The 60,948-nt window shown below is 47.9% G+C and overlaps 2 protein-coding genes across 3 annotated transcripts; both read left to right on the forward strand.

Annotated features, from left to right (window-relative positions):
• The first annotated feature begins 10,575 nt into the window (after positions 1-10,575).
• CYP4F22 (cytochrome P450 family 4 subfamily F member 22) lies at positions 10,576-38,713 on the forward strand. The gene is made up of 13 exons (XM_081077056.1): positions 10,576-10,680; positions 20,873-21,094; positions 24,248-24,392; positions 29,178-29,231; positions 29,352-29,479; positions 29,683-29,804; positions 32,504-32,771; positions 33,854-33,920; positions 34,031-34,160; positions 35,676-35,809; positions 36,666-36,730; positions 37,336-37,418; positions 37,722-38,713. Exons 2-13 carry the CDS (start codon positions 20,873-20,875, stop codon positions 37,897-37,899), a joined length of 1,596 nt encoding a protein of 531 aa, XP_080933182.1. The 5' UTR covers positions 10,576-10,680; the 3' UTR covers positions 37,900-38,713.
• Positions 38,714-43,933: 5,220 nt separating this feature from the next.
• On the forward strand, positions 43,934-59,944 carry LOC308509250 (cytochrome P450 4F6-like). 2 transcript variants are annotated; one of them, XM_081077067.1, is made up of 13 exons: positions 43,934-43,987; positions 44,469-44,667; positions 48,624-48,768; positions 50,388-50,441; positions 50,536-50,663; positions 52,067-52,188; positions 52,905-53,175; positions 53,521-53,587; positions 53,778-53,907; positions 56,339-56,472; positions 56,567-56,631; positions 56,798-56,880; positions 57,058-59,944. In XM_081077067.1, the coding sequence occupies exons 2-13, from the start codon at positions 44,470-44,472 to the stop codon at positions 57,233-57,235; spliced, it is 1,575 nt and encodes a 524-aa protein (XP_080933193.1). In that variant the 5' UTR covers positions 43,934-43,987; position 44,469; the 3' UTR covers positions 57,236-59,944. The 2 variants fall into 2 exon arrangements, with proteins under 2 accessions (XP_080933193.1, XP_080933194.1); XM_081077068.1 differs by lacking the exon at positions 56,798-56,880 and having other exon boundaries at positions 43,970-44,667.
• The last annotated feature ends 1,004 nt before the right edge of the window (positions 59,945-60,948 follow it).

The following is a 60,948-nucleotide window of genomic DNA, read 5'->3' on the forward strand; positions in this document are numbered from 1 at the left end:
CTAGCCCCTGGGGTGCTGTACTATCTCTTTGAACCTAGTGCTTATTTTAAAAATATATTTATGAAAATATAGGTAACATACCATATTACGTTAATTTCAGGTATACATCATAGTTATTCAACAGTACCCACCTACCACTATACAGACTTATTACCACATTATTGATGATATCTCCTATGCTAAAGAAGTGATCACTGTGATAAGCCCAGCAATCATCTGACACTACCACGCTGTCACAATATGATTGATCTTTCCCCTCTTTTAAAATTTTCCAATTAGAGTTGACATTCAATATTATTTTATATTACTTTCAAGCATATAGCATAGTGGTTAGACACTTATATAATTTAGGAAGTGATCCCCCTGACTAGGACCCACCTGGCACTAGTTATTACTGTATTATTGACTATATTCCCTATACTTTACATCCCCATGACTATTTTGTAGCTACCAATTTGTATTTCTTAATCCCTTCACTTTTTTCACCCTGCCTCCAACACCCCTCCTATTTATCACCCCAATAGGTCTAGTCCCCATGTGACACCATACATAGTTATTACAATATGATTGACTATATTCCTTATGCTATACCCTACTTCCCACGACTACTGTGTAACAACCAATTTGTACTTCTTAATCCCTTTCCCTTTTCACCCACTCACAACCCTGCTCCTATCTGGCAACCATCAAAATGTTCTCTGTATCTATGAGTTTGTTTCTGTTTCATTTGTTTGTTTATTTTCTTTAGATTTCACTTACGAGTGAAATCATATGACATTCGCTTTTTGCTGTCTGACTTATTGCACTCAGCACAGTACCCTCTAGGTCCATCCATGGTGTTGCAGATGGCAAGATTTCATTCTTTTTTTCTGGCTGTGTAATATTCCATTGTATATATATGTACCACTTCTTTATCTAGTCACCTACTCATGGACACCCAGGTTGCCTTCATGTCTTGGCTTATGTAATAATGCTACAATGAACTTATGGATGGCCTCAAAGTAGCATTTTGGGTTTGTTCGGATAAATACCCAGAAGTAGGATTACTAGGTCCTTCTTTGTTTCTTGTTATAGTCTTCATTTTAAAGTCTATTTTGCCTAATATAAGTACTACTACCCCCAGCTTTTTGTTTGTTTGTTTGTTTCCATTTTCAAGAAATGTCATTTCCCATTTCTTTACTTTCAGTCTGTGTGTGTCTTTTGATCTGAAGTGCATTTCTTGTCGGCAGCATATATAAGGGTCTTGTTTTCTTACCCATTCAGCCCCAGTATCTTTGATTGGAGCATTTAATCCATTTGTATTGAAAGTAATTGTTGATAGGTATGTAGTTATTGCCATTTTATTTATTTTATTTTATTTTATTTTATTTTATTTTATTTTATTTTATTATTTTATTTTATTGTCTTAAAGAAGCCCCTCTAAGAATCCTTGTAATACTGGTTTGGTGGTGATGCACTCCTTTAGTTTTTTCTTGTCTGGGAAGCTGTTTATCTGTCCTTTGAGTCTAATAACAGCTTTGCTGGGTAGAGTAATCTTGGTTGTAGGTCCTTGCTTTGTATCACTTTGAATATTTCCTGCCAATCCCTTCTGGCCTGTGAAGTTTCTGCCGAGAAATCAGCTTACAGACAGTATTATGGGGGCTCCCTTGTAGGTAACTCCTTTTCTCTTGCTGCTTTTAAGATTCTCTTTTTGTCTTTAACCTTTGCCATTTTAATTATTATGTGTCTTGGTTGGCCTCTTGGATTCATCTTGTTTGGGACACTCTGCACTTCCTCAGCTTGTATATCTATTTCCTTCACCAGGTTAGGGAAGTTTTCTGTCATTATTTCTTCAGATAGGTCTTCAATTCCTTGCTCTCTCTCTTCTCCTTCTGATACCTCTATGATGCGAATGTTGTATACTTGACATTATCCCAGAGACCCCTTAAAGTCTCCTCAATTTTTTGGATTCTTTTTTCTTCTTGCTGTTTGATTGGATGTTTTCTGCTACTTCATCTTCTACGTTGCTGGTTTGATCCTCTGCTTCATCTAATTTACTATTGATTCCCTGTAATCTTCATTTCCAATGTTGTATTCTTTATTTCTGACTGGTTCTTTTTTTGTGTTGTCTATCTCCATTTTTATGTCTCCTATTTCTCTGCTGAAGTTCTCCCTGAGATCATTGAGCATCCTTATAACCAGTGTTTGGAACTCTGCGTCTGGTAGGTTGCTTGTTTCCATTTTGTTTAGTTCTTTTTCTGGAATTTTGTTCTGTTCTTTTATTTGAAACACATTTCTTTGTCTCCCCATTTTGGCTGCCTCTGTGTTTGTTTCTATTTATTAGGTAGGGCTGCTATGTCTTCCGGTTTTAGTAAAATGGTGTTATGTAGGTGTGCTATGGGGCTCGGTGGCACAATCTTTCTGGTCACTTGAGAACGCACTCCAGGTGAGGCCCTTGTGTGCTTGTAAGTGCCCTCCTCTTGTTGCTATTTGCCTTTGTTGCTATTTGCACGTCAATGGGAGGGGTTGACCTTCTGGCTCACTAGTTGTGAAGACTGGCTGTGACTCCAGTGGTGGAGTTGTGGAGCAGGGGCTGACCCTACTGAGCAGGCTCTGCCTGAGCTGGGACTCTGGTGCCTGCCCAATCCGCCTCTTGGGTGTGTTATTCTGGGAGGTGGCTGGGTGATGCTCCAGCTCATTTCGAAGCTGGCCACTGGGGGCGCCAACCCCTGGTCTGCCTTGGAGGGGATCTGCTGTAGGTCAAGCTCAGCTGCAGCCCATGTCCCACCTGGGGCCACCTGGCAGGAGCCAAAAAGAAACACTCAGGTGGCTGATGCCCGTGCTGTGCTTTGAAGTGCCACAAGTGTCCAAGCTGTGAACCAAGGCTGGCTATCACTGGTGCCAGGCTTAGGGCTGCTCAGCAAGAGGTACAGGACATGCTCAAGCCAGATTGTGATGGTCTGGGTTCCACGAATCTTTGAGAGGCCCTAGGAAAGTCTGCAGCATGACCTAAGGCAGGCGTTTGTATGAAAAAGTCACTGGAAGCGGTTTAGGTGTGCCCGAAAGTTGGGTGGGATGGGGTCTCGAATCACTAGGGCATGGTGAAAAAATGGGGGAGACTCAGAGACGGTGACTGCCTGCGTCCCTCATTCTTGGAGGAGGGAGGGTTCAACAAAGAGCTCAACAAAGATACAGTGACCTTCAGCAGTTCCTCAGTCCAGGAGAAAGTTTCTCCTCCAGCACCCGTCCCAAACAGACAATTCAGTTCCCCACCACGTGTCCCTGCCACCTTTCCAAGGGTTGCCCCAGCGCTAGAGCTCAGAGTAAGTCCTTGCGTGGTCCCTTGAAGAGGAGAGACTGGGAATGCAGCCGCCCTCTGTCTCACTCGCTCACCATCTCTGCTGGTTTTCACAGCCAGAAATCATGCGGACTTCTCTTCCCAGCACTGGAACCCTGGTCTGTGACCTCTTCCTCCTCTGGGGACAGGGAGGAGGACCTCCATAGCCGAGATATCCCTCCTGATTTTAAAAAAAACTTTATTGGGGAATGTTGGGGAACACTGTGTTTTTCCAGGGCCCATCCAGTTGTCCTTCAATCTAGTTGTGGAGGGCACAGCTCAGCTCCAAGTCCAGTCACCATTTTCCATCTTTAGTTGCAGGGGGCACAGCCCACCATCCTATGTAGGAATCAAACCTGTTGTTCAGAGCTCATGCTCTAACCAACTGAGCCATCCCGCCGCCCTTCCTCCCGACTTTTAATGGTCATATACAGGTGTGGGACCAGCCCGTTCTGCGTCTCTGCCTCTCCTAGCAGTCTCGAGGTGGCTTCTTCTGCATGTCCTTAGTTTTAGGGCTTCAGTTCAGCAAGATTTTATGTGATTCTCAATGACAGTTGTTCTGTAGCTTAGTTGTAATTTTGATGTGGTCATGAGAGAAGGTAAGCACAGCGTTTACTTACTGCACATCTTGACTGGAACTCCTCAAGGAGACTGCCAGGTGAGGCCTTCCCCCACCACCACTTGGGCACGTCTCCTTCCTTGGCCTTCCCCACAACCTTCCCTCTCAGATGGCCTCTGGGGCTTGGGCCTTGAAGATTCTCAGGAGAAGCTGTGCCAGAGAGCAGAGCAAAACTCTGGAGAGGACGGTTGGGCCTGAAACTAGAGCTTTTATTGAACTTTATTCAAATGATCCCATTTGAGTCCTCTGTTTCCTGCCAGAGCACTCTCTTTTTATTTTTTATTGAGGCAAAATCCACATAATATAAAATCAAGCATTTTAAAGTGTGTAATTCACTGGCACTTAGTACATTTATAATGTTGGGCAACCATCACCTCTATCTAGTTTCCATTTTTTTCATCATCCCAAAAGGAGATCTTATACCGCTTTCCCCTGGGTTTGTTTCACTCCATTTCCTCCTCCAGAAGCCCTGGCAACCACTAATCTACTTTCTATCTCTATGGATTTGCCTGTTCTGGACGTTTCATATCAATGGGATCATACACTATGTGGCCTTTTGTGTCTGGCTTCTCTCACTCAGCATCATGTTTTTGAGGTTTATCCACATGGTAGCGTGTGCCAAAGCTTCATTCCTTTTCATGACTGATGAGTATTCCATTATGTGGATGGAGCACATTTGTTCATTTATTCATTCTTTCATTCATTGATTCACCCATTGATGGACACTTGGGCCGTTTCTACCTTCTAGCAATTGTGACCAGTGTTGCTATGAACACACATGTACATGTATCTGAATCCCAGTTTTCAAATCTTTTGGGTATATACTAAGAGTGGAATTTCTGGGTCATATGGTGATTTTATGTTTTGGTTTTTGAGGAGCCACCAAACTGTTTTCCACTGAGACTGGACTATTTTACATCCCCATCAGCAGTGTATGACAAGATCTCTCTTCTTTTTATCTCTTCCCATAAAAGTCTGCCATTAGCTGCTGGAGCCCCAGGAAAAGCCCTTCCCACGCTCTGTCTTTATCCATTTCCCGATGTCTTTCTCGTACCATCTTCCTAATCAAGCCACCACCTCCACTTCTTATCCTCTCCCTTTGACCTCAGTTCACTGAGACCTTGGCCACTGCCAGGCTGAGGACTCTGGTGACCTATTAACCACATAGCCCTGTCCCCTCCTGGAGCCTAGGCTCTTTGACAACTTGGCACAGGTAATGGTACCTATCACCACTTCCTCAACCTCCCAGACATGGCTGTCTCCACCTCCAGTGCTGTGCCTCTGCCTGTCCTCTCTTTAAATGCAGCTTCTGTCTCCCCACCCTCTTCTCTGTCTGCCTCCCTCCCTGCGTGACCTCACTGCCCTACTCCAGGGCATCCACTGTCTGCCCAATGCAGGTGACTCACAGACACACTTCTCAGGATGTGCCCGGATGCCTCCTGGGTGTCTGCCTGAGTGGCCCACAGGCCTTTTCGACTCAAGGTAACCCAGAGTGTCCCAACCTTGACATTGTTCACATCTGGGGCAGGATCATCCTTTGGGGTGGGGTTGTCTTGTGCATTGTACGGTGTTTAGTAGCATTCCTGGCCTCTGCCAACTAGATTTTTCATCTCCCACTCCACAGTGTGACAACCAAAGTATCTGTGGACACTGCCAGATGTCCCCTGGGGGGAAAATCCGCCCTGGTTGAGAACCGCTAGGATAGCACAAATCAAACCACAAACTTGAAGTGCTGAAGTTTGTCCAGTCCCAGCTCTGTGCCAAGCATGGGGCTGAGCACTCTGTAACCATGACTTCATCTTATGGTCATCTCCTCTATTTTATCTGTACAGGATGGGGGTCCACAGTGGTCATGTGACTTCCCTAAGGTCACACGGCCAGGAAGCTCACTCTCAGTAACTCCTCATCCCCAGCCCTTCAACTTGTTTCTCTTTCCTTGTCTCCATCTCTCTGAGGGCAGAGAAGCTGGGCTGACAACCTCTTCTTTCCTCCTCCTGCTCCCTGGAACCCCATATCCAGCTAGTCACCAATGTGTATATCCCCCACATCCTTAAAAAATCCATACCCCTAAAAAAATAAACTCCAACGTGCTCTAAAACAAACCAATACAAAGGGGGCGCCTCTCCTGCTCAAGCACCATCTGTGGCTCCCTATTGCCCACCAGATCAAGCCTTAGCCACTGGGACTGGTCTTCAAGGCCCTTCACATCCACCCCTGTACCTCTCCAGCCTTTTCCCTTCTCACACCCCAAGGCCAGGGAAAGCCACCTGCCCAGCCACACCCTTAGGTTTCTCTGCGCCTAAGCCTCACCCCCTCTCCTGCACCTGTTGAAATCCAACCCCTCCCTGAAGTCCCTGCTCAGATGTCACATCCTTCACGTAGCCTTCCCTGGCCTCCCTTCTGCCTCCTCCAAGCAGCAAAGCTTCAATTACTTGTATTGCTTCTTTTTCACCTGGAAACACCACCCCCTCTCACCCTTGCTGAGGGCCCAGCACCTAGTGAGAGAACATTATTGAAACGACGAGTCCAAGGTTACCACCTGCTGGGGCAAGGGAGGTGTCTTATACTTGTTTTAACATTTTCTCCTTTAAGTGTTGAATCCTCTGCTTCTTGTTTTCTGGAATTTGGGGAAGATTGCTGCCCTAACATTTCCAAAACTCAGACTCAGAGGTCTTGAGCCTCCTGCTCTACCTTAATCCAGACGAGACGGTGTCTGATTCTGAAATTTCAGCCATTCACAATCTTCTGTCACCAGTTTTGCCCCCTCTATGTATTATGTTTCTATTAATTAATAGTTTTCTTTCAGTGGTCTTCCTTTTAAACACTATTTATTTTAAAGCAAAATTTATGTCACTATTATTACCCACAAGACTGTGGATTTAATGTACAGGCCACGTATATTTTTTTGCTTTATTCATCAAACCAAACCTCTCATTTAACATAAATAGAAAATAGAAAATGAATAGAAAATGTTCCTCCATGTGCCATCTAAAATTATTGTGCGTAACAGCTAAGAATTCTTGCACCAGATTTTGGGAAACAGCCAGAGTATTTTCTGTGAGGTTCAGACTTGTGAAAATTCATCCATCCATCCATCCATCCATCCATCCATCCATCCATCCATCCCACATATATTCTTTTCCTCCCAGCTTTACTGAGGTACAATTGAAATAAAAATTATGTACGAGGTCTGACAATTAAGTTCACGAACTTGTCACCGTGCACTTACACTGGCAGCACTGTACAAACAGCTCGGTAAGGTTTCATAGCCGTGGTATATCAGTGTCTCACAGCTGTGTTCGTGTCGACATGTGGCAGGCAGTGTCTTGCTGAGTGGTGTTCATTATCATTGTTGCGTGTTTTTGTGTGCTGTCGTGAGAATGTCTGAGCTTGACTTAGAGCAATGAACAGATGTTAAATTTCTTGCTAAACGTGGTAAGAGTGGAACTGAAATCAGGGACATGTTAATCCAAGTTTATGGTGATAATGCCATGAAGAAAACGGCCGTGTGCAAGTGGATTAAACATTTTTCTGAGGGGGGAGAATGTGTCACTGATGCAGAGAAGTCAGTGCGGCCAGTAATGAGCAGAACTGAAAAAACATTGCAAAAATTCATGGAATTGTGTGTGAAAATTGTCAGCTGACTGTGAGAAGCATAGTAGACCAAGTAAACATCGATAGAGACACCATTAGGAAAATCTTAAGTGAAAATCTTGTCATGAGAAAGGTGTGTGCAAAAATGGTCCCGAAGGAGCTCACTGATGAACAAAAGCAAAGGAGAGTCGAAGTTTGCCAAATCCTTTTGGAGAGGCAAGATAATGTTTTTGGCCATGTTATCACTGGTGATGAAACACGAGTGTATCAATATGACCCTGAAACAAAGTCAAAGTGCACAGTGAAAGTCAGCCAATTCTCCACAACCAAAAAATTTCATCAGTCCAAATCAAGAGTCAAAACGATGTTGCTAACCTTTTTTGATATTAGAGGGATTATTCATTATGAATTTGTACCAACTGGACAAACAGTTAACCAAGTTTACTATTTGGAAGTGCTGAAAAGGCTGCGAGAACAAGTTAGATGAGCTGAACTTTTTCCCAACAATTCATGGCTCTTGCATCACGACAATGCACCAGCTCACAGGGCACTGTCTGTGAGGGAGTTTTTAGCCAATAAACAAATAACTGTATTGGAACACTCTCCCTACACACCTGATCTGGCCCCCAATGACTTCTTTTTTTACCCCAAAATAAAGGAAATATTAAAAGGAAGATATTTTGATGCCATTAAAGTCATCGGGAGTAATACGATGACAGCTCTGATGGCCATTTGAGAAAAAAAGTTCCAAAATTTCTTTGAAGGGTGGACTAGGCACTGGCATTGGTGCATAGCTTCCCAAGGGAAGTACTTCGAAGGTGACTGCAGTGATATTCATCAATAAGGTATGTAGCACTTTTTCTACGACGAGTTCATGAACTTAATTGCCAGACCTTGTATATTTAAAGTGTACAATATGATTCAACATTTATTATCATTATTCAGGTTTTGGTGGGGAAGGTATCTGACACCCAACCTCAAATACCAACCCCCCACCCCACTGCAAGACTCTACGTTAGATCCCTTCACTGGTGGCAGTTTCCTGATGGATATGTTTATTTTCTGCTTTCCTCACTTGAGTCTCGGTTCCATGAGTGCAGGGACTTGGTCTGTCTTTATTCTCTGCCATATTCCCATGCTTGGAGCACAGTGGGTACTCCACTGTGGCATAGATTTATGTTGAGCTGAGCACTGCCAAGCCCCACCCCAGCTGATCCTGGAGACCCTAGTCTCGGGGAGACAGAGCCAGGTTAACAGAAGACCTGCCTGACTGATTGCACTTTCCTGACTGACTGGATGGGTTGAGAAGCCACTGCTTTCTCTGACCTGGGGCACGCAGAGCATGGAGTTAGCAATCAGGATTTGCCAATGAGGGAGAAGCCTGGAAGCTCCATGGTGCTTATGAATAGAACTCAGCACTTACTATGTTGTAAAATACAGAAGTGCTCCCCACATCTTGAGGCAGGGTTTCTCAACTTCAGCACTGTTGACATCTGGGGCAGGATGACAACCTGTTGTGAGAGGCTGTCCTGTGCATTGTAGGGTTTTTAGCAGCATCCCTGGCTTCTACCCACGAGATGCCATAGCACCCCCACCCCCAAGTCTGACCTGACAAGTCTCCAGACATTGCCCAATGTCTCCTGGGGGGCAGAATTGCCTTGGGTGAGAACCACTGTCTTAAAGCATTACAACAACCTTCCGAGGTTCACAGTGAGTATATGACAGAGGCCCACTGCTTCCAGAGTCCATGCTCTAACCACTGTGCACATTGCTTTGCATTTGACCTTGGCCCCCAGGCTCTGTTCTCTGAGAGAGTTCAGCATCACTCTGGACCAGCTCTACCCTTCAGCCCCATCCACCACGCTAACCAGTCAGACCTCCCACCTGGTTGCCTGCAAAGCCAGGACTGGCTCACCTGCCAGGCACTAAATCTGTCACTGCATCCAGAATTTACTTTTGGTTTTGGAATAGCCATCCTGAGGGAATATATCTCTGCTGCCTTGCCTTTCTTCAGCTTTTTTATGGTTTACTGTGGTTTTAACTTTGGAACTCATTGTTTTTTCCTAACTTTGGGCTTCTCAGTGTCCGACCCCTGCCTGAACTGGGGAAATTCATGCCTCTCAGCTCACAGCCCGTGCCTCAATTTCCCCAGATGTGCCTGCAATAATGACGGGAGTCTTTGCTCTCTCTAGTCTCCTGTGTTTTTTTTTTTGTTTTGTTTTGTTTTGTTTTTGCCCCTTTGACATATTTCCTGGGCTTCTGGTTTGCTCAGCTCTGGAGAGATGGTGGGGACCAGAGGTCAGCTGTGACTCCTCCCATCTGTCTGCCCACTTGCCCAGATCAGTCACCCACCCACTCACTGACCCAAGGATTATATCTCTGTGTCCTACCTGGAGACTGGGCTGACTCTGTCTGGGCATGTCTAGAGCAGATGGGATGGCCAAGGACTACATCCTAGCAGGAGGGACAAAGTGGCTGGCAGTGGGTGGGTGGGGAGGGAGGAGCAGAACCAGAGTCTGCTGCTTGTTGAGGCCAGAGGTCTTCCTGGAGGGAGAGGCTGCTACTGGCTGCAGACCCAGGGGGGTGGGGGGTTGGACACAGGATCCAGAGGGAACAGAAGGGCTGGTGGAATCTGAGAATTCCTGGTGGTCCCAGAGGAACCTCCTGGGGGCCAGTGGGGAGTCAGGGATGCTGGCTTAGGGATTCCTGTCCAAGCTTGGGAGCAGGCCCTGAAGTGGGGGCCGCGAGGAGTGTTAGTGTGGGAGAAGAGTGTCAAGGCAGGAGAGGAGGAGGAGGATCTGGTCGCTAACGGGAGCCAGGGGCGGGCGGGGTCGGGGGAGAAGAAGCCCGGCGTTCGCAGTTTCCGGGTGTCCCAGTCTTGGTCTCTCCGCATGTCTCTTTTGACTCTCTCAGTGTCTTTCCCTTTCCGTCACTCTCGAGTCCTCCCAGCCTCTGTCTCTCCCTCTCCGCGTCTCTGGAGGCCGCGCCTCAGTCCCCGCCCAGTGGCCGGCGAAGCCGGGGGCGGGCCAGGGGCGGGCCTCGCAGCACTGCCGGGTGGGGTTAAAGACCCGTGCCAAGGGACCTCGCGGTCAGAGTTGAGGTGGCGGCTCGGTCGGATCTGGATTGAGGGTCGGAGGCCGAGACCCGCGGGGTAAGTGTACCCCGTGGGGTGGCGGGACGGGTAGTGGCAGAGGGGGGCGTAACCCGAGCGCATTCTGCACTGAAACCTGACGAGCTCCCGCTCTGGGGCTGACCGGGCAGTTGCGAGGGTCTGCGCTCAGCCGCCCTGCGGATCACCCGGACCCCGGATCCGGCTACTCCGGTTGCGGGATATAATTGGTTGTGTCCCCGACGGTCGCTGTGTATGAACGCGGATTTTTCTGTGCGCGCCCAGGAGTCCTGGGTGTATCCTTTTTTCTGGGTGTCCGTGATGGGCGGGGGTCTCAAGAAGACCCCCACCCACCAGGACATCACAGAGGGATCCAAGCCCAGCCCTGCCTCATTAGGGCTGATTCGAGTCACTTGTAATTTCATTGTCTTAAAGGGGAGGCTGTGCGTCCCACCAATGGACTTTACGCTTGTGTTCCGGCTGCCCTCTGGTCCCTCTAACCCAACCCTGGCAGGCGCAGCACCGCAGAGTGCCCCTCTGTGAAAATAGGATGCCCTCCTGGGCTCTTAGAGTTGGCTGTGCGGGTTGTATGAGATCCTGCAGTTGGTCCAGCTGATATTTGTTGGATGCTGGTGACAAGATGCTTGCTCTCTGGTGTCTCAGGAACCAAGCCCTCACCCCTTGCACCAGGGGTAGCTAGCTGGCCTGGACCACGGAAGGTGGCTGAGGCCCACTAGCTGGGGAGTTTCAGGCTGGAGGTGGGAGAGAGACAGGGACACAGAGGGGAAGCTGGGATTTGAATACACCAGCCCTGTATGACCCCTTCCTGGGCACTTTCCAACGGCCCCAGCCTCTGTGTATAGCCCAGCTTGGGTTTCTAAGTGGTAACATTAGCTCTGGGCTCATGGCCGGCGATGACCTGGGCTGGTATCTGCAGAGGGGCTTGGATGACTCAGGAGCCATTCACAAAATGGGACCCTCTCTCTCTTCTCTCTGGCAAGCCTTGGGCCTATTTCTGCAAATACCAGGTGGCTGGGTAACGATACTGAATATGATGGCAGCACCAACAGCAGCTTGATCAAGGGCTTACTGTGTGCCAAGCACTGAGCTGAGCACATTAAAAATGCTGTGTGGTCATCACAGCCCCATGAAGTAGGTAATATGGTTCCTGTCTTACCGAGAAGGAAATTGAGGCTCAGAGAGGTGCAGACACCCTCCTGAGGTCACACAGCTGAGCTTTATAGAATCCTTTCCGAGTCTAACATTCAAATGTGGCCACACTTGCTCAGGATGGTGCTCAGAGATGATTGCAGCCCTGGAATAATCTAGATTACTGGTGGTTTTTAAACTTCTTTTTCTGTCAGGATCTCCTACCATATGACCAAACCTGCAGTGAGACTCCCCGCTCCCCATGCTTATTTGCCAACTTGGCTTTTCCCTCAGAACTGCCCCTGACGCTCTTTCTCAGAACTCCAGAAATTTGGGATAAGCCCCCTCTCAGCCCACGCCTTCTGGAGCCTGGCACTTTGGAAGAGTATGAGTCGGGCAGCCCTTTGGCATAGAGGGGTTCATGGAGAGCCATGAGCCAAGATGGAGGCAGGCTGTCTTGATTACAGGCTGTGAGAGGGGGTGGAGAGAAGGGCTGGGATGTGGGGCAGTAGGAAAAGTCTGCTACTACTTGGCTGTCAGGTTGCTGGTGGGCCCCAGCGCCTATAGTTCAAGGAGAGGCAGATAGATGGTTTCTGGTGGGTCAGGGTCTCTGTCCTGCATTCCTTCTCAGGAGCCCACACACCTTGTATGACAAGTACCTGACTGGTGGCTGGGCTAACCTGACAAACCAGCACTCCATGGGCGTGGGCCTTAGAGCTACTAGCACCTCCGTCTCCAGATTACTCAGGCCCCAGGAGGGTGGGCGGGGCCACCTCTGCCAGGGCAGGCTGCTGGGTGCCCTGCCTGGTGTTTGGGATGAGATTGGGGGCTGATGCATAGAGGAGTGGGTGTTCCAGCCTCCCATGGCATCCCAAGTATCAGCTTTGAATTTCTCTCAATTCTACAAAATAGTAACAGCACAAATAGAAATAATGGCAAAAATTTTGCATGCTACCTGCCAAGCCTCATCTTACTGAAGTGTCCAAAACAACCTGAACAGGTAGGTACTGCTACTGTGTTTCCCTGAAAATCAGACCTAGCCAGACCATCAGCTCTAATGTGTCTTTTGGAGCAAACATTAATATAAGACCTGGTATTATTATATTATATTATATTATGCTATGCTATGCTATGCTATATTATATTATTATATTATATTACATTATATTAGACCCAGTCTTATATTATAGGAAAATAAGACCAGATCTTATATTAATGTTTGCTCCAAAAGACGCATTAGAGCTGATGGTCCGGCTAGGTCTTATTTTCAGGGAAACATGGTATTAGTAATCCATTTTCCAGATTGGTAAATGGAAGCTGAGGATGGGGACTGGACTCACTCAAGGCCATTTATTTGGGGAGGAGCAGAGTCATGATTTGAACCCAGGCGGGTTTGAGTCGAAACTGCCCATTTGGAAGGACGATACTGTCCCCAAACAACCTTTCATTTTACTTTTATTTACGTAAGTTGAAGTGTACTATGTGCATAGGAAAGCGCTCATCCCAGAACTGGACAGTTTAGGAGTTTTCACAAATTGAATCCACACATGCCATCATCATCCAGATCAAGAAAGGGAAGATGACCTGTGCCCCAGAACACTCCTCCACCAATGAAAGTATCTTAACTCCTTTTCATTCATTTCAACAAATTAATTTTTAAATAGACTTTATTTTTCAGAGCAGATTTAGGTTTACAGAAAAATTACGCTGCAAGTATAGAGTGCCAGCACCCCCCCCCCAACTCCCTACGATTTCCTGTTATGAATGTCTCGCATTAGTGTGGTGTGTTTGTTACAGCTGACACACCAATATAGACACATTATTATTAACTATAGTTTACATTAGAGTTCACTTTTTGGGTTATATAGTCAACTCATTAATTTTTATAGTTAATTTAATATAATTAATTTATAGTGCTCATGGTATAGAAAATAAAAAAGTCCCCAAAAATGATGAGTGAAAGTTAAGTCTCCCTCCCACCCTTACCCCAGTTCTTCTAGGCCCCTTCCAGAGGCAGCCATCCTGAGAAATTTCACAGGGGCCCTCAAAGCACTTTTTTTGGCCTCAAAAACATCAAGGCAAAACTCACCTAATATAACTATTTAAAGTGAACAATTCAGTGGCATTTAGTATATCAGCCCAAAAAGAGACCCTGTCATCATTAGCCGTCACGCCTCCTCCCCCTCCCCCAACCCTTAGCAATCTCTTATCTGCTTTCTATCTCTATGGATTTGCCTGTTCTGGACATCTCATTCATCATACATGGGATCATATTCCATGGGCCTTTTGTGTCTGGTTTCTTTCACTCAGCATCATGTTTTCAGGGTTCATCCATGTTTTTTTTGTTGTTGTTGTTTGTTTTTTAAGATTTTATTGGGGAAGGGAAATAAACAGTGTGTACTTCTAGGACTTTTTTCCAAGTCAAGTTGTTGTCCTTTCAATCTTAGTTGTGGAGGGCGCAGCTCAGCTCCAGGTCCAGTTGCTGTTACTAGTTGCAGGGGGCGCAGCCCACCATCCCTTGTGGAAGTTGAACTGGCAACCTTGTAGTTGAGGGGACGCCCTCCAACAAATTGAGCCATCCAGGAGCTCAGCGGCAGCTCAGCTCAAGGTGCCATGTTCAATCTTTAGTTGCAGGGGGTGCTGCCCACCATCCCTTGCGGGACTCAAGGAATTGAACTGGCAACTTTGTGGTTGAGAGCCCACTGGCTCACGTGGGAATCGAACCGGCAGCCTTCGGAGTTAGGAGCATGGAGCTCCAACCGCCCGAGTCACCGGGCTGGCCCTTGTTGTTGCTATTTTATTTATTTATTTATTTATTTATTTATTTATTTATTTATTTATTTGGGTGACAATTGTTAGTGTTGCTGTTTTTTTAAGGGGGGGCAAAGCTCACAGTGGCCCATGTGGGGATTGAACTGGCAACCTTGGTGCTGCCATCACGACGCCATCACCACGCTCTAACCAACAGAGCTAACCAGCCACCCCATCCACGTTGTACTATATATCAATGTTTCATTCTTTTTCGTGGCTGAATAATATTTCATTGTATGGATGGACCTCATGATATTTATCCATGCATGAGTTGATAGTCATTTGGGTTATTTCCACCTTTTGGTGATTGTGAATGGTGCTGCCATGAATATTTGTACCCCGTATCTGCTTGAGTCTCTGTTTTCCATTCTTTTGGGTATATTCCTAGGAGTGGAATTGCTGGGTCATGTGGTAATTCAATAATTAACTTTGTGAAGGACTGTTTCCCACAGTGGCTGCACCACCTTAAAGCTTTTTGTAGCATCTTCTTTTGGGGAGTTGGACAGGAGTGCTCTTGTTTGGAGGGCAGGGGGAACCCAGCTGAAGAAAGTAGAGGATTTCCTCAGTGTACTCATTTATTGAACTTCTCCTGAACATGATGGATCTCTTACTATTATTCCCATTTTGTGGATAAGAAGACTGAGGCTCCCAGGGTGAGAGCCAGTCGGGGACCCATAGCATATGCTCTTCCTGCTAGGAGCAGAGCTGCTATCTGTCCTAGGAAAGGCTGCAGCCCCGTGCCTGGCATACACAGGGGTGAGGTGGGCACAGCCTTCAGAATTGTCCTCCCTGGTCCTCCCCATTAACCCACTTCCCCAAGCACCTACCCACTTGGTGACGTGGGCACAGGGCTTCAGCCACTTTTTTCTCTGACCTCCCCATAGATCCACCCACCTAGAACAGGGTCTCCTTTTCCAGGGCTGGTGCTTTCTCTTGTTCCAATTTCTTCCTGTTTCAATTCTTTAAGAAGACATTTTCTTTGTCAGGATATCAGCTGGGATTTTCCTGAGTGGGGGTGGGACTCTTGCTGTTACTACACTCAGAAGTCCCCCAACTCCCTCTGAGGGCTACTGGGAAGGTGAAAGGAATGACTGTGAAAACCACCACATAACAGCAGGTGCTCAATAACTCTTTAGAGAGTGAGGGAAGGCGGGTGGCTGATGGTAGCGAAAAATGGACTGGACTGTCAAGGCAGAGTTGGGCCTGGGAGAGGAGGAACCACCATGAGCTGAGCTGGGGGAAAGGCATGCCGTGGTAGGAACAGAATGTGCAAAGGCTCTGAGGCGGAAATGAACTTGGCTTGCAGCTGGGGTAGCCGGAGTTGCATGAGCAAGGGGGAGGGTGTTGGGAGACAGGGTTGGAAAGGTCAGCAGGGGCCAGGCCACACAGGGTGTTGTTGTGGTCCACAGAAACGTCTCTGAATTGTGTTCAGAGTGTGAAGTGTGAAGGGAAGCCACCGGAGGATTCTGAGCTGGGGGAGGTCGTGATCTGATTTAACTTTAGGAAGATCCCTCTGGCTGCTATGTGGAGAATAGAACTTGGGGTGGAGGATAGAACTCGGGAGCCCAGTGGGAACATCCTGCAGTGGAGGCCTGACATGGGATGATGGGGATGGAGAGAAGTGAATGGTTGTGAAACATGATGAGGACAGACAACTGGCAGGAACGGACAACAGATTGGATGAGGGGAGAAAGAGGGAGGTGATGTGAATCTGAGGGTCTAGGAAGTGCCCAGGAGATGGCTGGACATTCAGAGTAGGGAATATTCAGAGCTGGACACGGAGACACGGGAAGCACCTCAGAGATGGGGTCACAGCTGCCATGGGACGGGCTTAGATCCCCAGGAGGTGTACACAGAGGGAGAAGAGACGACGCAGCCCCAAGCTCTAAGGAACCCCAACGTTTCTAAATTGGGTGAAGAGGAGTCCAAAACAGACTGAGAAGGGGGATGGATCTTCATGGCTGACACAGAGGGTGGGCAGGGATCAGCTCCTAAAGAGCTTTGGATGCCGGGCAGAGGGCAGTGGGGAGCCATGGATGGCTTGAGAGCAGGGAAGAGGCAGACCTTCAGAAAAGTAACTGTGGTGGCGGGGCTGGGAGCCGACTGCAGCCTGGGTGCCCAGGGATTCGAGGTGACCCATGTGTCCTCCTGTTGGCTGAATGTATTGACTTCCCCCACCCCGAGAGTCTTGGGCGTGACAAGATAGGGACCTCCCGCGCTGAGATAATCTTTTACATAGTTTCAGATGGGGAAACTGAGGCACAGGGCACACAGCCAGTCAGTGGAAGAGTCAGGATTAGAACCCAGCTACTTATGGTGTGTATGTGTGTGTGGTGTATATGTGGTGTGTGTGGTGTGTGCATGGTGTGTGTGGTGTGTGCGTGGTGTGTGTGTGGTGTGTGGGTATGTGGTATGTGTATGTGTGTATGTGTGTATATGTGTGTGCATGTGTGTATGTGTGTGCATGTGTGCATGTGTATGTGTGTATATGCGTGTGCATGTATGTATGTGTGTATGTATGTGTGTATGTGTGTGGTGTGCATGTGTGTGGTGTGCATGTGTGTGTATGTGTGTGCATGCATGTGTGTATATGCGTGTATGTGTGTGCATGCATGTGTGTGTGTGTTGTGCATGTGTGCATGCATGTGTGTGTATGTGTGTGGTGTGCATGTGTGTGTATGTGTGTGCATGTGTGTGTATGTGTGTTGTGTGCATGTGTGTGCGTGTGCACGCGCGTGTGCATCTAATAGCAAAGCCCACTTGATTTATGCTCCTCACATCACTTCGGGGCTGCCCAGGCCGCCCTCTCCAGAGGCCCCCTGACCACCTCAGCTAGTAGAATTGCTCTTTACCCTTTCACTCTGTGTGTTAGTGTCCTGGGGCTGCTGTACCAAATGACCACACACTGAATACTGCCCCCCCAGACACAGTGGTGGAGTCCAGAAGCCTGAAATCCAGGTGTCAGCAGTGCACCTCCCCCTGCAGGCTCTAGGGCAGGGTCCCTCCTGACCCTCCAGCTTCTGACCCTCCGTGGTTTGTGGCCACATCGCTCCAGTCTCTGCCTCCGCTTCACACGGCCTTCTCCTCCTCTGTGTGTCAAATCTCCCTGTGCCTCTCTCTTCGAGAGACACCTGTGATTCCTGTTAGGACCCACCTGAATGATCCAGGGTAATATCCCCATCTCAAGATCCTTAATCCCATCTGCAAAGACTTTGCCACATTCCCAAGTTCCCAGGGATTAGGACATTGTGTCTTCCTTGGGGGGTGCGGGGCTGGGCAATATTCAGCCCCCCTTTTACCTCCTTCATGACATGAATCCTTTATGTGGTGCTCTATCATGCCTGTTGGTGGTCACCCCCTCTGAGGACCTGAGCTATACCGGTCCTGCTCACCATTATGTCCCCAGTGCCCAGAACAGAGTTACACACATAGCAGGCCGCAAAGAATGATTCACCAACGGAATGCTGGAGAAATGCATGTAGAGCACTTGGGGAAGAGCCTGGCATGTGGAAACATTAGAGGAAGGTCACAGTTCTTAGTAGGAATCACTAGCTGGCTGCTTGGCAACGCTGGGGAGACTCATTATCCACTGTTAAATTGGTAAAGAAATAAATACCCATGGCTACTTCCTGTCGAGCATGTCACCTGGAGCTGTCCATGCAAGAGGCAGCCCAGTTGCCCACCAGTGTCCCCAGTTCAGAGCACCTGCCTTGGCCTTGTGACTTGGAGCTCTCTGTGCTTCATTTTGGGAGGTTGCCTATTCCCCACCCCTGCCCCTACCTGGACCTTTTAGGGGGCATATCATCTACACCAAGAAGTCTGTATTTTAAAAAAGATTTTAAATTGAGGTAAAATACACATAACATTTACTATCAACCATTTTAACTGTACAGCTCAGTGGTATTAAGTACATTCACACTGTTGTGCAGCCATCACCACCCTCCATCTCCAGAGCTTGTTATCTTCCCAAACTGACACTCTGTCCGCGTTAAACACTAACTTCCATCCCCTCCCCCAGCCCCTGGCACCCACCATCTACTTTATGAATCTGACCCCTCTAGGGACGTCATATAATTGGAATCACACAGTGTTTGTTCCTTTGTATCTGGCTTATTTCACTGAGCATAACGTCCTCGAGGTTCCTCCTCGCTGTAACAGGTACTAAAATGTCCTTTTTGTGGCTGAATAATATTCCATTGTATGGATGGACTACATTTTGTTTATCCATTCATCCATCCACGGACACTTGGGGTGCTTTCACGTTTTGGTCACTGTGAATAATGCTGCTATGGACATGAGTGTACAAACATCTGAGTTTCTACTTTTACTTCTTTTGGAGGTCTACCCAGAAGTGGGATTGCTGGAACATATGGTAATCCTATGTTTAATTAGTTTTGAGGAACTTCCATACTGTTTTCCACAGCATGACTGTACCTTTTTACATTCTTGCCCACAATGCATATGGGTTCTGATTTCTCCTCATCCTCGCCAACATTTGTTATTCTCCTTTTTGGTAGTAGCTCTCCTAATGAATGGTCATGCCATCTTCATTTTAAATCAGCCCATCCCAGTGGGACTCCCCAAATTTGGTGATGATCCACCAGCTTTTTCCCCAGGATGCAGTAACCAATAGAAATTTCATGTTTTCTTTGGGGTTGATGTGGTTGGGTGTTGGCTAGTGGAAGAGCCAGTGAGTCTGAGCCCCTAGTGGGTAGCACCACGGGCTGGAGTGGGTAGAGATTGGGGCTCAGGTGACCTGGAGTTCAGGGTTCCTTTGTCTGTGTTGCCCAACGAGGTCGGAGCATAGAGGGAATCCTTGGCTGCTAGGACTGGGAGAAAAGAAGAGATGAGAGTAAGACCCACCATTTTCAGGAATCTCCCTGGCAGTGTCTGAGCTCCCCAAACCGAGGGTGATTGAGGTTGACCTCTGGTGGGGACTCCTGTGACCTGTCAGCTCCAGTCTCCCTAGAACTTGAGGAACTGACCTTCAATTGTCTGGAAAATGGAGAGGATGATAGGACCTTCCTCCAAGACCTGCCTTAAGATTCCATGAGGTGAAGCACGTACATCCCAGAGCGTGGTGCGCGGCACCGAGGTCACTGTGTCTTTCGTGTTATTGTTACCCACCCACTTCGTTTTGGTTTCTTCAGGAGCTGACCCTAGATCAAGGATTTGAGTTCAAGTGCTTTATCTGGGACGTAATCACAGAACACGCCAGTAAGAAAGAAGGAAATGAACCCTAAAGAACTGAAAACAAGGACTCGAACAAATACTTGTCCATGTGGGTTCATAGCAGTACATTTCTCAATAGGTAAAAGGTGGAAACATCCGACATGTTCATCAACAGATGAATGGATAAACAAATTGTGATATATCCTTACAATGGAATGTCACTCAGCAGAATAAATGAAGCGCTGACACACACTACAGCATGATGAACCTTGAAAACATGAGTGAAGGAAGCCAGACACCAAAGGCCACACAGTGTGTGATCCCATTGATATGAAATGTCCAGAGCAGGCAAATGCATAGAGACACAAAGCAGATCAGTGGTTGCCACGGGGTGAAGGCACGGGGCAATGGGGAGTGACTGCTTGTGGGGACGGGGTCTCCTTTTGGGGTGATGAAAACATTTTGGAACTGGCTAGAGGTGATGGTTGCACAACACTCTGAATGCTCTAGATGCCACTGAATCGTGCACTTTAAAATAGTTCATTCTATGTCGGGTGAATCTCACCGTATTTGAGAAAAGAAGAGGAAGAAGGAGAAGAAAGAGGAGGAGAAGCAGGAAGAGGAAGATGGGGAAGGCAGGCATCTAGTTGAGAAATTTTCTATTGTGGGCAGCTGGCGTTGATCCCGCTGGTAGCACATGTGAAACCCACACCTCAGGGTCATTGCCTGGGAGGGGAGAAGGCGCTGGAGTATTTATCCAGTAATGCTCATCAGTCATTGATGAGAGCTGCTTTCGGGGCGGGGTGAGTCTTAATTTTCCAGCACTCTGGCCAGCAGAGCCTGGGCAGAGAAGTCGGGAGGGATGTCCTGCAAAGTCAAGGCTGAGGGCATATGGTGGGGCACTGCTGCATTTAGCTGGCCAGCTGGCTGGACGTCACTGCTGGGGGCAGGAGAGGTAAGTATCCTTGGCATCTGGGACTTCCAGGTATTGAGCTCCTACTGTGTGCCAGGCATACCATGCCTGACTCCTGCATGTACGTCACCCGTGTGGCTGGAGGGTGGTTCCCGCCTGCATTGACTCCCATCCCGTGTGTCTCCTCAGATGCTGCCCTTCACAGAACAGCTGCTGCGCCTCCTGGGACTGGAGAAGACTGCCTTCCGCCTGTATGCCGGCTCTGCGCTCCTCCTCTCCCTGCTCCTGCTTCTTTTCCGCCTGCTTCTGCAGGTCCTGAGGCTGTGCTGGCGCTTCTACGTCATCTGCCGCCGGCTGCGCTGCTTCCCTCAGCCGCCCCGGCGCAACTGGCTGTTGGGCCACCTGGGCATGGTGTGTGCAGGGGGCCAGCGGGCTGGGCGGGGCAGTGAGGATGATGGACTTCTGGCTTCTCGCATCTCCCCAAGAACCGGGTTGGAGCCATGAACAGTCCCACTTTACAGGATATGAGTGAGACTGAGGCTGGGGGGGTGGGGGTGGGGGTGGGAAGCAGTTTACTCAAGGTCACACAGCTGGGATGAGGCAGAGCTGACTCCAAAGTTTTCTCTGTAATTCCAGGCTATTGCTGGACCTTTCATATGATATATCCTATCACATGAGAAGACATGATATATTCAGAATACAGGTACCAGTACCTGTGAAGTTCATCAGGGTCTAGGACACTGGTGGCGGACGAGGGGGGCACAGATTTGGTAGCTCCATCCCCAACCCCAGCATAGTTCCACCTCTCTCCCTCTTTAATGCTGTGGTCCCAGGACAGGACCCCTTTCCTTGCACTTCATTTCTTATTTCACATGTATCTGCCAAGTATTATTCTAGGCGATTTATAAGTGTTAACTCATTCAGTCCTCTTGACAATCCTAGGAGGTAGGTCCCACGACTACCCTTATTTTCGCACCTCAGAATACTGAGGCTCAGAGAGCTTAAGTCACTGGCCCTAGGTCACACAGCTCTTAAGTGGCAGAGCCAGGGTTCAAACCCAGCTGTGTGGCTCCAGCACTCTTAGCTCTCTTCCCTCGGCTGCCTCTAGTTTCTGGATGAGAAAGGCTGGACTTTCCTAAAAGGCCGTCAGAGGACAGTGGACAGAAAGCCAGACTCCCAAGGGCACTGAGCCCCCATACTGAATGTGGAGGTGGGTTTAGACAGGCAGTTCAGGGCAGCAGCCATCAGTGTGGACCTGATGCCTGGATCTACCATCTGCTGCCTGTATGATCCTGAGCAAGCTCCTTCACCTCCTGTGACTCAGTTTCCCCATCTGTAATGCAGGGACTGTAATCGTTCCTAATAACTTCATGGGATTGTTTTGACAATTCCTGCAGTTATGTCCAGGGTAGGCTTGGCACTAGGTCTGCTACACAATGGTGCATACATGTGCTCAACTCCTGAGTCCTGCAGGGACGGGAAGTATCAAGTGATTCTAGAAATATTTTAGATCTTGTTTGGATGGAGTCTCAGAAGGATGCATGTCCAGTCAATAGTGCAAAGAACATTTATTTTATTCAGTTTTTGGAATTATCCCTCTGGGACCAGCACTCACCAAGTTTCGCCTGTTTGTGCCTGAATCTCCTCCCTCTTTTCCATCTTCCCACTCCTGCTCAGGCCTCATCCTCCCCTGTTCCACCATGGCCCGGCCTCTTCCCTGGGCTCCTGCCTGCAGTCTCACCTCTCCAGTCCATCCCTCATCCTGGCCCCAGAAAGATTCTTGAATCCTCCCCTACTCACACACCCTCCATGGCTCCCTACTACTGTCTGGGGAAAGTCTCAGCTCCTCAGCTGGTGTTCAAGGTTCTTTCATTTCTGACCCCCAGACTCCTCACAAGTTCCACCATCCCCCTCTAGTTCCATGGAGTGACTTCCAGTTCCCGTAACAAAGCTCCGAGTCACGACCATGGTCTTTGCTGAAATTGTGCCCTCTGCCCAGAATATCCTTTTCTGTTAGATGAACTTTTACACGTTTCGTGCTCCAACTCCAGTGTCCTTACTCCAGGAAGCCCTTTGGTTTGGATGGTGGTCCTAGAGGTAGTAGCTAGGTCCAGGTGACCCGGGCAATTGGCAGGGCTGGTTCTGAAGCCCCACCATGACCCCATGGACTCAGCCACCTCCTGGGGCCACAAGACCTGGGTGCGGCCATGCTCTCCCTTGGGTGTGGACAGGCTCAGGGCTGAGCCTGATAGAGAAGGAGACATAGGATCCAGACAGGAGTCATTTGTTCATGTATTCATTCTTTCATTCAACAATTGATGGGCCTCACCACTGGCCAGACACTGGGTTAGGCTCCTTCATACCTGAGCTCTTCTTTAATTTTCACAGTATGTGAATTAGGGATGGATTTGCCCTATATTATAGATTTGATCTTTGGGGCTGAGAGAGGTTAAATGACTTGCCCAAGGTCACACAGTGGTTGAGGGTAGATTTGAACTCAGATCTGTCTGACATTGAGCCTGAGGCGCTTTTGCCTTGTAGAGCATGTTGGTTAAGAGCAGGCATTTTGGAGCTGGGTGGCCTATGTTCAAACCCTGGCTCTGCCACAATGATAGATGGTGCCAGTGCCTGCCCATATACTCTGGGCCCATTGCTGGGTGTAATGGCCTGACCTCTGGCTACTAGTACCTGTGTTCTAGGGCTTTCTCTAGTAGCTAGAGCCCATGAAGCCTGTATGTACTGTGAGCTTGAGAGTGAAAGCGCCAGGAGCGCTTAGCCAGTGACTACAGGACTCTGTGAGCTGGTGTAGAAACATTCCAGCCCCCTCCCCCTTGGGGGGATACGTGTGAGATATGTGTCTTCCAGAGGTCCCCAGTGGCACTGATCCCTGGTTGCCCACGGTGATAACCTTCTTGACAACTCACTCTTTACTGGCTGCCTTCCCTCCCTGTCTCATTTCCCCACTCCCTTACCCATGTTTTTTGGGATCACCCCTACAAATAAGCTACTTGCCCTAGAATCCTTGTCTCAGGACCTGCTTCTGGGGAGCCCAAACCAGGATAGTCACTTAGTCATCTGTAACTTCAGACAAAGTAAAATGGGGAAATAGTAACAACTCTGTCATGGGGTTCTTGTGTGGGTTGAACACACAAATCTAAGAAAAATGCCTAGAGCAACGCTAGACACTACAAGCACACGCATATGTTAAATATGACAATACTAGTGATATTTTATTACGAACAGAGAAAGTACTCGATAAATGCTAACCATTAGCATTAATATGTTTACTGTTCCTGTTTTTATTTTTTGAACATCAGCTGTGTGTCAGGCCCCGTTCTGGGGTTCTTGCTTTTTATTATGTCAGGAATCCTCTCAGCTGCCCTCAGATGGAGAGTTGATTCTTCCCCACTTTTCAGATGAGGAAGGCTCAGCAAGCTGCAGCCAACTATCTGCAGTCATACAGCCCTTCTCAGCTTGTTTCGAGGGCGAGGGAGGTGGCAGGAGGGAAAGGCTAGGGGAAGATGTGGGTAGCTCCTCACTATCCTTCCTTACCATCCCCTGCAGTATCTTCCCAATGAAACGGGCCTCCAAGATGAGAAGAAGGTGCTGGACAACATGCACCATGTGGTCCTGGTGTGGGTTGGACCTGTCCTGCCACTGTTGGTTCTGGTACATCCCGACTACATCAAGCCCTTGATGGGTGCCTCAGGTAGGTGGGCTGGGTCTCTCAGTGATGGGTAAATCCTCAACTTCCAGAGCCCACCAGGTGTCTAGGCTGGGTTTCTTCCAGAAGAAGGGCTATTTGAGTAGGGCTTTGAAGGATGAATAGGAGTTCATCAAAGCAGAAATGGCAATACAGAGTGGGAACAGCATGGGAAAAGGTATGACAATGTCTAAGAGTCCCAAGAAATTTAAGAGGATTCCCATCCTCTGGGAAGTCAGAACCAAATATGTTCAGATAAACAATTGTTTGCCCAAGATTTTGTTAATTGGTTGTTACTCAGTTCTAATGGCACTCTCATTATTTGGGTTCTGACACTCCCACTCTGACTATCTCAACCTGCAGCCTGCTCTCCTCACCTGGGCTGACCTGGACTGGCAGAGAGGGAGATGTAGAAGAATTTCTTCTTCCTTCTGCAATCCACACCTATCCCAAGGTGTAGCACTCCCAAGTACACTTGGCAAGCTCTTGCTCAGCTATCAACATGCAGCTCCAATGACCCTTCCTCCAGGAAGTCTTCCCTGACTCTCCAGCAGACCATAGCCTGCTCTTATGGACTTTCCCATTCTCAGTCCTAACCTTTTTGGGCTGAGTGTGCCTGTGTCCAGCTATATCTTTTTCATAATTGGTTCTCTGGATCCTCATTGTAGCCTTGCATGTAGCTGGGGACCTCAGAAAGCATCACGGGACATTTGAGAGAGGAGGGATGGGAAAAGAACTCCAGGAATTTTAGGATCTCTGGCCTCAGCTTGGGCCTCCTCAAACACACACGTGTAGACTGCCTTCAAGGCTGCCGCCCAGGAGCCATGAAAGGGTAAGGGGCTGCTGTACTTCCCTCCTCCAGCTATGTCCTCCCCATGCCTCTTCATTTCCATTATTGCATTTGTGAGGGCGTGATCATCTCCGTTGCACAAAGGGGAAAACCTAGACCTCGGTAGAGGTGACTCTTCCAAAGAATGGACACCAAGTTGTAGGAAGAGCTGTGGAAAGAACCCTGGGCTAGGACTTGGGTGGGCTGGGTTCCAGTCCTGGCTGGAGCACATACTTGCGGTGTGATCCAGCAATTCATCTAGCCTCTCAGGGCCTCAGTTTCTGATCTGTAAAATGAGGTCATTGTGAAGACTCAGTAATATGTAGGTAGGTGCTAATAAGGGTTTCTTCTCTTCCGACTATGTAATATACTTTTTTTCTTTCTCTCTCCTACTCTTCCTTCTCTCCCTCCCCACCTCCTCTTCCCCTCTGCTCCTCAGAGCATCAGTTTCTTGATTACCATCCTGCATGGTTTTGAGACTACAAGTAAATCAGGAAGTAGAGCCCCCAGCATGGGCTTGGCACTTAATAGATCTCAAGCCTCTTCCTCTCCCCTCCCCTCCAAACATGTTCTCCCTCAGAACATGCAGGATATTCACTGTCTCCCTCACCAGAAGAACAGGATGGAGGATGCCAGGTTGGGGAAGGTGGGGCTGTGAGTCCGGCAAGGCCGTACCCCTGCCCCTCCGTGCCTGCCCACTTGGGATGGGAAAGGCCTGACCCCAAGTCTCAGACTCCATCTCCCTCTGGGGCCTCCTTGGGAGGCCATCCCTGGGGGGCATTGCTGTTCTGACCCTAAACCCACACAACTTATGGGCCTTGAGTAAGGCATGGGTCCTCTTAGAACCTCTGTTTCTTCATCTTCTAATGGGCATTTGGGATAGAGAGCATTAATGGGAGAAAGTAGGTAAAAATGCTTTACAGAGGACAACGCATGACATATAGGCATATAATTATAGGTTGGTTTTATACATTCATTTTTTTTATTGAGATGAAATTCACATAACATATAATTAATCATTTTAAAGAGTACAATTTTAGAGTATATGATAATTAGTGTCTTGACAATGTGTGCAACCATTGGCTCTCTGTAGTTTCAATTTTTTTTTCATGACCCCATAAATCACCCTGTACCCATTAAGTAATCACTTGCCATTCCCCACTCTCCTCATCTCCTGGTAAATACTAATATAATTTGTGTCTCTATGGATTTGTCTGTTCTGAATATATCATAGGAAAGGAATTATACAACATGTGGTCTTTTGTGTCTGGCTTCTGTCGCTCAGCATTATGTTTTTGAGGTTCATCCACGTTGTAGAGGTCATTCCTTTTATAAGGCTGATTTTATAATATTCCCATTGTATAGATGGACCACAATTTGTTCATCCGTTGATGAACATTTGGGTTGTTTCTGCCTTTGGGCTGTTATAAGTAATGCTGGTATGACCATGCATATATAAGTTTTGGTATGGACATATATTTTTAATTTCTCTTGGGTTGATTACCTCAGAGTATTTACTGAAAAAATTGTGGGATCATATGGTAATTCTACGTTTAACTTTTAAGGAACATCCAGGTTATTTTCCACAGAAGCTATGCATTTCTCTTTTTACTAATAGGGGCCTGCTGTGAGCTGGGAGGGGAGACCCAGATATTCATCTCAGAAATTCTTGACACTGATGACCAACAATTATAATTGTAGTGATAAAAATAGCCAACAGTTGGTTAGTTATTCATTTACATGCACAGATATTGAATGACTACTTTCTCTGTGCCAGGAACATATTAGCCCCTTGAGTTTTTGTAGGGGTGCCATTAGGCAGGCAGTATTGTTCTATTTCCCCTTTGGCAGATGAGTACATGGAGAGGCAGAGGAATAACATGTCCAAGTTTACACCAGCTAGTTAGTGGTAAGGCTGGGATTTGAACCCAGACCTGGCCAGGCCAGAGGCCAAGCTCTCAACCATAGTGATATGCAGCTTCCTGCTGCGCACTGTGTGTGGGCTTTTAAAAAAAATATAACTTCCTCCAGGGTAGATGTTACTATTCCCTTTTTACTGGAGGAGAAATTGATGGAAGAGGCAACCTGGACACAAACTAGCATTGAGTGGTCAAGGTTGGAGTGGAAGAGGGACCCAAGGATAGGAAAGCAAGAGTTCAATTGGGGGAGGGTTTGGGGAAGGCTTCCTGGAGGAGGCATTGGTGAAGCTGGGCTTTGAAAAATGCATAGAAGTTTTCCAGATGAGTAGGTGGAGGGTCCTACTACTGCAAAGGTGCAGATATGTGAAAGTGTTGGGGAGTTCAGGTGACGGGATATCTGGAGTGAAGGTACCTACCTATGTGTGGGGAGAAGTAGAAAATAATACAGAAGCAGGACTCAGAGCACCTGTGTGCAAAGTGAATGAGCATGTGTTTACCCTGGGGGTGATAGGGAGCCATGGGAGGTGTTTGAGCAAGACCACCATTGGACAGGTCTCTGTCAGAAAGACTTCTGGGGGTCTTAGCCTGGAGTCCAGGGTCCAGAGAGGAGAGGAACGACTAGACATATACTTTCCTCTGCAGTGTTTCCTCTTCTAGTAAGCCTGCCTTGACTTCCAGCAGGCTTTTCTCTGTGCCTCCCTTCTTTCCTGGCACACTTCCTACTTCTTGATAATTGCATGGCATGCCTCCGCTTCCCTTTCCCACCCCACCCCAAGCTCCTTGGGGTGGGGAGATGAGCCATCTCTCTCCCTAGCATTGCCCAGCATGGGTTGGGTACAGAAAGGTGGCAGAAGAGGTGTGTGTTGAATGGAAGAGTGAGTGGACAGATGACTGTGTGTGTGATTGGCCAATTCCTGGGGAGTGTGTGTGTAGGCAGCTGAGTCACATTTCAGGTACAAGTGACATCACTTGAATTTCAGGTATTTCCTTCCTGGGCACCTGCCCCACTCTGTTCCAAATTTATCTAGCATGTAGAAAGGAAATCCACTCACTTATGCACTCACTCATGTATCCATCCATCCATCCATCCATCCATCCATCCATCCATCCATCCATCCATCCACTCATTCATTCCTTGGTTCATTCATCATATAATAAAAATGTAATGAGCACCAACATGTCAGTATTTGACATGGTCCCTCCCCTCAAGGGTCTCGTAACCAGATGGATACAATCCAGAGTGGTTGGTGGGGGTGGGTATGGCATACAAGCAGAGACTAGAAGGATGAGAAAAGAGTATTTTAGGCAGAGAGGGCACCTAGTGGAATGACTCAGAGCAGAGAGAGAACACAGCTTTTCCAAGGAGCTGAGAAAAGTTGTGTGATATTAGAACACTCTGTGTGTGTGTGTGTGTGTGTGTGTGTGTGTGTTTGACAGGGGGATAGAGATATTTTGAGAAAGGTCTGAACTGGGGTAGATCATTCAGGACTTTGAAAGTGGGCTGAGCAGCTTGTACAGGAAAGGATATGGTCAAATCTAAAATCAGATAAGATCCCTGTGGGGCCAGGGTGCAGGCTAGACTGGAGAGGGCAAGGCTGTTGGCTGGGAGCACAGGAAACATAATTCAGATGGCCCGAGTTGGCAGAAAAGATGGGATGAATTAAGATGAAGAAGGCCATTCTGGATGAAAAGGACAGCCTAGGCAAAGGGTTAGAAGTGAGGGACAGCATGTGGGGTTATTTGGTGTATGATGAAGGATGAGCTGGGAGAGGCACACAGAGACCAGATGGGACAGGGATTTCGGTGCTAACCTGAACTTGAACTTTTTTTTACCAGGCGATAGGGAGCCCTGGGAAGTGTTTGAACAGGGAGGCCTCATGTTCAGATTAGCATGCTATAAGGCTATTTCTGGGGCAGGTATTAGGATGGACTAGAGGCGAGGTGGGAGGTCAGAGCTCAGAGAGGAGCCCCAAGGTGGTCATAAGCAGAGGTCAAGAGTCAGAACTCCATTTTGAGTCATCATAATCTCATCTCTCTCCACAGCTGCCATTGCCCCCAAGGATGACCTTTTCTATGGCTTTCTGAAACCTTGGCTGGGTGAGTGCAGGACTGGGTAAGCTGGGGCTGGAGTTTCAGAGAAGAGGGGGCAGGGCATGGGTTTCTTGGAGTGTTTCAGAGTAATGGGAGAGGCTCCTAACCCTAGTCTTTTGGGCCCAGGAGATGGGTTGCTGCTCAGCAAAGGTGACAAGTGGAGCCGGCACCGCCGCCTGCTGACACCTGCCTTTCACTTTGACATCCTGAAGCCCTACATGAAGATATTCAACCAGTGCACCAACATCATGCATGTGAGTCCAAAGATTTCATGGGAAGAAAGTGTCCTGGGAGTAAGAGTGGTCCAGGCTCCAACTCATGGGAGAGCCATGTGATGTCACAAAGCCTCACTTCCTTTATTTATACATTGGGCTTGTAGTGAGCATGCAGCTAGGTCACTGTCAGCCAGGCTTTAAGTCTGCGGTCTCTGTGCCCATTTGCTGTCTCTCTCTTCCAGGCTAAATGGCGGCGCCTGGTGGAGGGCTCAATGGTCTCCCTTGACATGTTTGAGCATGTCAGCCTCATGACCCTGGACAGTCTTCAGAAATGTGTCTTCAGCTACAATAGCAACTGCCAGGAGTGAGTGTGGCCTCCCTGGGGAAGATAAAACCAGGTGCTTCAGAGGCAAGGTGGTAGGAGGAGAAAGGTGATGCTAGGCACCTTTGGGTTGCTGACACTCTGCCACTGACAGGCTGAGTGGTTCTGGGAAACTTACATCACCTCTCTGAGCCTTTTATCTTATTTTAAAAAAATGAAATCCCAATTCCTTCCCCATAGTCATGGTGTTAGAATTAAATGAGATAATGTGAGTCAATGGCTTTGCACATAGTAGGTGCTCAGTAAATGCTAGTTTCTCTCATTCCTCTATGAAGACTATGTGGTATTTGGAAAGTATCCCCCTCACTTTCTGAACCTCCATTTTCTTGTTTGATGACAATCCCTGACTCTTGGAAAGATGCTTAAGGATAAAATGATGTATCATGGCCCTGACACGTAGTAGATTCTCAGTGAATATTTGTTGAATGAATAAAATAACCATTGCCCTGGTTCACTCCCTCATTCATTCATTCATTCATTCATTCATCAAATATTCCCTGTGTACCTACTATGTGACGGGCACTATGCTAGCTACTGGGAATATGGTGGGGCAACAGGTGAAATTCCAGTTCTTTGAACTTATAGTTTCAGTGGGGATATAAAGAATAAGGAACATAATGAATGTCAAGTTTTTAGTACATAGTAGGTTCTCAATAACAAGCTGCTGACTTTGTTACTCTGGGCCTCGTAGGGGTATGTTTCACTTAGGTTAGATGGAGATGGCCTTAGTAATTAATTAATCCAAGAAATATTTACTGAGTGCCTACTATGTGCTGGTCCTGGACTAGGCACTGTAAATGGATGGATGTAAAAAAAACAGTGGTGAATAAAAACAGTTCTGGAACTTACATGTTGGTGGGAAGAAAGTCAGTAACCATGAACAAATAAGTAAACAAAAAAATAACAGACTGTGATAAATGTGAGAAAACAACAAGCACACTTCAGGACCAAGGACAGATCCCCGCAATCCTGCCCTAGTGATTTTTAGTAGTTGTTTTAATTACAGCTTTACTGAGATGTAATTCACATATCATACAATTCACCCATTGAAAATCTACAATCCAATGGTTTCTAGTATATTCACAGAGTTGGCTGATCACCACATACAATTTTAGAATATTTTCACGAGAAAGAAACCCTGTACATTTTAGCACTTATTCCCTATTACCCACTTCTCCTCCAGGTCTAGGCAATCACTAATCTTCCTTTCACGTTTATAGATCTGTCTCTTATGGAAATTTCACAGATGGAATTATGTAGACTTTTGTTTCTGGTTTCTTTTACTCAGCATAATGTTTACAGATTCATCCATGATGTAGCATGTATCAATAATTCATTTTTTAAATTGCTGAGTAATATTCCATTTATCATATAATACCACATTTTGTTATCCAGTCAGCTGTTGATGGACATTGGGTTGTTTCCACTTTTTGGCTATTATGAATAATGCTGCTATAAACATTAATGTACAAGTTTTTGTGTGTATATATATTTTTAATTTTCTTGGGTATATACCCAGGAGTGGAATTACTTGTTTAATAATTCTATGTTTAACCTTCTGAGGAACTGCCAGATTTTTCCCATAGTGGTTGCACCATTTTATGTTCCCACCAGCAGTATGTGAGGGCTCTAATTTCTCCACACCCTCACCAACACTTGTGATTATCTATCCTTTTAATTAGAGTCATCCCAGTCAGGGTGAGCTGGTATCTCACTGTGATTTTGATTTGCATTTTCCTAATGGCTAATGATGTTGAGCATCTTTTCATGTGCTTATTGGCTATTTGTATATCTTCTTTGGAGAAATGTCTATTTATAGCCTTTCCCCATTTTTAAATTGGGTTGTCTTTTTATCATTGAGTTTTAAAAGTTCTTTATATAGTTTAGATACAAGTTCCTCATCAGATATATGATTTGCAAATATTTTCTCCCACTCTATGTGTTGTAGCCATTTAGTTTTAGTGATGTTACATCTACTTGGAAGTTCTCATCCCTCTTTTTTGTGTGTGTGCACAGTTTGAAAATGTGCACAGATTTTGGGTTTCTTCACGTATGGGGAGGCCAACAGATCAGGAGATGATTGCCAGTGAAAAGACAGTTTGTTACTTACAATCGTCAAGAGGAGGGAGCATGCCACAGCACACCAAGCCACCAGGAAGGCACCAGGAGAAAGCATAGCAAAAGCCTTTTGGGGGGGATTTCTGCAGGAAGAAATGGGAAAGGCAGGGTATGCAGGCTTAGGGTTGCCTAGTTTGGATAATTTCAGTAGGCTCTGGGTCATCAGAGTGCCCCTAGTTATCCAGTACCTGGCCTTGGGGTGATTAAGGCAGGGGAATAGTGGCTCAGCCAGATAAAGTTTGGAATAGGGGATCTAGAATGGGAGGTTTGCAAAAGAAAGGCAAAAATAGCCTACTCCTGAGAGAAGCAGTGTCTCTCTAGTCAGCAAGGCCCCAGGTGGCAGAACATCAAGAATACAAAGGAAAGAAGGAAGGAAGGAAGGAAGGAAGGAAGGAAGGAAGGAAGGAAGGAAGGAAGGAAGGAAGGAAGGAAGGAAGGAAGGAAGGAAGGAAGGAAGGAAGGGAAAATATAGTTAATTTAGGGCCTCTGTTTGTTGCCTACTCACTGGGAGAGGACGCTTGTCTTAGGGGATGGGCCTATGCTCATGGCCCTTCTCCCTGCAGGAAGATGAGTGATTACATCTCAGCCATCATTGAGCTGAGTGCGCTGGTGGTTCGACGCCAGTATCGCCTGCACCACTACCTCGACTTCATCTACTACCTCACAGCAGATGGGCGGCGTTTCCGGCAGGCCTGTGACACCGTGCACTCCTTCACCACGGAAGTCATCCATGAGCGGCGGCGGGTGCTATACCAGCAGGGGGCTGAGGCCTGGATGAAGTCCAAGCAGGGCAAGACCTTGGATTTCATTGATGTATTGCTCCTGGCCAGGGTGAGGCTGGGCCCTGGAGGGTGGGGCGTTGCCACAGATGGCCTCCTCAGGAGTTGCGCCAACTGCCTAAAGTAATAAATGTCCAAACCAACATAGATGGAATTATAGATTAATTAACTATAGACCTAGAATAGGTCTATAGATTAATTAATTATAGACCTAGAATATAGGCAGATGTAAGCACGTAAGACTTGCTGTATTCGCTTGTTAGGGCTGCTGTAACAAAGTGCCCTACACTAGTTGGCTTACACAACAGAAATTTGTCTTCTCAGTTCTGGTGGTTAGAAGTCTGAGATCAAGGTGTCAGCAGGGTTGGTTTCTTCTGAAGCCTCTCTCCTTGGCTTATAGATGGCTGTCTTGTATCTTTACATGGTTTTCCTTCTGTGCATGTCTATGTTGTAATCTCCTCTTACAGGAAGAACTCCAGTAATGTTGGATTAAGCCCCACTTAAGGACCCCTTTGTAACTTAATTACCAATGCAAAAGAGAGAGCTCTAAATACACTCATTCTGAGGTCCTGGGGGTTACAACTTCAACATATGAGTTCAGAAAGTGGGGTTGGGGAAGAGACACAATTCAGCCCACAACACTTACAAAGATGAAATACATGACCTTGAAGATTTGTGACTCTTGCTGAAAAAGGTGCTCACCTATTTGTGGTACTTCTGTAGAATTTTTGAGCAGCATCTGGGTTCTGGATTCAGACAGTCCTGGATTCCAGTTCTGACTCTGCCCCTTCATGGATGCTTGACCTTAGTCATCTGATGCTTCCCTCTGAGCCTCATTTTCCTCATTTACGACGTGATGATCATATGACCTGATCACAAGATTGCTGTTAGGCGTCAGGCAGCATGCTTGGTGCTAGGAGCTACTCAAGAAACATGAACTCCCTTCTTCCCCTCTTACCATCCTTCCCTGTTACCATCTTTCTTAGACAAGTTCAATACATCCATGTGCCTGAAATCCTTTCCCCTACAGCTTAGCTTAAAAGAGAGAGGGGGGGAATCTTTGACTTTGGAGGATCCCTAAGCACGCAGAGGGTGGGATGAAGTGGGCTGAGCATTGTCTACTGCCTATTCCAGGATGAAGATGGGAAGGAACTGACAGATGAGGACATCCGAGCTGAGGCGGACACCTTCATGTTTGAGGGTGAATATGTGGCGCGAGGCTGGGGAAGGATGGAGATGTCCTCACTGTCTGAAGATAGTATCTCCACTATCTTCCGGAAGCCTCCATCTGAGCTCCTCATCTGTCTGCAGGTCATGATACAACATCCAGTGGGCTCTCGTGGGTGCTGTTCAACTTGGCCAAATACCCAGAGTACCAGGAGAAGTGCCGGGAAGAGATCCTGGAAGTCATGAAAGGCCGTGAGCTGGAGGAGCTGGAGTGGTCAGTCTGGGGTCATGGGGATGGTGGGGGCAGGTTAAATCTAGAGCCTTGGGTGTGAATCTCGCTGCTCTACCACTTATTAACTTTCTGACCTCAGATAAGTTACTTAAGTGTCTTGAATTTCAATTTCTTCAACTGTAAAATGGGACAATAATTTTTCTGCCTACCTCATAATGCAGTTCTTAGGGGTGTCTTAGTCAGCAATCATTGCAGTATGTTCCATAAGAAACAGCCCCCAAACTCAAGGGTTTGCAGTAAGCATTTAGTTTATTTCTTGCTCTTGTCTACATATTACTCTTGTTACTACTGGGCACTGCTGAGTTGAGTGGGATTGCTTCCAAACTGCGGTTTGGGTTCAGCTCTGTTCCACATGTCTTCTCATTCTCCTTGAACCAGCAGCTACCCTGGGCATGGCCATCTCAAGGTAGACTCCAAAATCACAAAGAACCACACAACTTAAAAACTCTGCTTGTATCATAACATTCCATTAGCTAAAGCAAGTCACATGACCAAGCCCAGTGGGATGGAACGTATACTCCACCCATCTAAGTGGAAGGCACTGTAGAATCATAGGGCAGAGGGTATAGGTGTAAAATTTGAATAAAGAGGAAGTAAAGAATCAGAAATAATAATCTGATTGACTTCAGATGTGTGCCGTGCTGAGCATATTCTGGATGATGCAAAGAAAAGAGCATTAAGTAGCATTGAATATTGAGAAAGTATTTCAATGTTAACCTTTTGGATTATGAACTCAGGGAGAAACTCTCAGTTGGGTGCTATTGGATCTTCAGCACCTTGCTAATCTTCCTTTTTAACAAAGGGAGAAGATGCCCCAGGTTCTGAGAAGTGGGCAGGAGATAGTGTCTAGCCAAAACTTAATAACTCTCTTCTGGTTTCCTAGTGGTGCTTATGTTTATGACACTTTTATTCCAGGCATGCTATTTGCCCTTTAAGGTAGCAACATAAACTTTTTTTTTTTTAAGAGAACCTGCTCTTGTAAAGAAAACAATCTAGATCATGAACCAAGAGTTATAATAATTAATTCAATTTTGGGCCCTAAAGTCCAAAGGGAATACACACACACACACACACACACACACACACACACACACACACACATATATATATATATATATATATATATATATATGGAGAGGATTTATGGTATTTTTTTTAATGCTGAAATTGATCCATGCAAGCTGGTGAATTGCTGCTACCCGGGCCCTCCTAGTTGTCCTGGCACCGCCTCCAATGCCTCCTGATTTCTATATAATTCATCAGTTAAAGGGTTCATGCCACCCATCTCTCCCCCCTCCCCAGAAGCCTGTTAGCACTGCTAATTGGCTGGGGGTCAGATGCTGAGGGTTACTAGTGTGTGCAGGGCACAACTGCAAATGCCAGAAGCTGGGTGCAAGTCTGAGATCCTGGACTGATTTCCTGTGTGGTTGGTCCTGAGCATGTGTGTACCTCACTGCGGCCTGGCCCTGAATCATCCCCCTGTTCCATGCTCCCCAGGGAAGACCTGACCCAGCTGCCCTTCACCACTATGTGCATCAAGGAAAGCCTACGCCAGTTCCCACCTGTAACCCTGGTCTCCCGTCGCTGCACAGAGGACATTAAACTCCCAGATGGGCGCATCATCCCCAAAGGTACCCTGTGAGCTCCCTGCTGCCTGGCTGCTCTGTTGCCCATGGGGGCCTGGTCATGCCTGCCCCAGGTATACCACCCTTGTGGATGAAACAGCTCTCAGTGTGGCTGTTGCAGCTCTCAGTGTGGCTGTTGCTTCTGGGGTGATGAGGGAGACCAAGCTATGTAGTTGGGGACAGAGAGGTGGGTGAGTCGGGGTGAAAAGTGGGTGTGGCAGGGTGGGCCCTGTTAAAGGTGCAGGTAGTGGAGGGTTGGTTTCATTCAGTTGCCAGATGTATCCTGGAGACCCCATCCTGTCCTGGATGATGCTGGGAATCTTGAGAGGCCTCACCCCTGGAGCCAGGCTGGGGAGATACAGCAGGCACAGACATTCCCAGCCACATGGGATCAGGGATGGGCTAACGGGAGAGACAAGAGCTGGAGAAGCCCCAAAGAAGGAGTAATGCTCTGTCTGGGACAGAATGCAAGGAGGGCTGCTTGGAAGAGGGAACGTGGGAGGTTCGAAGTGAAAGAGAGCAGTACCTCAGGGTGAAGATAGTGAAAGGCCTTCAATGCCAGATTGAGGCACTTGAATTTGATCCTCAGGGTAGTAGAGAGCCAAGGGAGCTATGAGCTTGGAAGGAGCAATGTCAGATATGCAAGTGAGAAAGATCCCTGTATAGCCAGCCGGGCCGCCAGAAAGGTAATGAGGAGCTCTTGGGGAGAGGTAGGCAGCAGAATTTTTCAGGGAAGGATGGGTAAGAAAGGGTGGCAGATGGCTCATGGAATGCCATGGCTCCAGGGGAAGCCAGGAGTGGGGAGGTCTGCAGAGGAGGCCCTGGCTCCCCTCTGCCCCAATGACCCCACTCCTCCCTACAGGAATCATCTGCCTGGTCAGCATCTACGGGACCCACCACAACCCCACAGTGTGGCCTGACTCCAAGGTGAGTTCCTCCTTTTCCTCAGCTTCTTCCTCAGAAGCAGCCGTCCTGCGGCATTGGGGCTTTCCTTCCCCTGCTTCCCAGGGAGCCAGACAGCAGGGCTAGAGGCAGGGCTGGAGCACTCTTCCCTCATTTATTCACTCACTCACTGTGAATTCAGTAGGTCCAGAACTATTTATTGAGCACCTACTGTGTGCCAGACTGTGCTGGCACCCAGGATAGAGGAAGATATTGTCTTCGTCCTCATGGAGCTCACGGTGAAGTGAAAAGGAAGAAAAACAAAAATAATTTGAATTAGGGTATTGATAAATAAAACTGGAGTGGGGTGGGAGGGAGAGAGGAGCACTTTAGCTCACATGGTGAGGAAGTCTTGCGGAGGCCTGAAAAGTGTGAAGAGCATGGAGAAATGTGTTCCAGAGTTAACAGCAAGTCCAAAGGCCCTGGGTTGGGAATGAGCCTGTGTGCCTGAACAGCAAAAGGAGGTGGTGTGGCTGGATTGTAGCGTGGTGCTCCCTATCGAGCTGGGCTGCTCCCCAGAGGCTGAGGGAGGGGGCCAAGCTGATATGGGTGGGCCAGTCCCAAGACTTATCCAGCCTGCTCCTGCTTAGGTGTACAACCCCTATCGTTTTGACCTGGACAACCCACAGCAGCGCTCCCCGCTGGCCTTCGTGCCCTTCTCTGCAGGACCCAGGTAACTCTTTTATTTCCCCCAGTCCAAGCCAAGCGTAGGAGGAATACCAAGGCCAGTGGAAGATCAGGGATCTGTCTGTCAGGGGCAGAGACCACATCCCACCCAGGTGTCCATTCCAGCCACCTGGCACTCTCTTGTCTTCAATGCATCCGGTAGTCCCCAAATCAGATCTGCGATAGCATCCCTGAGTATTAAGCACACCTACTGTGTGCCAGGCCCTGAGATGCAGGAAGAGGAGGGACAGAATGGGAGATCATTTACCCAGTCTCAAGTACCCCGCTTACACAGTTGTCCTTCCCCCAGAAACTGCATCGGACAAAGCTTCGCCATGGCGGAGATGCGCGTGGTCGTGGCGTTGACGCTGCTGCGCTTCCGCCTGAGTGTGGACAGAACTCGCAAGGTGCGGCGGAAGCCGGAGCTCATCCTGCGCACGGAGAACGGCATCTGGCTCAACGTGGAGCCGCTGCCTCCGCGGGCCTGAGTACAGGCGCGCCCATGCGGAGCCGGGGGTCCAAGCCCCGCCCAGAGGCCGAGGTCCCGCCCCTAGAGACTAGGCCCCGCCCCCAAAGTACTGAGGACATAGGCCCCTCGAAGTTCAGGCTCCTCCACTGAGCAGCTTGTAGGTGCAGGCCACGCCTCTCAAGGCCGGGCCCCGCCTCCTGAGGGTTTGATCCCGCCCCCTGAGTGCTCATTCCTGTCCTCTTCGTTGAGGATCCAGGCTAGGCCACGCCCCCTCTGGCTCAGACTCTGCCCCAAGCATTCCACGGATTCAGGTCTTCAGGCCCCACCCGCCGAGTCTACTCAGGACCTAAAACCAGACATCGAAGGCGCCCAGATTGAAGCTCCGCTCCCCGCGGATCCCGACTCGGTTCTAAACGGAGGATTTGGGAGCTGGAGTCCGAGGTCAGAGACTTGAACCTGTACATCACCTTCCTGAGGCCCCCAGTTCAGATGGGCAAACTTCTCAGGCATCAGGATACACCCCAGGGCTGGGTTGTTTGCTTTGTTGTTTGTTGTTTTGTAAACTCAGACCACCCCTCGCAAGCCCCTTCCTTCCTCCCTTGCTCAAAGGCCCTTTGCTAAGTGTTCTGATTTGGGTAGAATAAAAGCAAGGGATACAGACGTCTTCCACCATCCAACCCTCTAGCCGGACCAGATCCTGACAGCTGGAGCCCAGCAAGGAAATGAAGGGCTCTGGACAGTTGGGAGGCGGCTGAGGGAAGCTGTGGGCTAGGAGGCTGGAAAGCCATTTGTCCTCAGACATAAACTCAGAGTTTTTGTGTATTCACTTATTTTATCAACAGACTACATATTGATTGTCTGCTGGCACTGGGTCAGGGAGCACAGCTAGCCTGATTCCTGCCTTTTGGGGAGCATATGTTGAACAAATAATTCTACATAATAATGTTTACGGAAACCTGTGACAAGTGCTGCAAGGGAGAGGACCTTGGTGCTGGGTGAGCATAAGAGTGGGTGTGGGTGGCTCAGGGAGACCTTCTCTGACGCTGAGTGGGGAGTAGAGTTTGAGTGGTGATGAGGGAGAGAGGATCATTCCAGGCAGAAGGAACAGCATCTGCCAATGTCCCGAGGTAAGGGGAGCATGGTGTGCTTGAGGAACGCACAAGGGTAGCTAGATCTGGGGAGTGGGGGCAGAGTGGCGGAAGGGTAGGCATGGGCCAGCAGCGTGGGAACTGTGGGCCGCGTCACAGTTCAGGCCTTATGCTGAGAGCAATTGGGAGCTATAGAGAGTATGTGAGCAGGGACAGCACTGGTCATGAGGGGGCAGGGAGGTGGCTTGGAGGGAGGGCTGGGGGGCTGGGAACACGGGCCTTGCAGGAGCCACCGGCTCTTGCCGACGCTGTTTCTCCCACACCTTGGGCCCGACGGAGGGTCTCCCACTGCGCCTCATTCCCCAAACATTGCACTAGCTTTCCTCTTCCCTGCCCCCACACCTCGGTGCGACACTGTCCTCGCCAGCAAAAATAACTTGGCCTCGGGAGGCGACATATATAGGTTCAAACCCCGGTTCTCTTCCTTCCTAACGGTGACCTTGGCACCTGACTGCCCCTCTCTGCACCTCGGTTCTCCCCTGCCATGTGAATTTTACAGGATCATCATGCTTGTGATACACATTGACTTTCCGCTAGGGTCTTGATGATGGATGAATGGGGAGGAGGGGAGGCCTGGGGTCCGTGGGGCCCAGGGCTCGACTGCACCTGCGTGTGATTCATAAGACAGAGCTGTCACTGGCGACTGTGGGGCCTCCTTCCTCTTCTAAGCGTATCGGAGGCTCCCTCTGCTGGACAGTTCAGGGACGACAGGCTCTAAGGAGTCAGGTATCCATTCAGTGTGTGTGTGTGTGTGTGTGTGTGTGTGTGTGTGTGTGTGTGTGTGTGTGTGTGTGAGACTGTGTGACTGTGTGTGAATGGGTGTGTTGGAAGGAGAGGAGGGGAGAACTCCACTCAGTGAATGACTGTAACTGGGCACATCAGGCTGTGCTCTTGTTCAAGGCAGAAGCCACTGTCCAGACCTCAGCCTTGCAACAGGCAGGACATTCCAGAGAAATAATGTCCTTGCCAGCAGCCCTGACTAACGAGAGTGAGTGCGTGTTCTCTGCTCTCCCCCGGAGGTCCCCAGGGGGACTGAGCGCCAGGTGCCCACAGTGGGAACTTCCTTGCTAAAGCATTCTTTCCTTGCTGCCCTCTCTTCCCTATCTTACTTCCCCATTCCCAGCATTTCCTGGGATCATTTCCCAAAGAAACAACTTGCAGTTAAATTCTTGTCTCAGAATAAAGTATTTGCATTTGAATCGTTATATCAGAGTCTGCTTTCGAGGAACACACACTAAGACACACACATAGTCTCGTTCCTCCAATCCCCGCAGGCCTATTATTATGCCCCTTTTCCTGAAGAGGAATGTGAGGCTCAGAGAGGGCAAGTTACTTGCCCAAGGGCACACAGATGGAGAGTGGCAAAGCTGGGCTTTGACCCAGGGGCATCTGACCCCAAGCCCAATGCTTTCTCCCTTTTGGGCGGCTCCTCCTTGTTAAGGGCTGAGGGAATGAGCGTCATTCACAGCCGGTAAGGTCCCTGAAGCATACACCACAGGGTCCTAACGCTCATGGCTGGTCCTGTGTCTTCATTCTGTCATGAAATAAGAGATATAATGGCAAACACATGCTTGGTGTCGACTGTGTGTCAGAATGTTGTCAGCACTTTATGCATTTATCTCCTCTCTCCAAATATTCTTTGGGCTTGGTTTTAAAAAAACCCAAAAGTTACAAATGTGGAAATTTAGAAGGGAAATCCTTCCACTTCTGCTCCTCAGCCCAGCAGTTTGATTTGATTTTATTCCAGTTTTTAAAAATTGCATGTATGAACATTTCTCAATGTAGATACAAATATTTATGCATACATACCATTTTTTGAGGACTCCAAACATGTTGGGAAATATAATCTGTTCCAGTTAGCAAACTGCCAGGAAGTTTAGTAGCCTCAATTGACAAACTTTAGTTTCCTCACGAATTTACAATTTGGCGGGACTCAGCTGGGACAGCTTTCTCCTCTCTGCATGACATCAGCTGGGGCAGCTCATCTGCAGCTGGAAGATCCACTTCCAAAATAATTCACTCTCATGGCTGACAATTTAGTGCTGGGTATTGGCTGAGGTCCTCAGTTCCTATCAACCTAGGGACTCAGCGTGGGGTTGCCTGGGCTTCCTCTTCACATGGCAGCTGCGTCCAGGAGAGTGTATTCCAAGGGTCCTGGAAGGAAGCTGCAAGCCTTTTATGATCTGGACTTGAAGTTCTCGAAGTCACTGAGGACAGCTCGGATTGAAGGAGAGAGGAGTTAGATTTACCTCTGTATCTGTCAGGGTTCTCCAGAGAAACAGACTGAGAGCATCGATCTATCCGTCTGCCTACCTATTAGGTTGGTGCAAAAGTAATTGCAGTTTTTGCAATTATTTTTAACCTTTTAAACCGCAATTACTTTTGCACCAACCTAATATATATCTGTCATCTGTCTATTTATTCGTTCACTCATTATTTAGCTATTTGTCATCTACCTACATCTATCTATAGCTATCATCTACCTATAGCTATCTATCTATATCTATTTATATCTAGTTAGCTATAATCTATTTATTAACCATCTATATATACGTATATATTTTTCTTAAGGTTTATGTATGATATCTTATATATAAATCTTAAAATATACAATTTATATTTTAAGATTTCTATGCTTATCTTAAGGTATATATTTTTCTTTTATATATACTAAAGGGGTCTGGCTGTTGACACTGTCTATGGGGAGGAGAGGGGACAAATGACTTCTTTGTATGACACCACAGTTCCCAAAGTTCCCTTCTCCAAGTCTCCCTTCTGTGGCTTGAGGTGATGGTCAGGTTAGTTTTTTTGTTTGTTTGTTTTTTTAAGTGTATTTTTCCAGGACCCATCAGCTCCAAGTCAAGTAGTTGCTTCAATCTAGCTGTGGAGGGCGGAGCTCACAGTGGCCCATGTGGGGATCGAACCAGCAACCTCGCTGTTAAGAGCACCGCGCTCTAACCAACTGAGCTAACCGGCCGTTCCCTGGTCAGGTTAGTTTTTGTGAACAGTCATCACCCAATAAACAGAGAGAGAGAGAGAGAGAGAGAGAGAGAGAGAGAGAGAGAGAGAGAGAAACAGCAGATGTATTAATGAGCTATCAGCACATAACACAGAGCCCCCAAACTTAGTGGCTTGAAACAATGACCATTTTATTTTCTCTTATGATTCTGCATGTCAACTGGGCTCAGCTGGATGGTTCTTCCGTACCATGTAATGCCACCCCACCCTGCCTGGGGCAGTCATTTAGAGGCTCACCTGGGCTAGACCACCCAATGACTCTCTCATATGGCTGGCAGTTGACACTGGCTGTTGGCAGGGAGCTCAGTTGGGGCTGTTGATCAGAATTTAAACAAGTGAGGACTTCCCAGGTGGCCTGGGCTTCCTCACAGCATGGTGACTGGGTTCAGAGGGGTGTAAGTTGTCAGCCCTCCTCAAGGCCATCACTGGCATGGCACGTCCAGATTCAGGGAGAAGGGACAGAAACTCCTCTTATTGGGGACAATGGCAAAAAGTTTGCAGTTATCACCTTGGTGAATCTGGGTTAGAGCCTGAGATGCGGCACGTGATGTCCAGGTCTGAGGACCACATTTTGAGCAGCTAATTCTTAGAGCTCATGGCTACAAGGTCCCTTTCTTCCCTAAATAGTTCATGAGCACTCACTATGTGCCAGGATTCCCTTTCTTCTGTGCTGTCATGTTGAATGACTTTGCTGTGTGGCTGGTGTGAGTTACTGTACCTCTCTGGACTTTGTTTCTTGTTCTTTTTGTCCTACTACTCCCCAGATCTATGTAGCCAGCCCTGTTGCCTCTCACCTTCCCTGGCTCTGCCCTGGCTTTTCTCCGGGTGGACCTGTCAGTAGGTGGAGCCAGCCCAGCATCGGAGGAGGAGGCTGTAGGGCAGGGCACCCCAAATTGCCAAGGACACCAAGAATAGCCACCACCTGAAGCTGGATCATGTAGGACTAGAAAGAATGAGGGGTGGGAGTTTGGGTATTTCTCCAACACTCTATTATTAATTGCAGGAGGAAAGCATCCCAATCCTTTCACTCAGCAGCTCCATTTTTCAAATTCACCCTCATCTTGGAGCCTGACCATGGACAGACCTCATAAGGGCTGAGACTCCCTCTCAGGGAAATTTGGGACAGGAACTGGATAAGATCGGCTCCTTCTCAGGCCTTCATCCAACATCCCCTTTTCTGGGTGGAGGACAGCCCGGAGGGAGTTGGCACATCCAAGAGTCAGAGCAGGGGCGAGGCAGAACTTACTCAATATCTCCCAGCTCTGTCGTCCTCTGTCTGGACCCCTCAGATTTACCTCCCTCATCCCTAGGTGTCCTCTTCCCACTAGGCCCTTCCTCCCCTGAATCTGATGAGGGAATCCCCAGCCAGGCTGGTTTGTTTGTTTCTGTTCCCAGCAGGCAGTTCTCAGCCTAGGCCCTGGGTGGCCTGGAAGCAGGACTTGAACTCCGGCCAGACTGTGAACCGCGAAGGCCAGAGGCTTTTTGTCTTCTCTGAGTTTCATATGCATAACTCTGAGCGGATCTGGGCACCAGTGTGAGAGGAAATTGTGAGATGTTTGGGACAAGGCTCACCTGGCAACTAAACCATCAAGCTTTTACCTGCCACAGTATGGCCTTAGAATGCTAGGGGAGGCAGTACACTTGGGGACCCAGAGTTCCCTTTGCTTATTCTCAACTTGCCCTCACCCCACATCGGAGGTGCTAAGTCTTGAGGATCCACTGCCCACACTGTGTGACCTTGAAAAGCTTCCTCTCTGGACCCAGCTGGCTCTGGCTTCAAGTTTTGTGCAACAGCCAGCGGGGAGGAAGCAGCCTCCCATTCGGGGATTGGCTAAGTCAGCCAAGCCCAGCCTCCCATGGTTCAGAGGTCAGTCTGTCAGGGACAGACCTTCCAGGAGCAGGGCAAGGAGATTGTGTGGGACAAGCTGCTCCAGGCAGAAGGTGCCAGGCTGGAGCTGGTGGGGCTAAGGGTCCTGGTCAGGACGGAGAGGGGCACTGCCCAAGGCAGGGGTGTCTCCAGGGAGTAGGAGTGGCCCAGGAGATGGTGATTTCCTGGTAACTGGAGCCCCTGGCAGCCTTCCACTGATTTAGTTTGGGTGTTTCTTCCTTAGTATTTTTCTTTCTTCCTTCTCTTTCTCTCTCTGTCTCTCTCTCTCTCCTTCTCTCCATCTCTCTGTCACTCTCTCCCTGTCTCTCCCTTTCAGTCTCTGTCTCTCTGTCTCTCTCCCTCTCCCTCTTCCTCTGTATTTCCCCGGTTCTCCCTTCCCTCCTGAGCCCCCACTTGCCCATCTCTGGGCCCTCCCTGCCCCTCCCTGTCTCTCACACCTGACCATCTCCCGCTACCTGTAAGCTGTCCCTGTCTCTGAGCTCACTATTCCCGCCCCTGTCCTGGGCCCAGGAGCTCACCCCATCTGCCCTGTAGGATGCTACAGCTGAGCCTGTCCTGGCTGGGCCTGGGGCCGCTGGCAGTCTCCCCATGGCAGCTGCTGCTACTGGTGGGGGCCTCCTGGCTCCTGGCGCGCTTCCTGGCCTGGACATACGCCTTCTATGACAACTGCTGCCGCCTCCGATGTTTCCCACAGCCCCCAAAGCGGAACTGGTTTTGGGGTCATCTGGGCATGGTGAGTATGGACAGCAGGACGAGTCTGGGATACCAGGGTAGATGGCCCTCCCAAAGGGTTAGGAATGGGGCTCAGACATGATGAGACCTCCCAAAGGGTTAGGAATGGGGCTCAGACATGATGAGACCTCCCAAAGGGTTAGGAATGGGGCTCAGAGGATGGGCTGGGACCCAGCACAGCAGGGAAGTGAGGTAGCCCTCTTTCCTCACTCCCCCACCAGGCCCATTCCTCTCCTCTCCTCTCCTCATGCACCTCTGACCCAGACCTTTCTTGTTCTTACCCTTCCTTACCCAGCTTCTGTTTTGGATCACATCCTGCCTGTCTTGGCCCGATTGGTGCTCCTCGGAGGGGCTCACAGGCTTGGCTGCACGCCGCCAGGTCCCCTGGTGCCCCCTCAGTCTCTAGCTCTGGATTGGAGTCCTCCTCAGGGTCTGCTGTCTGCCGGGCCTCAGGCCCATGTCCGCTCCTTTCTGGCCCTCTTCTTCCCCAAAGAAATTACCTGTGACCTCTGTCATCACTTCCCCTCGCGCGGACACAGCTGGGCCGGAGGAGAGGTGTGGACAGTCTCTCCTCCTCCCCTTCCTCAGGCACCTTCCTTTTCTTATCTGGCCTTCCATCCCCAGACACATGAAGGGGCCTCATTGTCCAACTTATGTAAAAATGGATCACTTCTCATTTCAGAAGGAATCTCGCTGACCTCTGCCCCCATGGCCAACCTTCCTGGGAGAGGCCCCCATCCTAGCCTCATCCCCAGACACCCTTTGTGCTGCGTCCACCCCTTTGCCACAATCACACTTTGGACTTTGTCGTCACCTGTAAAGGTGCTGTCTCCAAAGCCATTGACCCGAGTGTTAGGTCTTCTGACCAGAACCCCCTCTTCCTTCCAGCCTCTTTCTTCTTCTACTTCTTCTCCCATCATAGACTCTGCCAGGATGTCCAGTCGCTTCTACATTCCATTCTAATAGCTTCCTTCTGACCCCGCTTCCTTGGATACATTTAGCTTTGATTCCACCCTTCGCACAAGGGCTGAAGTCTCTTGCAGATGGAGCTTTCGTTCATGGCCCTTTGGAAAACCTTTGCCTGCTGGAGCTCAATCTCAACACCCTTTGATCCGTTCTCCATGATGATGATAGAGAGGGTCACAGAATAGGACAGAGGGGTGACAGGGAAATCCCCAGCCACCCACCTGCAATGCACCCCATTCTGTACAAAACCTCCTGTCTGCTCACACTGCTGTCTCCTTGTGGACAAAGACTTGTCTTCACGCATTGCCTCCATTTTCTTGCTTGATCCCCACCTGCTCCAGTCTGACCCATATTCATCATGCTCCTGTGAGATGACTGTGACCTCCAGGTCCCTAAATCCCATCTCATCCACCTCCAAGCAACTCTTGGAATTGTTGACCATCCTGTCCTCCTGGAACCTCCTTTCTCTCTTGGTTCCAGGACAATGCCCGTGCTGATCTTTTCTTACCTCCCTATGGCTCCTCCTTCACCCTATCTTTCCATGTGGGGATTCCCCATGTCCTCACCTCTCCTCCCTCTCCTGGCTCTCCCAAGTTCACCTCCTTATCCAGGGCTCCACCTCCTGAGTGGACCATCAGTTCCTTCCATCAGTGAATTCCAAGGTCACCTTCCTTCTGAGTCTGAGGCTATGTGTCAGCCCCCTTACTCTCCATCTCATATGGGCATCTCACAAATACCTCGTTCCACCAAGTCGAAATCTGAACTCATGGCTCCATCCGCAATCCAGCACCTCCGTCTAGTCCATCTTTCCAGTTGCCCACGTTCCATCCTTTAGAGTCCCCTGGCCCCGCCTCCTCTTACCTGCACATTTGGTCCCTTAGTTCTTCATCACGTGTGGCTGGGCTGCGTCCATAATCTCTGCTCAGTCCACCCCCTTTCTGCATCTTCCCGTCACCCCTGGCCATAGCCACCATTATCTTTCTCTGGAAGCCTCTCCCAGCTCCCTCTCTGGTCTCCACATTGTGGCTCCTGTTCCCTATCATCCACTCTCTCTTTAGCCATGGAGATATTTTTCTGAAATTTAGTTGCGATCACACATCTTCTTGGCCAAAAACGGTTTGATGACTGCCCACCACTCTGAAGATAAAAACTAAATTTGCCTGGCCAGGTCTGCTACCCTCTCCAGCCCTATCCACGTCCTAGATATTTCAAGCTCCTGCTTTATCTCCTTAGTGAGCCAATCCCTTCCCACCCCAGGGCCTTTGCTCATGCTGCTCTTTTAACTGGAAGTGCTTCTCTTCCTGTTGTTATCGGGTTGATTCCTCATACTCCCATTTTCAACCCAAACGTCACTGCCTTCTGGAAGCTGTCCTTGATCTCCAGATTTTGACCTCTGATTTGACCCTGCTGACAATTAAACGTAATTGTCCAATTATTTGTTTATTATTCATCTCTCCCACTAGATGGTGGCACTGGGGGTAGACATATAGTACCCATGCCAGAAGCTGACATACAGTAGGCAGTTAATAAATGATTGATGATGTCATGGGAGAGGTCATGTTCTAGGCCTCGGTAAACTTGTCATCACTTTCCTTAGTCATCCAAGGTCAAAGGGATGAGTGACCAACTCCTCCCCTTCCATCTCCCAAACCAGATCATCAGAGAACAGGATGTTCCGAGCTCATCCTGAAGGCTGAAGGTTGCCTGGGATTCTGGGTCCTGGAATGGTCTCTGAGCTCTGGGAGCAGCAGAATATAATAAAGTTACAGTAGTTCTGGCTTCCCCTTTGAGGGCTTGGCCATGGTCTGGCCTTGATCACTCTTCCCTTCTCCAGTCCCTCTTGCTTTGTGACATCAGCTGAGTTACTCTCTCTCTCTGGAGCAATCTCATCAAATGCCTCAGGGTCTTTGGAGAGCAGGGAGCAGGTGACATAGAGGAAATGGCTTATTTCACCTGCCTGGAGCACCGCGGGCATTTGTCAGCCTCTGATGGGGCATCCTGAGGGACCTGGAAAGGATGCCTAGCCAGGGGGTGACCTGCCCTCCTTCCCCCTTTGGGGGACGTGGCTTCAGTTTCTCATTTGTAAATGGTACAATTGATGAGCATGTTCATAAGTTCAGGAGAGAGAGGTAGATAGACAGGATGCACTGTGAGAGATGATGGATAGATAGATAAAGGATGGATGGATGGATAGACGGTTAGATGATGGATGGATAAATGATAGATAGATAGATAGATAGATAGATAGATAGATAGATAGATAGATACATACATACATACATACATACATACATACATGTGAGATAGATGTATTTGCATTTGTGTATGTATTCATTTCTTCTCCTTCCTCTGTTTATCTGTCTTTTTTGTCCTTCTCTCTGTCTCTCCCTCACTCTTTCTCTGTCCATCTGTCCCATTCCCCATCTGTTTTTCCTTATCTCCACACCCTCCATGGCTCCCCAGCACCCACAGAATCAGTCCCCTACCTCTGCCAAGTCTTGATACCCTGCTACAGCTGCTTTCCTCTCTACCTTTTCTCTGCCACTCACCCATTTCACTCTAGCTGCACTGAACTCCTTGCTGCTCATGGCCAAGTGCTGGCTTTCTGCTCCAGGGCTTTGAGCAGGCTATTCCTCTCCATCCATCCTTTATCTATCTATCTATCTATCTATCTATCTATCTATCTATCTATCTATCTATCATCTATCTATCTGCCCATCCATCTATCTAATCTGTCTATTTATTATCTAAAGAAACAGAGAGATGAAGAGAGTGAGGGGACAAGAAGAAGCACATAGGCAGATAGACACAAATAAAAGACAAAGGCCAACAGAGAGAATCTGACTTAGTGAGGTGGAGACAGGTACAGACCAATACTACAGGCAGCAGGGGTGAGGGGCTGAGTGGGATGTGGTGGACAGAGGGGGATGGTGGCAGTTGTAGCATCTCAGGCCCCTTGCCAGGCCTGGCCTCATCCCCACCCATCCCCAGGTGACAATCAATGAGGAGGGTTTACGTCTGTTGGAGCATCTGGGCCGCCACTTCCGTGATGTCCAACTCTGGTGGATTGGGCCCTTCTACCCTGTCCTGCGGCTCGTCCACCCTAAGTTTGTTGCCCCCGTGCTGCAGGCCTCAGGTATCTCTCCTAGTAGCCCTCAACTCCAGCCTCTCCCCTGCCCCTGCTCCCAGCCCTTCCCACCCCTGGACAGACCAGGTTGAGCATGGGAATGGGAAATGTTGACAAAGACCATGGCTGTGACACTAACCTGCTGGGTGACTCTGGGAAGGTCTCTGGCTCTCTCTGGTTGCCAAAGTCTCTTTCAGTTTCGAGTGGTGAAAACTCAGCACTGTTGGTCTACGTAAAGAAAGGGAATCTATCAACGGGAAAGCTCAGGGACGTTTGTCTTCAGGCATGGCTGGATACGGGTCTTCAAACGATGCCATGGGAAATCTGCCTTCATCTAGTAGTTCTGTGTTCCTCTCTGCTGGCTTCACTCTCATGTTGGTAAAGATGAATCTCAGAGCTCAACCCCCACAGAAAAATGAGCTAATTCCCCACAGAACCAGGAAAAATTTCAGGATTCCTTCAAATGGCCTGGCCTGGGTCACAGAGACCAATTCCTCATCTAATCACTGTAACTTGATTGCCAAGGCTCAGGATCATATGCTTAGCTCTGGAGAAGAGGAAGGGTTGGCACAACCACACTCCTAACTGCTTAGATTGAGAGTGGAGGAAGAGTGGTTCTAGGAGAAGGGGATGGACGCTGGACAGGCAGATGGTAGATGTCCATCCATCATCATCCTTGTTAGTTGGGCATTTCCTGAGAGGAAAGGGAAGCTCTGAGAGGCACAGTGAGTTCTCAAGACTACAGAGCATGCTGAAGCTTACCCCTTCGTTCTGTATGTTCTCAGCTGCCCTAGCTGCCTCTGATGGGAGGGACCCTAAGCTAAAAGGTGATTTGGGGTGGGAAGATGGCCAGAGCATTGTGGGTTGGTTAACTGTGTCGTTGGTCCTGGGGGCTGGTCTAGAGGGAGCAGTGGCAGCTCTTCACGGTGGATGAAGCTCAGCATCGGAAGTGCGGGCAGCATCCTTGGTCTCTTTAAGGATAAAGGAGCTAAGCACCATGCTGCGTATAGGGGGGAGGGGAATATTGAGGAAGTCTGGGTCACACATGAGCCATGTTTGGGACATTAATGGGACCATATTTAAGTCCTATCTGGGGCCCGTCTGTGGGACTCCCTGAGGTCATGTCAGATTGTCTTTGGTTCCATGTCAGAGCATGCTGTATTGTGTCAGGGCATGTCATATATGTTAGGGCCATGTCAGGACATGTTAACACATGTTGGGGCCATGTCAGATGTCCTAGGAGATGTCAGAGAGTGCTGGGGCAGACAGGGTCTTGTAGACCTCTGCAACGGTGTTTTGTAGAGCGCTGGACTATGTTTGGGTGTGTACAGCATGTTGGACCATGTAGAAGCCATGTCAAGGTGTGCTGGGCATGTTATTCCATGTTGGGGTGCATCTAAGAATGTAGGGATATGTCAGGGAGCTCTGCTTTTGTTCTGGTCTGTACCTCAGCCTGGTCTGGTCCTCACTCACCTCCCCCCTCCTCCCTGTTTCCTCTGTCCTTGTGCCATTCCTGCTATGCTGGGTTGGAGGGGGAAGGCAGACCCCTGGCTGAGAGCCTCCTCACCCCACCAAATGTTCCACTCTTCCCCCTCTCCATGGTTCCTGATGGTTCTCATTTATGTCAGCTACCATTGCACCGAAAGACATGTTTTTCTACAATTTTATGAAGCCCTGGCTGGGTGAGTAACTACAGGTGAAGGGGGTTGGGGAGAACCTCTGGGGGCCAGGGGAAGGCACTGGCCTTGCCCACTCCCCTGTGGCTGCCTCTACTAGGGGATGGGCTCCTGCTAAGTGCTGGTGACAAGTGGAGACACCACCGCCACCTGCTGACGCCCGCCTTCCACTTTGAAATCTTGAAGCCTTATATGAAGATTTTCAACAAGAGTGCAGACATCATGCATGTGAGTTCCTTGAACCCAGGGTCCCAGCTGGAGCCTTAGAAAAGGGGGAGTGGCCTCAGACACGTATCATCTGGAGAGTCCTTGTTCTGCTGAATGGCTTTGGGGCCATTGCTTCTCATTGTCAAGCCTCAGTTTCCTTACCTGTAAATTGAGATAATTATCCCTTTTAAAGGGTGGTCAAGAAGATGTAATGGAATCATGTTCCCAGCACTAGGAGGTGCTCAGAAGGCTTTAGTTTCTAGTCTGCTCACTGAAGCCCTCTAAATTGAAGACGGTGATGACAAACATTGAATAGCAGCTTTTTCTGCATAACACACCACCTTAAAACTCACTGGCTTGAAAAAATTAGTATTTGTTATTGCTCATGAGATGATGGGCCAATTGAGTAGTTCTTGTCTTGGATGGAATCTGAGGCCAATGTCTGTGGTGATGGCTAGGTTCCGTAGACAGCTCTGCTGGTCCAGGCTCAGCTCTGTCACACATTTGGGGGTCAGCCAGCTCATCTAGGATGGCCTTGGTGGGACAACTGGACTCCTGCATTTGTTTTTCTAGTAGGCTAGCCTGGGTTTACTCGCATGGTGGAGACTACGTTCTAGGAGAATGAGCAGAAACATGCAGTACCTCTTGAAGCCTAGTTTCAGAATTAGCACACCATCATTTCCATCTTCTCCTATTGGCTGAAGCAAGCTCTACATCCAGCTCAGATTCAAGAGATGGAGAAAGAGGTTCTACCTCCAAATAGAAGAGCTGCAAGGTCTTATTGCAAAGGATGAGTCTATAGGGAGGGACAAAGAAATGAGACCATTTTTGCAGTCACCTACCACTATGATAATGATAATGAAGATGATGATAGCTAACAGTTACTTAACATTGACTGTATAGCAGAAATGATATGCCAATTCTATGGCATATGTTGTCTAGTTTAATTTTAACAATGCTATCAGGTAGAGATGATTATTATTGCCACTTTACAGATGACGAAACAGAAGGTCAGAGAGGTTAGGGAGCTAGCCCAAGTTCACATTGCTAGTAAGTTAGCTATGAGTGGTGGATCAGGGATTCTAACGTGGTTTGTCTGACACCAAAGCAGGCCATCTTCACTGGTACTGAAGATTTGACAGGTGGAGCTAGAGGAGGGCAATGAGTTGACCCTTGTGGCACACAGAGCATAATAGACAGAGCTGGACTTTGATCGCAGGTCTTCTGACTCCAAGCCATGGCGTCATCATGTCCTAAGTGTAACAGCTTCCACTCCCACTCAAACCTGGTCCTCCTTGGGAATGGGTGCTTGGGGCAGAGGACCAAGAGGCTGGGTCTTGGGGAGTCCATCCAGGTGGTTGGTTTTGAGAAAAGGTTCTAGGGAGGCAGGTCCTAGCCTCAGCTCTGCCCTATTCTCTGTCTAGGCCAAGTGGCAACGCCTGACCTCAGAGGGCAGCGCCCGTCTGGACATGTTTGAACACATCAGCCTCATGACCCTGGACAGTCTGCAGAAATGCGTCTTCAGTTTTGACAGCAATTGCCAAGAGTGAGTCTCTGCCCAGAGCCCGGGAACATGAGCCATAGACCCAAGGGAGTAGATGGAGGGAGGACTGACCCAGGCAATCAGAAGTGCCTTCCTAGAGGAGGTGGGTCAGAGATGGACATTAAAGGACAAGGAAGAGGAAGGAGAAAGAGTCATCTTTTCAGGTGGGTAGAAATATTTGATAAAGGCCAGGAGTCTAGGATGAGCAGAGTGTGTGCAACCGTGAGGAGACATCTTGGAAATGAAGTTGGAGGGCTTGGCAGGGGATGGATCTTAAGGCCATTCAAAAGCCAGGAAAAGGGGTATGAACTTTATCCTGAGGTTTCCAGAGAGCTATGGAAGGTGTTTGAGCAGATGAGGGTTATGGTCAAAGCTGAGCTTGGACATCTGACTCTAGAGATGATTGATTGTTTTGTAGACACAGTGTGCAAGGAGAACACAGAGAGAAGAAGGGCTGAGCTTGGTGGAGAAAATGGGGCAGATTTGAGAGAAACCATGGAAGAATGGGCAGGGCCAGATACTGCATAGGAGAGAGAGCTTAGTATGATTTCTGAGCTCTGTCCTGGGGTCTAGGACATGAGGCAGATCATAGAGATGGGAGCATGTTTGGAGGGCACCTTTTTCCAGATGGAATTTGGTCCTGGGTTCTGGCTGGGAGGGCCTCCCAGGGTTTCATGTGTGTTAAGGAGCAGTTTTCTCTCTCTGACCTGGCCCTGCAGGAATGCTAGTGAATATATTGCTGCCATCTTGGAGCTCAGTGCCCTCATGACTAAACGGGTCCAGCAGATCTTTCTGTACATGGATTTCCTGTACCACCTCACCCTTGATGGGTGGCGCTTCCGTAGGGCTTGTAGCCTGGTGCATGACTTCACAGATGCCGTCATCCAGGAGCGGCGTCGCACTCTCCTTAGTCAGGGTTCCCATGACTTCCTCAAGGCCAAGGCTAAGACCAAGACTTTGGACTTCATTGATGTGCTCCTGCTGGCCAAGGTGGGTTTCTCTGGGATCTGAATTCAAGAGGTAGAATGGACCTTGACTTCAAATGTCAGATCGAAGAACTTGAACTTGATGCAAAGGGCACTAGAGAGCCATGGAGGGTGCTTGAGGAAGGGAAGAATGAGTCAGAGATAAGCTGTAGACATGACTGTGTGGAAGGCTGCCTGGAAGGAGTAAACAGGAGACAGGAGACCAGGGAGGAGGTGTGTGCGGTGAGCTCTGGAGATGAGGAGGGATGGAAGGAGCCTGCTTGGATGATGGAGCGTCAGGAACTGTTTCAGCTTAGGGATAGGCACCCTCAGAGCGGGTATGATTCGAGGCATCTTGCCCTTTCTCAAGGATGAAGATGGGAAGGAACTGTCAGATGAGGACATTCGAGCTGAGGCCGACACCTTCATGTTTGAGGGTGAGGGTTCCAGTGTGAGACTTCCGAGGGGTTGCAGCCTCTCTATCCCATCGACTTGGCAGCTGAGCCCTGGGCTACCCGGTCTTGCCCCATCCTCTCCACCCTCCCTCAGGCCCGTAATGTAAGGGCGCTGTCCACCCTGCGGTGCTGAAGCAACCCAGAAACCCCAACCTGTCTGGCTGCCTTTCAGGCCATGACACCACGGCCAGCGGCCTCTCCTGGGTCCTGTACAACCTCGCGAAACACCCAGAGTACCAGGAGCGCTGCCGGCAGGAGGTGCAGGAGCTCCTGAGGGACCGTGAGCCTAAAGAGATTGAATGGTGAGTGCAGGTTCTCATGGCCTCTCCTGAGCCCCTCTCATTGGCTCTGCTCCCAATGTGGAGAAGAGGGAAGATCTTTTTGTTGATTCTGTCATCCTGTCATACCATTTAGTGGGAATGGGAGCAGAGGCCAGATGCAGGGTCTGCTATACAACCTGGATAGCAGGGGAAATGTTACAGGCTTTGGGGACAGAAAGATCTGAGTGTCCAGACTTATTGCCCCATTAACTTGCTACGTGACTTTAGTAAAATCAATTTCCTTTTCTGAATGCTACCTTTCTCCTCTGTAAATTAGTTGTGTGTGTGTTTGTGGTCTCTTCCCCACAGGGCTGCTTGGAGAATTGTGACAATGTGTGTAGAACGGATGCCATTCATCATGTGTTCACTAAATGAACTTCTTCTCTCCTCCCTTTCATTTCTGCCTGAAGTTGCAATTTTTTGCCCTCACTCCCCTTACTTTTGGCTTTTTTTCTCTAATTCCCACCTAATAGTCTATTCCAGGGATTCCCAAGAGATCTTTGGGGGTAAAAATAACCACCCATCTCTTCATTTAGTAAACACATACACATGGTCTGCCCTTTCCCAACTCAGTGACCAGTCCCATCTGAGTCCTACCTGGGCAAGGCGGGGGCTGAGAGGAAAGGAGGTGAGACTGGGTAGTGAAACCGCAAATATGAAATCACCACATTGGGTGTGGGTAGCAGAAGTGCTTCTGGCCAGGGGATAGCTTGTGTAAAGGCCAGGAAAGAAGCATGCAGGAATGAGTCTGGCATGTTTGGGAGGAAGTCAAGGTGACTGGATCCTTGTGCTATTTACTGTGTGAAGAACCAGATGGGATCTCAAGGAGGCTGAGCTGAGAATGGAAGCTCCCCTTGAAATGCTTTGGAATCTATGTTCAGAGTTTCCAAAAGTGTCACTTCAAGTCTTTGGGGAAGTTGATATTGGATAAAAGGTAAAAGTGGGCAGGAATGCTGCCATTAGTGGTCTCACATTTGGCAGAAATGGTCAGATAGTCATGGCCGGTGCTCAGGTAAGTGTGGCCTTGGCTTGAATACTGCAGCAAGGCCCAGAGATCCTTCAGCTGTTCTCCTTGCAGCTGTACAGCAGGTTCTTTCTTGAAGGGAGATCCATGACTAACTTAGGGCAGTGGGGAGCCATGGGAGATGTTTGAGCAGCAGAGAGACACATGTCAGATATGGGCCTTAGAAATATCTTTTTGCAGCTACAGAGGCAAACTGGAGGGGATGAGCTGGGGCCTGAGGGCCTTGGGGGCAGATTCTGGCCAAGGGCTGAAGGATGGAAAGGACATGTTGGACTGGAGAAGCACTTTAGATGTAGTGCCCTCAACTTCAAGGGTTTGCTCAGCACAGCAGTCCTGTGATGTGGAGAAATGTTTTCCTTCTAACTTCAAAAAATTAACAGTTGGTAAAAGTTCAAGTAGTATTAAATGTTTTACAATGAAAATAAACCTGTTTTTTTCTCCCAACTTTATTGAGAGATAATGAACATATAACACTGTGTAAGTGTGAGGTGTAGAACGTGAAGATTTGATATACATCTATATTGTGAAATGACTACAATAATGTTAGTTAACCCACCCATCACCCTGTAAAGGGAGTAGATGAATAGCTAGTTCTTTTCATTTCCATGTCGCCGGTTGTCTGAGTACCTTCTACCAAACTATCCATCCATTGCCCAGAGGTTTGTGGAGTCTCCTTTACCAGATGCTGAATTTTCACCTGTTCATGTGTGGTCTCCAAGCACTCTATTCTATACCATGGGTCTGTTTTCCTGTTCTTGCAACAGGACCACACTTTTTTTGTTTTATTACTAGGTATACTGTTATAATAGGTCTTAATATCTGGTAGATTGAGTTCTCTTTCTTTGATCTTTTATTTTTAAATTGACTTAGTTCTTGATGAACTTTAATTCTTTAAAATAAGATAAACAAGTTCCAAAAAAAAGAACCACAGCAACTAGATTTTTATTGAATTGCAGTGACTATATTGATTAATTTAGAAAGAATTGGTACTTTTATATTAGGTCTTCCCACCTTAGAGTGTGGAGTGGATCTTATTTATTCAAATAATTGCATAAGTCTATGATATACATACACACACACACACACATATGCTTTTTAAGCCAAGTATATAATTTAAAACTTTTTAATGCAAATGTATTAAAGCTTTTATGGATACCCTGTGAGTGTTGTGTTTTGCTCAGAAATGCTTGTAAAAATACCAGCCTACATTTTCTTCTAGTTACTTGTGATTTTGACTTTCTAATGCTTAATTTTTTGGTCCCTCTGGAATTTATTTTGTTATAGGAGTGAGGGTCAGAGCAAGGTGGGGAGAGGCACTCTTGGGGCAGAAGAAGGACTGCGGGTGTCTGTTTTTGCTCCCTGGGTAACCGTTGGGGGGGTGTTGCTTAGGGACGACCTGACCCAGTTGCCCTTCATGACCATGTGCATCAAGGAGAGTCTGCGCTTGCACCCCCCGGTGACGGTCATCTCCCGCCGCTGTACTGAGGACATTTTGCTTCCTGATGGCCGGGTCATCCCCAAAGGTGCTGGCAATGACGATGGGGCCCCGGAGGGGGGGGGTAAGGGATGGTCCCATCAGCAGGGACCTCGTCCTGACCACCCCCTACTTTTCCATAGGGAACACCTGTATCATCAGCATCTTTGGGGTTCATCACAACCCGTCTGTCTGGCCAAACCCTGAGGTGCTGCCCCTTTCCCCCCCACACCCCATTCCGGGACCTGGTGAAGGGGCAGGGTCCTGACCCGGAAAATCAGACACTCCTCCTCCACTATATCCACATGTTTTCTGGGGGGCGTCTGGGTGTCCTGAGAAAACCCACCCGGCAGCCTGCCTCTCTCTGCTCCCAGGTATACAACCCCTACCGCTTTGACCCAGAAACCTCCCAGAAGAGATCACCTCTGGCTTTTATTCCTTTCTCAGCGGGGCCCAGGTGAGACCAGCAGGTGTCTGAGGCGGGAATGGACCGTGGGTGGCGGCTCAGGGGATATGCCAGCCTCCATGGGGGTCCCCGGCACCGTTAGCCCCCTTCGCTACCCCTGCGGGCTGGGATGGGCTCCCGGGTCAGGTCCCGGCCGCAATCTGAGCCCCTCCGCCCTCACGCCCGCAGGAACTGCATCGGGCAGACCTTCGCCATGACCGAGATGAAGGTGGTCCTGGCGCTCACCCTGCTGCGCTTCCGCGTCCTGCCGGACGAGGCGGAGCCGCGCAGGAAGCCGGAGCTGATCCTGCGAGCGGAGGGCGGGCTTTGGCTGCGGGTGGAGCCGCTGGGCGCCGGGCCTCAGTGACCCTCCACCACCTGGCCTGAGGTCTACCCTGACCGAAATACCTCCCTTTGCAGGTTCCCGGGAAAAAGAAACTGCTGTAATCTCTGTCCCAGCTTCCCCAGGAGGCAGCAGGGTTTGCTTGGGGCCTGCGGGACCTAGCGAGTGCGCGTGGTTTCTGCGCCCTAGACCCTGACTGCCTCTCCTGCTGACCACGGGGCGCCCACTTTGATTTCAGGTTCTCCCAGAGCCCAAGCATGGATTTTATCCTGCGGGCAATGGGGAGCCATGGGAGATGTTTGAGCAGGAGAGGGACCAAATGGTGGCTATTTGGGAAACAATCCAAATATCCATTAGCACATGAATGGATAAACAGAATGTGGTATATCCACAACAGGGAATATTACTGAGTCATAAAAAGGAATGAAGCACGGATACATGTTACAACACGGATGAACTTTGAAAACATTTATGTTAAGAGAAAGAAGCCAGTCAACAAGGTCACATATGATTCCTTTTATATGAAATGTTCATAACAGGCAAATCCACAGAGACTGAAAGCAGTCTGGTGGTTGTCAGGGACTGGGGGAGGGAGACAGGGAGTGAGTGCCAATGTGGACGGGGTTTCCTTTTTGGGTGATGAAAATGTCTTGGAACTAGGCAGAGGTGGTGGTTGTATGACACTGTGAATGTACTAAGTTATACACTTTATAATAGTTAAAATGGCACCTTTTATGTTTTGTCCATTTTACCTCAAACAAAAAGGGTATTTTATCATGCATATCTTTATTAATCTGGGTTTTTCATATAATAACATGTTATGAACATCTTTCCATGCCATTAACTCCATGATACAAAAACGTCATTTTGGGGTTTTTAAAATCCTTAAGTGTTAAGTATTAAAGCCACTCTATTTTTTTTTAATGACATTATGTTAGAAAATAATTTAAAAGTTTGTCTCACTTTGCACATTCTCTTCATGTACATTGATGGTTAGAGATATCGCTATCAATTACACATTGAGTTACTCTTAATGAAAAAACGTTTGGTGTAGAAATTTTATTTTTATAGCAATGGATACCCATACATTCATGTAAGATATGGGTGTGGTTAAACACCTTTCATAGAACATGTATGGCCTGGCAACTTCACAGACACTGAGATTTTTGGTCCTATTAACAGAGGTAGACCACTGAGAAGGGAGCAGGTGACACTTCAGGTCCCCCAGGTAAATACTCTCACACCCATCTTTGTGGATCCAAGAGATTAACTCACTTGCTCAGTTGATGAGTGATGGAGTTGGGTGAATTTGGCCAGCTTGGCTTCAGAGATACACGTTAACCTACAAAGGACATGATTTTCAAGGTGTGTCTCAGCCCTAGGCATATCTGATCACTTGGGGAACCACTGGAGGCTCACTAGATGAGACGGACAGTTGGTACCTACATTTTTAAATGTCATATTTTTGACAAGGGATATACTCACTCATGAGAAAAAGTAAAATGCACAGTGAAAAATATTGGTCCTCCATATGTCCTTTGTTTGCCTAGCTTCTTTAGGTAAACACCTTTGCTTTTTGTATATCATTACATAGTGTATTTATGCCAATAATATATGTGCTTAGTTACCTTCTGCCTCATCTTAAAATTGTATATAAATTTACAAAATTTATAAAAAGTAAAATCTGCTCTCTTGGGTGTACAATTCTGAGTTTTGACAAGTGCTTAGAGTCCTGCAACCACCATTACTATAGTCACCTCTCACCCCTGGCAACCACTGATCCAGTCTTCATACCTATAGTCTGTCTTCTTTCACTGAACACAATGCTGTTGAAATTCATCCGTGTTGTGTGTCTCAATACTTTGTTTCTTTTCATTGTTAAGTAATATTCTAGCACATGAATGAGCCACTTCCCCCCTCCCATTGGAGGACATGTGGATTGTTTTTAGTTTGGGGCTATTATGGAAAAACACCTGCTCTGAATATTTGTGTACAAATGTTCCCTGCTCTTGGAGTGGGATAGCTGGGTCATATTGTATATGTATGTTTAACATTAGAAGCAATGCTCAAACTGTTATCAAAGTGTCTGTGTTATTTTGAATTCCAACCAGTAATGTATGAGAGTTCTAGTTCCTTCACACACTCACTGGCACTTTTCCCCCGATCGTTCTTATGAGTGTTATATCTATCACTTTGATTGTAGTTTGTTTCCTAATGATTAATGAATGTTGAACATTATTCCTGTGTCCATTTACCATCCATATGTCTTCTTTGGTGAAATGCTTGTTCCAATCTGCCGATTAATTTTCCTTGCATTGTTTGCCTTCTTCTCATTGGATTTGGAAAGTTCTTTATATTTTTTACATACAAGTTCTTTGTCAGATGTGTGATTTACAAGTCTTTTTTCCTATTCAGTGTCTGATCTTTACATCATCTTAAATTTCTTTCACAGAGTAAAATTTTAAAAAGTGCATAAATCACAATTTATCAATATTTTCTTCTTATTAATTATGCTTATGGTGTTATATAAGAACTCTTTGTCTACCCCAAATCACAAAGATTCTCTCCTTTTTTTTCTTCTAAAGGTTTTTAGTTTTAGATTTTACATCATTTAGTTCTATGATCCATATTAAGTTCGATTTTGTCTAACGTGTGAGTTATGAGTTGACTTTTTTTGTGGCATGGAGATATCCAATTGTTCCAGTACCATTTATTAAAAACACTATCCTTTGTGCATTGACTTGCCTTTTATATTTAAAAAAAAATCAATTGACCAAATTTGGGACGTCTACTTCAGGACTCTTCTTTTCCATTTATTTATGGGTTTAATCTTTGGCCAATATCACACTGTCATGATTACTGTAGTTTTATAGTATATCTTGAAAGGGGTCATGTGAATCCTTCAAATACATTTTTCCTTTTCCAAAATTTTTTTTTTTGGCTATTCTAAGTCATTTGCAATTTCATATAAATGTTATAATTGGTTTATCTATTTCTAGAAAAAATCCTCTTAGGATTCTGATTGTAATTTATTCAAATCTATAGATCAATTTGAGGAGGCTTAACATTTTAACAATGTTCAGTCTTCCAATCCATGAACATTGTATGTCTCTCCATTAATTTGGATCTTCTTGGATTCATTTCTTCAGTGTCTTGAAGTGTCTTTTCATCACAGAGATTCTGCACATATTTTGTTAGTTTATGCCTGAGAATTTCACTTTTTCTGGAGTCTACTACTTTTTAAAATGGTACTTTAAAAGATTTCCAATTTTTAACTGCTAGTATATATCAGGGTTGGCATGCTTTTTCTGAAGAGCCCATGTAACAAATATTTTAGGACTTGCACACCCTATCAGGTTTCTCCTCCTCCTCTTCCTCCTTTTCCTTTTACAATTATTTTCAAATATAAAACAATTCTTAGCTTAGACCATACAAAAACAGACCACAGGCCAGATTTGGCCTATAGACCATAGTTGGCTGACCCCTGGAATATAGAAATAGAATTGATTTTTGTATATTGATCATGTATCCTGAACTCCATTGGATCATGCCCATTGGAATACAAATAATGCCGTTATTTCCTAAATGTTAAAATACTCTTCCTTTGACCCCCCACCCCCGTCCAACTTTCCCAGCCGCTAACGCACATTTCTTTCCTCCCCTATACAGCAAACCCCTTCAAAGAATGATCTAAACTTAGGGTGTCAAATGTCTTCTCTCCCAGTATAAACAGGCTT

This window comes from Rhinolophus hipposideros (genome assembly GCF_964194185.1).
Source record: "Rhinolophus hipposideros genome assembly, chromosome: 16".
Classification (NCBI taxonomy): Eukaryota; Metazoa; Chordata; class Mammalia; order Chiroptera; family Rhinolophidae; genus Rhinolophus; species Rhinolophus hipposideros.

What these genes read in the sequence shown, in the direction of transcription:
- CYP4F22 (XM_081077056.1), top strand. Translation starts at nt 20,873, where the DNA reads ATGCTGCCCTTCACAGAACAGCTGCTGCGCCTCCTGGGACTGGAGAAG. An exon ending in AGTGCACCAACATCATGCAT is followed by an intron (nt 29,480 to 29,682) that starts GTGAGTCCAAAG and finishes TCTCTCTTCCAG; the next exon opens with GCTAAATGGCGGCGCCTGGT. An exon ending in CAGTGTGGCCTGACTCCAAG is followed by an intron (nt 36,731 to 37,335) that starts GTGAGTTCCTCC and finishes GCTCCTGCTTAG; the next exon opens with GTGTACAACCCCTATCGTTT.
- LOC308509250 (XM_081077067.1), top strand. Translation starts at nt 44,470, where the DNA reads ATGCTACAGCTGAGCCTGTCCTGGCTGGGCCTGGGGCCGCTGGCAGTC. An exon ending in TTTTATGAAGCCCTGGCTGG is followed by an intron (nt 50,442 to 50,535) that starts GTGAGTAACTAC and finishes TGCCTCTACTAG; the next exon opens with GGGATGGGCTCCTGCTAAGT. An exon ending in CCTTTCTCAGCGGGGCCCAG is followed by an intron (nt 56,881 to 57,057) that starts GTGAGACCAGCA and finishes TCACGCCCGCAG; the next exon opens with GAACTGCATCGGGCAGACCT.